Below are 72089 nucleotides of genomic sequence, written 5' to 3'. Positions count from 1 at the left end.
AAAAATATATTTTATGATCTCAACTGATCTCCCACTTCTTGCACGCAAACACCATATGGTGACATTCGAGTCACGGACAGCGAGAGCACTTGCACCTTTATGTTCTTACTTTGCTAATTTCAATACTAGATATAGGCTCTTGCTTGTTATTATCTTGACTTGTATTGCATATCTTACTTGCTTTACTTTGAAGTTCTTATATGTGTGTCAGCATGTCACCACAGAAATTATTGTGTTCTCATTTATCTACTCGAAGACGAGCAGAAAGTAAGCTTGGGGGTGTTGGTATGTCCCAAATGTATCTATTATTTCTGCTTGTTCCATGATCTTTTGGGTGGCATTGTTATATGTTTTGCTACACTTTATATCATTTTAAACATATCTGGACTAACCTATTAACTCAGTGCATGCAGTGCTCGTTTCTGTCTGCTGATGTCTATTTTACATGGGATTTTACTCAATATTTAGAAACCCAAAAAATTCCAGGAAAATTATATAAAAAATCAGTGAAACAAAAGCTTCTGGATCAGTGAAGATGGGCCAAAGGGGGCCAGGGGCTGTCTAGGTGACCTGCTGGCGTGACAAGGCCCTAGGCCGCGCCAGGAGGCCGCCTGGGTGGGCCCCACCTCCTCTGGTGCCCTCCTTTATCCAACATTTAGAGTCCCGAGAGGAAACCCTTACACAACTTTCAAAATCGTGAATTTCTCCATCATTCCGCCGCCGCAGTGCTTCCGAGATCGGGAGCATCAAGGGACCTCTTCCCGGCACCCTGCCAGAGGGGGGATTGACCTCCGGGAGATTCTCCACCGCCATGGACGCTTCCGGGACGTGCCGTGAGTAGTCCTCCTTGGACCATGAGTCCATGACATGTAGCTATGTGATGTCTTCTCTCCAATCTTGTGCTTCAATGGTTAGTCCTTGTGAGCTGCCCTACATGATCAAGGCGTCTATGTAATTCTCTTGCTATTGCTATGCTCGGTTTGTTGGGATCCGATCAATTATGAGATTATGTTCAGATTGTTATGAGTTATATATTTGATTATCCTTTTATACTATGTTCCTTAGTGATTGATGCATGTTCTCCGTTGCTATTTATTGCTTTGGCCGAGTAGTAGATTGTAACTCCAAGAGGAAGTGTTATGCATGATTGTGGGTTCATGCCCCTCGATGTGTAGCTTGAGTGACAGAAACATGAGACTACGGGATGTGTTGTTGCCACCAGGAAGAAAACAATGTTGCTTGTCACCACGGTTGCAAGGATTGTTTACCTTACGCATAGTTCGTTAATGTAGTTGTCCGTTGCTTTGAGTTTACACTTTGGGTGGGGTCGCAACTTAATACCCGTGAGATGTTATGGATAGATATCTCAAGGTGGATGATTAGTGAGTAGAGGCTGATGAATAAACGGTCTAATTGTCTTGGCTTACTGCCCATTACTATTGAACCTCTAACTATCAAGTAGCATAATTAGCATTGCAGTGCGTTCATAATTCTGTCATTGCCCAACTGTGATTTGTTTACCCAAGCATAGTTGTTTATTGTCTTTTGGGAGAGAGACATCACAAGTGAACATCCTGTGACTCTGGTCCATACCACCATCTGTCACATCTCTGGATCCATAACTAGGTTTTAGCACTATGCTCATGTTTACTTTAATTACATTCAAGAACTTGAAACAAATTCAAAGCAAGTGGTGAAACAAAACCCAAAAAACCCTAGCCACTTCTCAAAATTCAAGGAAATTGAAAACTTGTTAAAATCAATGAACCCAAAATGGCCTAAAAAAAGTCCAACTTTTCTGATAATTCATGAAAAAAAATTATCAGGGAAGAAAACTATTTTCAAAACACATTTGGCATTTTATTTAAATTCAAAAAAGCCACTGAATTCAAGTTTAAATTGAATTCAAAAACTTTCAAGTTTTCAAAAATGTTGAAAACTTCAGTAATGGTTGGAAATATTCCAACTAATATTTCAGTGTGTTCAAAATAATTTTTTAACTAAGTTTGGAGCCGAAATAAATAACAGTACAATTCAGATTCAAAACAGAATACAAAATAGAAAAAAAATAGGAAAACCTTACCTGTCGCTCACCTGGCCCAGCCCAACTCTCTCTCTGTCATCTTCCTCCTTGCCAGTGGGCAGCAGGAGGTGGCCGCCGCATACTCCGGCGCGGCCACACACCTGTGCACCTGCCTGGCTCCTGCTTCACGCTGGCACGCGAGGTGATAACCTCCCCGCAGCCTCTCCATGCTCGCCCCTCTCCTCATTCGCCCCCTCTGCCTCATCCGTCTCTGCCGCCATTAGAGCCGAGCCCGATCTCGAGCTCGCCGTCGTTCTAGCCCAACTCTCCTCCTTCTGAGTCGTGCAACAGATCCGCCGCAGCTCCCTGAAGCTCCCAAGCTACGAGCCTGATGCCAGGATGCAGTGAATCGACGAGACGCGGTCGTCTTCTTCCTCGGGTCACCAAAGCTCGCCGCCGGCGTTCTCTCTCTACAGGCCGTCCCCGAGGAAGCTAGCGCTACCAGTGCACTCCCCGTGAACCTAGCAAGATTTCCCCCAAGTTTCCCCCTTCGATCTATTCCTCTAGCCCTGTTTTCACCGGAGCCCGACGAGATCCGCCGTGGGAGCTCGTCTCCGATAGCCCTCCGGTGAACGACTCGTCCATCTGAGGCCACCAGTGGCTTCAGGGCGTCTTCTAGATGTCGTAGGAGCCTAGCCCCGCGCGTGAAGCCCCCTGTTTCGATGACCCCGATGACGCCCGAGCTTCGGCCGCGGCCAAGCTCGTCGTTGGCGTCATCTCCGGCCAGATCAGCCCCGGTTCTGTGTAGAAATGGAACAGCAGGTGAACGCTAGTCAGTCTGGTGCCCTGTGCCGTGCAAATGGTCGTCAGAATGAGATTTTCAAGCGCCTCCACCATTCTGGTGGTCGCCGGAGGCTCACCGCTGGCGAGGACTACCTCGCCATCGGTGGATCTGACCCCCCTGAGTCTATTACCTCGCCAGCCTCGGGTTATTTAAGATTAAGATTAGGAAAAATAATTAATTAAATTAAAACATAAACAGTCACTGACATGTGGGTCCAGCCCTGATAATTAATCTATTAAGAGAAATTTAAACTAAAAACTAGTATGAGTGACTGACCAGTGGGTCCCACTGGTCAGGTTTGACTTTCAACGACCAGTTGGACCTGTTGATGTCATGCTGATGCAATAAAGAGTTTTCTGATTTAAAAGAATTCCAGAAAATGCTCAAAACTTCTAAAAATCATAGAAAATAATCTGTAACTCCAATGAAAATAAATTATATATGAAAAAGTATAAGAAAAATCCAGGGAATCTGATTTTGATATTTTCAAACATGTTTGAAAATGTTAACATCACCAAACATGCAAAATGGTGAATAGGTTAAATTTGACAAATGCTTTGGAGTTGGAATTTGAAATTCATTTGAGTTCCACTTCAAATGCCATGACCAAACAATGCTCAGTCACAACCAACAACTCAACATATCATTCCCATGCATGTTAAAACAAGATGACCTGAGCATCAGGTCGAATCAATTAAAAGGGTATTCGAAAATACCTGGTTTGAAGTGATATTTGAATCTTGATTCAAATCAACTTCAACTTAAGATATGGTAGTCACATTAGCCTACCACCTTTCATTTTCATGCCATTTCTCATGCATCATCTTGTTGCATATGATTGTTATTGATTGTTATTGTTCTTACCGGTAGGCCCCGCTCCTCCGGATTCCACCGAATGTCCGACTGACGGATATTGTCCCTCTGCTGAGCAACAAGGCAAGCAACCATTTTGATCATCCCGATAAATCCCATGTTCTCGCTCCTGCTCTTATTTCTTGCATTAGGGAAAATGATTTTACTGCTTTTACTACGTTAGTTGAACCCACTTCCTTTGCATGACCTGTCTTTGTCACAGTAAATAGCTGAACCTTGCAACCTAGCATACCTGGTAGATGCTTGAGCCATGATGTGCCTTATCCTGCTACGCATGCTATGCTTAGAGTTGTGTATGTACTATCATCTGGGTGATGAACAGAATTGTGAGAATGTGTTCAGTAAGTAAAGGTTGTGTGTTGAACCTGATTTGGTAAAGGTACCGGCGAAAGGATATGTAGGAGTACATGGCGGGTTGTTTCATTGGAACCGTCCTTAGGAACTGAGTTCCGTGTATGTAATCCAAGACTAGATACTACCACACGTTGGGATACTTAATTGACCCTCTCGACTTATTAATCGCTTAGTACTCGGTCAAGGAGTTGCAAGTAGTTTCTGGTGTTTATAGTCATGTTGGAGGCAGTGCGTAGCGCTGACCTTAGAGGTGGGCTATGATGCGGTAGGCGGTGGCACGGTGTACCAAGTGGCACCCGGATGGTGGGCTTGGGAACCCTGCGCACATCATTTGGGGCCATGGCAGAAACCTCGGCCGGACTTCCGTGTGGGTTACCCTCAGATAGGCGATAGACCTTGACTAAGTATTAGCATGGTTAACGGTCGTGGCCGACTCCCTCGTTGGGTTTCCACTTGAAGGTTGCCGAGGTGCATGACATGCACATGGCGATAAGTGGCAAGAGCGTGTGTGAAGAAGTACACCCCTGCAGAGTTATGATCTATTTGAATAGCCGTGTCCGCGGATATGGACTACTTGGAAGCATATGTTGTTTTCATAGATAACTTTAATGAATACTCATAAAATTGTCAAGATAAGCGTGAGTGTCGTTGACGGAATTTCCGTATGGAGACGGAATGATTCCACGATGGAGTATTGTTGTGGTGTTAGTGGACTCGTATGCGAGAAATCAAGTTGTCAAAATTATTTAAAAATGCAAGTTGTCTAGCCACGAGTCAAATGTTGGCTTTCCGCATGAAACCCCACAATTCCTTATTGATACATTGCAGGAGTAGATAGCTTATCCTAAAGTCTTGCTGAGTACTTTTGTACTCATCATTGCTTAATAATTGTTGCAGAGGTTGTTAATGACACTAATGGAGGGTTCTATCTAGACATCAATGACGACGATCAGTAGCTGGTATCCCAGCTACGATCTGGCCCTAGTATGGGTCTGTAGATAGTCAAGCCATGTGTACTCGGACAGCTTTACTCTTCCGCTGGTTTGTAAGAATTTTGTGTATGACTTGTGATGATGGGTCGTGAGACCCCTACCTTGTAATATTGCGTGTGTGGCTCTTCCGAGCCTTCTAAATAAAGTTTGTATGTTTATGGTTATGTTGTGATGACATCAATGTATCTATACATATCGGTATGCCATGCGTACGTGTGTTGTACTTGATATGTATGGGGTTCGATTACCTAGCCCTAGGCTTTTGTAGCATTCCTTACAGGGAAATTCCCCTTTGTGATCCAACGAGCCATGGTAGTTCGCTACTGCTCCGGACACATTGGTTGACCGGCATGTGTCCTTCTTAGCTGCTGTGTCTGTCCCCGTTGGGGAAATGTCATGCAATGTAATGGAGTCCTTGTAGCTTGCTACGACTAACATTCGCTGGTGACTAACACCTGCTTTGCTGGGTCATGTATGCATGTCCCTGTGTGAAACTGCCGCTTTGGTTTATGACTAGACATGTCGATCCGGGTTCTTTGTCATTGGATTGCTAGCGACACAATTGCATACGCGAGTCAAAAGGCGCAAATTGTCCCGGCTAAGGTAAGGCTGCAGCCGTGGAGATAACCGTGTGTGAGACCGCAAAGAGATGCGATGTGTTACAGGCTGGATTCCTATGGCTTAGGATCGGGGTCCCGACAGCGTTGGTATCAGACCCTGACTGACTGTAGGATTACTAAGCCAAACTGGTCGAAGTTGAGTCTAGAATTGCTTTAGTTATATATAGGGGAATTGTTTGTGGAAGGGAACGTAAGACTCTTGTTCTCTTCTCAAGTTATTCTATTCTGGTCATCCTCGTCTTTTCTAAGGGGATTAAGGACTAGGTTACTCATGTTCTCTTAGGCTCGTGTTTCTGATTGGTAGATTATAGGACAATGGGTCGAGATTTATTTCCGGTTTCTTTTATCCCTAGGGAAAGGAAGTAAGTTTTGATGATCAATGAATTGAACTTGATAGTTGAGTGGTTACGCTATCCTATTTTTATGGGTTGTCTCAAAATTGTTTTAAGCATTTACAGTCGTTATGCTGCCCAATTTTATATTCAGAGCTCTAATGCTTCTGCATTACTCTCTATTTTCAGATGCCTGGCCGTCCTTCTCGTCAGGTGGTTCGTCTCACTAGGTACATTGATGTGCCGGGTCATACGGCCATTCTAGTCAGGATGCTGAAAGTGTCCGGTTACCGCTGGTACCCAGAGTACACAGTGGAGGAGTAGTACCGGAATTTTAATCAGAGCCAGTACCTCTGCACTGTTTGGGTATTCCCAGATTACCTTGGAGCTGAGGAGCCAATCCATTGGTCTTATGGATTGGGAGTCACTGTTGACATGGTAGTACAAGATGTTGCCTATTCAATGCTGACCATCATGAGGGCTAGACATGCACTGCTGCAGAATTCAGAGTTCTATTATGTTCCTGCCTCTCAGGCACGTGAAGAAGGATACCTCAGTGGGGTCTACTTTGATTCCTCTATGGAGGATCCGCTGTTGCAGTCCACTGCTGAGATGCTAGAGAATAGAGACAAGGATGCTCATGCCCTTCGTATGGAGCTTTATGCTACCCGTGCCCGTCTGTGGACGGCTTTGACGCAGCTGGCACCGGTAGTCCAGACATGGTATGAAGATATGGAGATGCTGAACCCTGTTAGAACCCATCTTCCGGCTCATGTTGACTGGCCTTCTATAGGAGGAGTCACCCCTCTTCGGGGACCTCTACTACCACCAGTCAGGGGACTAAGGCCACACCCGTGTCCTTATGGATCCCAAAGGTCTCAGGCTGGAGTATTTCCTGATCCGCAGGTTGAGCTTCCAGGCCATGGAGGCAATCTTTATGAGATGTTCTATGCGGATGCCTGAACCGTGAGTGGAAGGATAGTATGGTAGTAGCTGTACTTTCACAGTCCTGTGTGACTTGTGAAGTATGCTTGTGTCGTGAAATGAATTCCGGAGGCATAGATAAATAATGTATAAGAAGCTTGGAAGCCTCTGATGAGTAGTTTCATATTTTCAGTAGTTTGTTCTTCGGTTAAGGTTGTACTGAACTATGTAATGGTGTGTATGAACCATGGTGTATATATAGCAGTTGCTTGTTACCATGCTGTTCGGATATTCATTTCCGCATTCCATGTGTTCAATGCATTTTTAATCCATAGCTAGTATTGATGATGATATTGGTCTAAGCTGTGAGTTTGTTTGTCAGGATGGTGTTCACCAGGTTGAACCGTGCCCCTGCTCATGAGCAAGGCGAGGGTAGTCAAGCGTCGCAAGAAGAACTGCCTCACCCACCCTCTCTGGCGGAAGTTATGCTTGAGGCAGAGAGAAACAAAAGGGAGACCAACTGACTGTTAGAGCGTATTGAGCAAAATACGACTCGTCAGCCTAGGAATGTTGCAGTGTCCCTCAATGACGTTGTGAAGCTGAATCCTCCAAAGTTCCATCACTCCGTCAATCCCCTCGACGCTTATGATTGGCTGTGCAGTATCTCACGTAAGATTCGCTCTACAAATGTTTCTTAGGCCGACAAGGTGACCTTTGCAGCGTACTTTCTGGAAGGACCCGCCAATCTGTGGTGGGAGAACTTTGAAGCTATGCGTCCTGCTGAACCAGCAACCACATGTGCAGACTTTAGTGCAGCCTTCCGTCTGCACCATATTGCAGAGGGCCTGATGGACAGAAAGAGAGAGGAGTTTTGTGTATTCACCCAGGGAAAGTTGACCATGGATGCCAATAGCTGCGAGTTCAGTAACCTCGCCCGCTATGCAACAGAGGAGGTGTCTACTGATGCCAAGAAGCAAGCAAGATTTTGTAAGGGTCTGAGCCCTGAGCTTCGTCGTGATTTGCGCCTCCACGAATGTACAAGCTTCCAAGCCGTGGTCAACAAGGCGATCAATGCCGAGACTGGTCATACCGACTATGAAGCCACGAAGAAGCACTCCCGTGACTTTGGCTCGTCATTTGGTTCCACATTTCCAAAACGTAGGTTGTGGGTTCCAAATAGTTCTCTACCGCCAAGATACACTCCGAGGCCATCCTATGTGGCACCTCAGACGAATCAGACCAACCCTCCAGCAAAAACCTATGGTGGTCCAGCTAGCAATGCAGCACCACGTGCCAATCAGGTGATCTGTTACAAGTGTGGACAACCAGGGCACTATTCTCGTGAGTGTCCTCAGAATGTGGGTGCCAAGCAACCCGGAAAGTCCGTTGGGCAAGGCAAGTCGGGCAAATCTTACTATGTGAGGCCAACTCCTGCACGTGGCCGTGTGAACTATGTTTTAGCAGAAGAAGCTGTAGAGGATCCCGACGTCATACTGGGTATGCTCCTTGTTAATCATCACCCAACGTCTGTTCTTTTTGACACTGGGTCTTCTCATTCTTTCATTTTAGAAAGATATGCACAGTTGCATAACATGTCTTTCCGTGATATGCCAATTCCATTGGTTGTCCAAACTCCTGGTAGTAAGTGGCGAACCTCCAGGATAACCTATGACAATGAAATTCTAGTAGACATGCTAGTTTTTCTAGCATCATTGATAGCCTTGAAATCTTCAGATATTAATATCATCTTGGGTATGGACTCGATGTCAGCTCATTATGCCAAGATTGATACTCATTCTAGAAATGTTCAGCTTACCGATCCCTCGGGTGAGATAGTCAATGTCTCTACTCGAGTTACCAAATGCCAACTCTATTCCCTCAATGCCAACCCTCTTCCGGAACTTGAAGACATTCCGGTAGTCCGTGACTTCCTGGATGTTTTTCCAGAGGAACTGCCAGGAATTCCACCTGACAGAGATGTAGAGTTTGTGATAGATCTTGTTCCGGGAACTGTTCCAATAGCCAGAAGACCATATAAGATGGCACCCCTGGAGCTAGCCGAACTTAAGAAGCAACTAGATGAGGCCTTGAATAAAGGTTTCATTCGTCCTAGCTCTTCTCCTTGGGCTTGTCCCGTCCTTTTCGTCAAGAAGAAAGACGGAACGGATCGGATGGTTGTAGATTACCGACCAGCTAATCTGGTCACCATAAAGAACAAGTATCCGCTCCCCAGGATCAACGACCTGTATGATCAGCTTGCTGGATCCTCCATCTTCTCAAAAATGGAATTGCGGTTGGGATACTATCAAATCAAGATCAAGAACGGGGACATTCCAAAAACGGCTTTTGTCACTCCTTATGGCCAATACGAGTACACCGTCATGTCCTTCAGTTTAACCAATGCCCCAACCACCTTATCTCGCTTGATGAATTCAATCTTCATGTAGTATTTGGATAAATTCGTCGTAGTATACCTCGATGATATTCTCATCTACTCGAAGAACGAACAAGAACATGCCGAGCATCTAAGGCTGGTATTGACGAAACTTCGAGAGCATCACCTTTATGCCAAGTTTCCAAAATGTGAATTTTGGTTACCAGAAGTGACCTATCTAGGTCACGTAATCTCTCGTAAGGGTATTGATCTCAATCTCGAGAGAGTTCAAGCTGTCCTTGATTGGACTCAACCTGAATCAGTTAAGCAAGTTAGGAGTTTTCTTGGTCTAGCGAGCTATTGTCGCCGCTTTGTCGAGAATTTCTCCAAGGTTGCAAAGCCTCTAACTGAACTCCTCAAGAAAGATAAAAAGTTCGAGTGGACACCACAGTGTGAGCATAGTTTTCAGGAACTGAAAACACGCCTGACTTCCGCACCTGTGTTATTACCACAAGATTTTTCGAAGGACTTTGTTATCTATTGCGACGCCTCGCGACAAGGATTAGGTTGCATTCTCATGCAAGATCGTCATGTGATCACATACGCATCTCGACAGTAGCGTCCACATGAGGATAATTATCCCACACATGATCTTGAGCTTGCAGCTGTAGTCCATGCACTTAAAACCTGGCGACATTACCTTCTTGGTAATCGTTGCGAAATATTCACTTATCACCAAAGTGTGAAGTATATCTTCACCCAGCCGGATTTGAATCTCAGGCAAAGACGATGGGTTGAGTTGATCACGGATTACGACTTAGGGATAACTTACACCCTAGGGAAGGCCAATGTTATGGTTGATGCACTAAGTCGTAAGTCTTATTGTAACAATTTGATGCTACAACGAGGTCAACCACATCTCTATGAGGAATTTGGGAAGTTAAATCTTCATATTCTTCCTCAAGGATTCCTTTCTACCCTGGTGGCGAAGCCTACTCTGAGGGATCAAATCATAGCCGTGCAGGCTTATGATAAGGGTATATCCCAGATCAAGGAGAATATTGCTAGCGGAAACGCTAGGGATTTCTCCATCAATGAGAAAGGTGTTGTGTTCTTTCAGAACCGTTTAGTGGTTCCTAAGAGCAAACGTCTGCGGCAATTGATCCTTATGGAGGCTCATGATTCTCCTCTCACCATTCATCCTGGTAGTACTAAGATGTATCAGGACCTACGCCAGAGGTTTTGGTGGACTAGGATGAAGAGAGAAATTGTTGAGTTCGTTGCTAACTGCGATGTTTGTTGTCGAGTTAAGGCAGAACATCAAAGGCCTGTTGGCACCCTCCAACCTTTAGCTATTCCTGAATGGAAATGGGATAAAGTTAGTATGGATTTCATTACCGGATTTCCCAAGACCAAGGAAGTAAATAATGCTATCTTTGTGGTCATTGACCGTCTCTCCAAAGTAGCTCATTTTCTTCTAGTTCGTGAGAGTATAACAGCTAGCCAGCTAGCAGAGTTATATATCTCTCGAATAGTGTCTCTTCATGGTGTTCCCCTGGAGATTAACTCGGACCGTGGGAGTATCTTTACTTCTCGCTTCTGGGAAAGTTTTCAGAATGCTATGGGGACTCACTTATCTTTTAGCACTCCTTTCCATCCTCAATCAAGTGGTCAAGTAGAAAGAGTGAATCAAGTCCTAGAAGATACGCTCCGAGCTTGTGTTACATCGTTCGATATGAATTCGGAGAAGTGCCTTCCATTCGCCGAATTTGCTTATAACAATAGTTATCAATCAAGTTTGGGCAAAGCCCCTTTTGAACTTCTCTGTGGACGAAGATGTCGAACACCTCTTAATTGGTCAGAAACCAGAGAGAGGCAACTCTTTGGCCCGGATATGATCCAGGATGCAGAAGAGCAGGTTCGCATTATTCTTGAAAAGTTGAAAACAACCTAGTCTCGTCAAAAGAGCCAATATGATCATCATCATAAGGCTGTGACCTTTGAAGTTGACGAGAAGGCTTACCTCCGGGTTACACCTTTGAAGGGTACCCATCGATTCGGTATCAAGGGCAAGTTGGCTCCTCGTTACATTGGTCCTTTTCGCATTCTTGCCAAACGAGGAGAAGTTGCCTACCAGATGGAACTTCCTCCGCATCTTTCCAAGGTTCATGATGTCTTCCACGTCTCGCAACTCAGGCGTTGCTTTTCGGATCCTATCCGTGAAGTGGACCACGAAACGCTTGATCTCCAAGATAACCTTTCATACCGAGAATACCCTGTGCGTATTCTTGATCAAGCTAAGCGTACCACTCGACGTCGAAACCTCAAGTTTCTTAAAGTTCAATGGTCAAATCACTCTGAAAAGGAGGCAACATGCGAAAGAGAGGATCGTCTCCGACTTGAGTATCCCGTGTTATTCCCGACGACTTCTAAATCTCGGGACGAGATTCTTTTGAGTGGGGGTGAGTTGTCACATCCCTGGATCCCTAACTAGGTTTTAGCATTGTGCTCATGTTTACTTTCATTGCGTTCAATAACTTGAAACAAATTCAAAGCATGTGGTGAAACAAAACCCCAAAAACCCTAGCCACTTCTCAAAATTCAAGGAAATTCAAAACTTGTTAAAATCAATGAACCCAAAATGGCCTCAAGAAAAGTTCAACTTTTCTGATAATTCTTTAAAACAAATTATCACGGAAGAAAACTATTTTCAAAACACATTTGGCATTTTATTTAAATTCAAAAAAGCCACTGAATTCAAGTTTAAATTGAATTAAAAAACTTTCAAGTTTTCAAAAATGTTGAAAACTTTAGTAATGGTTGGAAATATTCCATCTAATATTTCAGTGTGTTCAAAATAATTTTTGAACTAAGTTTGGAACCAAAATAAATAACAGAACAATTCAGCTTCAAAACAGAAAAAAAAATAGAAAAAGCTTACCTATCGCTCACCTAGCCCCGCCCAGCTCTCTCTATGTCGTCTTCCTCCTCGCAAGTGGGCAGCAGGAGGTGGCCGCCGCGTACTCTGGCGCGGCCACGCACGTGTGCGCCTGCCTGGCCGCCGCTTCGCGCTCGCACGCGAGGGGATAACCTCCACGCAGCCTCTCCATACTCGCCCCTCTCCTCATTCACCCCCTCTGCCTCGTCCTTCTCTGCCGCCATTAGAGCCGAGCCCGAGCTCGAGCTCGCCGTCGTTCTAGCCCACCTCTCCTCCTTCTGAGCCGTGCAACAGATCCGTCGCAGCTCCCTGAAGCTCCCAAGCTACGAGCCCGACACCAGGATGCAGTGAATCGACGAGACGCGGTCGTCTTCTTCCTCAGGGCACCGAAGCTCGCCGTCGGCATTCTCTCTCTACAGGTCGTCCCCGAGCAAGCTAGCGCTACCAATGCACTCCCCATGAGGCTAGCAAGATTTCCCCCAAGTTTCCCCCTTCGATCTCTTCCTCTAGCCCTGTTTTCACCGGAGGCCAACGAGATCCACCGCAGGAGCTCGTCGCCGGTAGCCCTCCGGTGAACGGCTCGTCCATCTGAGGCCACCACTGGCTTTAGGGCGCCGTGTAGATGCCGTAAGAGCCTAGCCCCGCGCGTGAAGCCCCCTGTTTCGATGACCCCGATGACGCTCGAGCATCGGCCGCTGCCAAGATCATCTCCGGCCAGATCAGCCCTGGTTCTGTGCATAAATGGAACAGCGGGTGAACGCTGGTCAGTCTGGTGCCCTCTGCCGTGCAAATGGTCGTCGGAATGAGATTTCCGAGCCCCTCCGCCGTTCTGGTGGTCGCCGGAGGCTCACCGCCGGTGAGGACGACCTTGCCGCCGGTGGATCTGACCCCCATAGTCTATGACAGGTGGGGCCAGCCTCTGATTATTTAAGATTAAGATTAGTAAAAATAATTAATTAAATGAAAACATAAACAGTCACTCACATGTGGGTCCAGCCCTGATAATTAATCTATTAAGAGAAATTTAAACTAAAAACTCGCCACAGTCACTGACGAGTGGGTCCCACTGGTCAGGTTTGACTTTCAACGGCCAGTTGGACCTACTGTTGTCATGTTGACGCAATAAAGAGTTTTTTGATTTAATAGAATTCCAGAAAATAATTTGTAACTCCAATGAAAATAATTTATATATGAAAAAGTATCATAAAAATCCAAGGAATCTAATTTTGATATTTTCAAACATGTTTGAAAATGTTAACTTCACCAAACATGCAAAATGGTGAATAGGTTAAATTTGATAAATACTTTGGAGTTGGAATTTGAAATTCATTTGAATTCCACTTCAAATGCTATGACCAAACAATGCTCAGACACAACCAGCAACTCAACATATCATTCCCATGCATGTTAAAACAAGATGACCTGAGCATCTGGTCGAATCAATTAAAAGGGTATTCGAAAATACCTGGTTTGAAGTGATATTTGAATCTTGATTCAAATCAACTTCAACTTAAGATATGGTAGTCACATTAGCCTACCACCTTTCATTTTCATGCCATGCTCATGCATCATCTTGTTGCATATGATTGTTATTGATTGTTATTGTTCTTACTGGTAGGCCCCGCTCCTCCGGATTCCATCGAATATCCGACTGACGGATATTGTCCCTCTGCTGAGCAACAAGGCAAGCAACCATTTTGATCATCCCGATAAATCCCATGTTCTCGCTCCTGCTCTTATTTCTTGCATTAGGGCAAATGCTTTCACTGCTTTTACTACGTTAGTTGAACCCACTTCCTTTGCATGACCTGTCTTTGTAATAGTAAATAGCTGAACCTTGCAACCTAGCATACCTGGTAGATGCTTGAGCCATGATGTGACTTATCGTGCTATGCATGTTATGCTTAGAGTTGTGTATGGTCTGTCATCTGGGTGATGAAAAGAATTGTGAGAATGTGTTCAGTAAGTAAAGGTTGTGTGTTGAACCTGATTTGGTAAAGGTACCGGTGAAAGCTATGTAGGAGTACATGGCGGGTTGTTTCATTGGAACCGTCCTTAGGAACTGAGTTCCGTGTATGTAATCCAAGACTAGATACTACCACACGTTGGGATACTTAATTGACCCTCTCGACTTATTAATCGCTTAGTACTCGGTCAAGGAGTTGCAAGTAGTTTCTGGTGTTTATAGTCATGCTGGAGGCCGTGCGTAGCGCTCACCTTAGAGGTGGGCTATGATGCGGTAGGCAGTGGCACGGTGTACCAGGTGGAACCCTGCGCACATTGTTTGGGGCCGTGGCGGAAACCTCAGCCGAACTTTCGTGCGGGTTACCCTCAGATAGGCGATAGACCTGGACTAAGTATTAGCGTGGTTAACGGTCGTGGGCGACTCCCTCGCTGGGCTTCCGCTTGTAGGTTGCCGAGGTGCATGACGTGCACATGGCGATAAGTGGCGAGAGCGTGTGTGAAGAAGTACACCCCTACAGGGTTATGATCTATTCGAATAGCCGCGTCCGCAGATATGGACTACTTGGAAGCATATGTTGTTCATAGAGAACTTTAATGGCTACTCATAAAATTGTCAAGATAAGCGTGAGTGTCGTGGACAGCATTTCTGTATGGAGACAGAATGATTCCACGATGGAGTATTGTTGTGGTGTTAGTGGACTCATGTGCGAGAAATCAAGTTGTCAAAATAATTTAAAAATGCAACTTGTCTAGCCACGAGTCAAATGCTGGCTTTCCGCATGAAACCCCACAATTCCTTATTGATACATTGCATGAGTAGATAGCTTATCCTAAAGTCTTGCTGAGTACTTTTGTACTCATGTTTGCTTAATAGTTGTTGCAGAGGTTGTTAATGACCTTAATGGAGGGTTCTATCTAGACATCGACGACGACGAGTAGCTGGTATCTCAACTACGATATGGCCCTAGTATGGGTCTGTAGATAGTCAGGCCATGTGCCTTTGTCTTTCCTTCTGTCTGTACTCAGACAACTTTACTCTTCCGCTGGTTTGTAAGAATTGTGTGTATGACTTGTGATGATGGGTCATGAGACCCCTACCTTGTAATATTGCGTGTGTGGCTCTTCCGAGCCTTCTAAATAAAGTTTGTATGTTTATGGTTATGTTGTGATGCCATCGATGTATCTATACATATCGATATGCCATGCGTACGTGTGTTGTACTTGATATGTATGGGGTTCGATTACCTAGTCGTAGGCTTTAGTAGCATTCCTTACAGGGAAATGCCCCTTTGTGATCCAACAAGCCATGGTAGTTCGCTACTGCTCCGGACACATTGGTTGACCGGCATGTGTCCTTCTTAGCTACTGTGTTTGTCCCCGTTGGGGAAATTTCATGCGATGTAATGGAATCCTTGTATCTTGCTATGACTCGTCTACATTCGCTGGTGACCGACACCTGCTTTGCTGGGTCATGTATGCCTGTCCCTGTGCGGAACTGTCGCTTTGGTTTATGACTAGACATGTCGATCCGGGTTCTTTGTCATTGGCTTGCTAGCGACACAATTGCATACGCGAGTCAAAAGGCGCAAACGGTCCCGGCTAAGGTAAGGCTGCAACCGTGGAGATAACCGTGCGTGAGACCGCAAAGAGATGCGATGTCTTAGAGGCTGGATTCCTATGGCTTAGGATCGGGGTCCCGACACCATCATTGTTTACACCTCCATCATTTACTGTTTTCATTTACTTTTCCGTTAGAATCACTATTACTTTCCCGCTTGTGTTTTGATCCTTTGCAAACTACAAGGCCAGAGAGATTGACAACCTCTCTGTACTCGTTGGGAGCAAAGTTATTTGTGTGTGTGCAGGTCCACGTCTTCTTCTGTCACACCCTGTTTTTCACCACAAGTATTTTTATGTTGCAAAAATTAGAGCTTGTTAAAACTTTTTCAAATAATGTTGTGAGTGCAATGTCAGCCCTTGTATGAGTGAATGCTTGCTTGCTTGATGACTCAAACCCATGAAAAACTTATTATTTTGCTCTCTTCAAAAACCCTTTTTCCTTTATATCAAGATCACCTTCATCATGTTGGGATACACTACTAGCTCATGAAGCCAAGTGGCACTTCCAACCAAAGTTGGTAATCTGATCCAAATATTATTTTCATTCATTAAAAACATTAATTGGAGATTTAAAGTATTATTTTCCTATTCTGTAATTATGTCTGTTTCTAAGGCCAGGAATGATATTCCCACAAGGAAAATTGCTTTGCTGCCTTAGAAAATTCTGAGTAAATTGATGGAAGCTCAGAAGGACTTATATTTTCCATATATAATATTTTCAACCCTATTTTATATTAATATTATTTGAGTAAAACCCCGAAAACCATTTCTGTCTGTTTTAGCTTTTTGAGATGTTTCCAAAGGAAATGATCTCAATAAATTCCCATAAAATTACAGGAGCCCTCCCAAGCCATATTAGGTGCTGACATAAAATCTCACCCTGATCCAAGGTGGGGAAGTGCACCTAATGAGGCCAAAACCCTCTCTGTCCAGAGAAGAGTTGGAACAACTCTACATTGCAAAGTTTCTCCAATGGAGCTGAAACTTTGCAGAAGTGTTAGACACCCCAAATGAGGACTCCACACCAAAGATGGGATTTGTGAGACTCTGTTTGGCCACACTTCCTTTGTAAAGGACAGTACTGGTCATTTTGAGGCATTTTCAAGTTTACAAAGCTAAACTTGTTCAATGGAGCTCAAATTTGGTGAAACCCCATGTTTTTACCCAAAGACCAAACCTGTTAAGTTTCAGTTCCAGTGGTGGAGTGGAAGCACCCCAAATCACTATCGAAGACCTACTGACAGGAATTAAAAACCCTCCTAGCCACTGTTTTACCCAATGACAAAGCCCCAAACTTGGTGAGTTAGAGCCCCAGAACACCCTGAGCACCCAGTCAACCAGCCCCTCCCCAACTCCAAGCACAAGTGACAAGATCTTCAATTTGAGCCGCAGGCCAGTACTGGCAACACTAGTGTTCCTTGCCTCCTTTGACCAGCTCGTGCTACCACTAACAACAACGGCTAGGCACACTCCCAGCAACACTCAGGACATGGAGGACACGTCCCAAGTGCCCCAGAGCACGCCAGCATGCCGTGGCATGCCAAAACTGCGCTCTGGCGCGCTGCAGAGAGCCTCCAGCAAGAGGACGTCGCCCCGACCAGTCCCAACCTCCCCAGTAATGTCCAAACGCTCCCCCGACAGCCATTCAATGCAAAGCTACCACTAGGGAACCCCCTCCCCTCGCGCAAGGGCTCAGGCGACGCGTACCCGCGCGCGCCCGACGTGGCTGAGCATGCACGATCGCTGCGGCTCGACCCCACTCGCTTTCCCTCTAGGCCGATGCACCAGGAGGTCCTAAACCATGTCCCGAACCCGTGGTTTCGCGGCCAGCACCTCACTGTGCACGCACGCGCGCCACGGTGAGTCACCGGCGCGCCCGAGTCGGCTCACCATCGCTGGCCTATAAATAGGTCCCCCGGCACCCCATCACCCCCAGGCAGCTTCAGCACAACCACTAGACTCCCCCTAGCCGCCCAATCGAGCTCGCAGAGCCCCGGTGCTCGAGATCGACCGAGGCCCCTCCGCCTCGGAGCTCTGGTCGATCTCCGGCTACACGCCAGCTCTTGCGCTGCCCGACCTCCCATTGCACACCCCTTGACGCCAGGATCATTTCCCCCAACTTCCCCTAGCGAATCCGTGCCCCTAGCCACTAACTCGACGCCAACCTGAAACCCTTCCGCCACGGTCACCTCGTCGCCGGCGACCCAGACCACCTCCGGTGACGTCCCGACCACGAGCAGGTAGGCGGAGGAACGAGGGACCCATTCCCGCTCCTAGATTGGCCTGAGGACAACGGTAGCCTCGCCGGCGTCCGTCTCCACCTCTCTGGCTGGAGGTAGGTGAAGGACCCGACAGGTGGAGCCCACCTGTCGGTGTCCTGGGGCAGCCAGCGCGCGCAGCCGCTGACACTGACCCCACGGACCCGCAGGTCAGGTTTGAACCTGGCCCGCGCGTGCCTGGTGGCCGGTCTGCTGGCTGGGCCGGCTTGGTCTTCCCACCTGGCCTTTTTCTATTATTTTTAACCTGCAGCTTAAATGTTTTTTACAAAAATATTTAGCCAGTAGAAAAATATGATTCTTCCACCAGCAATTTTCTAAAAATGTGTAGTAATTGATTCTGTAGAGTTTGACATTTATCAAAAACAGAAACTATTTTGGTATAATAAAATGATATTAAAAGCATTTGTTTGCTTGTGTTTGCTTTTAAATGAATATGCTTAGCTAATAAAAACCATAGGAAACATTTTCCAATATAATAAACTGAATTTATTCAAACCTTGCAACATATTTAAAAGCACCTTGTGATCTATTTTGGTGTGAGCTATTATTTATTTATTCCTTTCTCGACGGTAGAGTTACCGAGTGACGGAGGATCCGGAGCGGAAGACCTCGAAGACCCCGGATACCTAGCTGACCAAGGAAAGTAGCCCTTTGACCATGACTTGAGCACAAACATTGTTGCATGCGAGTATAGTTGGTATTTTCCCGTTGCATGTGATCACGATGCCGGTTCATCGTTGGTGTGATGGTACCGAAGGCTTCATCGAAGCACTTGCATGATAGTGATGTTATTCATATGGCTCCTCGGAGCACAAGCATGATGAGCTGATCTTACCATCTATGAGGGTCATGCTACTGTCATGTTCACTAGTAGAGTAACATCATTGCATTGAGCTTGACCCTACCCCTTGAGGGTCACGCTAATACCATGTTGACAAGTAAACATAGAGCATATTATCATGAGCATGATGATGAGTTAAATCAAAGAATTTATGAAACCCCGTCGGGTGCCACTAATGCCCGAGGGTGATGATTAGTTGGTGATCACTTTTGGTGAAGTGATGCACCGGGTATTTTGTGTGTGTGGTTTCGGAAACGGGATTAGATTTAGGATGTGTCGACCGTCCCAACCTTACCAGTACGACCACGATACCCCTTTATGGGACGGGCCTTTCTTGATTACTCTGGTTGGTACTAGCAAAGAGCCACATTACTAGTGGCGGGAGTGATCGGTGTCACTCTCGTGCTGGGATCGTGCCAGCTAGGACGACTATGCCATTATTACGAGTTCCAGGCACACCATTGGTCCCTGCATGGTTGATACAGTCCAGAGTCGATGCTCGTAAGACGTACAACATGTGGGCTGGGTACCAATCGAGTGAACCTCTTTGTCTAGTATCGTCAGGGGAAAGATGATGATCGGGTACTTACCTCGGGTACACGTGATATACCGCGAGTCATGGATGACACGGAAGTTTCCCGTTTCTCGTGGGTCCAACGTACTACCTCTGCAGAGTGTACACTATTCGAATAGTCGTGTCCATGGTCAAGGACAGTTGGGTGGTGCTGCTTAAACTACGTCCAGCGTTTCCGCATAAACCAAGTGTGTGTGTGTGTGTGGTGTTTAAAAAGGTGTTGTTATGATAATCACAATAATATGACCAAGTTCGATGACTTGGCATATGGGGTAAACCCGGATGGTTTAGCCCTCATTAATACATTGAAATTATGACAAGTCCGATGACTTGGCATATAGGGTGAACCCGGTGTGTTCAACCCTTGTCAGATATGTCGATATTTGTAACCTGTTCTTCAAGAGTAGTTCTTTAACTTCTTGCATATACCTGATCATTCCACGAAATTGCATTCCACCTAAGATACATGTTACATGTTATTCTTCACTATAAATGTTCCTACCATGGGCTGTTTGCGAGTACATTCAAAGTACTCATTGGCTTGCCACTGGTTATATTATTGACCAGACATGGAAGGACCGGAGTTTGGCGACGAGTACGTCGTCGGAGACGAACCTGCGATCTAGGACGCTTCCAAGTCAGAGTGCCTGTCGGTGTAGGCTTGATGGCATGGGCACCGCTGAGCCCTTACGAGTTTCCGCTACTTGATGTATCTGTTTAATTGGCTTTAGGCCTCGCTCTTGAACCCGACCTTCTGGTCGTTTGATGTAATAATTTCGGTACTTGGATGCAAGACTCTATTATTCAGTATCTGTGTTCAGTGAACATTGATCCTTGGGGTCACTGGGCACGACGAACTCGACTTGATAGTCGGGGTCCCCACAGAACTGGTATCAGAGCCATCCTGACTATAGGAAGCCTTAGGTAGCATGGACGTTAGCCGAGAACGTTAGAACGCCAGCCTTGCACAAAACTTTTGCACATACAACCTTCTGACTTCTCTCCTATGCCTTGTAGATGGCTGTTGTACCTGAGACGCTTCTAGAGACCGGCTTTCCACTACTCCTGGTGGATTGTCTCGAGAAGTTCCACGTACGTCGCACGCCCATCTTCCTCTACCACGAGCACTGGGTCAACGCCGACACTAGGAAAATCACGTGCATGTGATAGTGAAGGCTAATGACTCCCCGTCTAGTTGGTTCTTCGAAGGACCACAGATGGGCGAGCTGATGTTGGCAGTGGAGACGGCCGCACGAGAGGCGCTCGTGCGTCTCCACAGCATCCTCCCTGAGCTGGCTAATGAGCCTGTCACTCGTCACCTACCGTTCATTAAGGAAGGAGTGGATGCGAGTTGGACACTCACCCCAGCCATGGAGGATGGGATGCCATTAAGGTTTCAGACCTACTTCAGCCTCTCGTCGGACACCCTGACGCACTTCCTGATTAAGGAATCAGCCAAGCCTCGCCAAGATCTGCACCTAGTCAAGGGCCTGCTCCACACTGAGAAGATGCAGAACCGCAAAGTAAAGAAGGCAGGCGCACCTGAAGGGAGGACAACTGTTTCTACTAGGGGTGGTGTGTTACCCATCCAGGCAGTCCCTCTTCGGAGTCGCCGCCTGACAGCGGAAGAGTACACTGAGATCTTCGCCGCCTCGCCTAAGAGACGTCGTGATGTGCGGATTCTTTCTTCCACTCCTATAAAGGAAGAAGATGTTGAGGAAGATGAGCATCCTGTTGAATCCGCCTTTGAGACCGAGCAGTTCGCCGCGTAGGAATTAGCGTAGGCAATTAGGAGTACCCCGAGCATAGGGTATCCATGTATCCTTTTCTAATTTACGTATGTGTGCATGATGTAAGTCACCTATTGCCTTAGGCAGCCTGTAAGTGACTACATCACCTAGTTTTTATGAATGCAATTCCGTTTGTCAAAAACTTTAGTTTTGAAAACTTGGCACATGCACGCATTGGACCCCCTCTTACTAGGAGCGAATCCTTGTATTCCCGAGCAAGGTGGCATTTTGACCTGTCTGTTTCTATGACAGGATGGTGAACGCAACCCGCAACAGCACCTTCGGCAACCCCGGCGCCGGCTCCTCAGGGACGCCGCAGGGAACCGAAGGAGAAGCTCACGTTGGAGGTCACCACGAGCAGCCTAGAGACCTTCCGCCACCACCTCCTCCTGAGAACTTGACGATGGCTCAGTTCCTTCAAGCTCTTCGGGAGGAGCATCAAGCCAGCAATGCCGCTATTCAGCAGCTGACTCAAGTCCTGGTGGACAACCCGCCATGGAATAGGAATGGCGGTGGCCGCTCTACTCTTTCTGAGTTCATGCGTACTACGCCCCCCATATTCATGGAGACGACTGAACCACTTGACGCTGATGACTGGATCCGCACCATTGAAGACCTCCTTGCGCTGGTCAAGTACACCGACGATCATGAGAAGGTCCTTTATGCTTCTCACTATCTCGGAGGCACCGCCAGGGCATGGTGGGATGGATTCCAGATCATGTGAATAGAGCAAGTCATCACTTGGGTGATGTTCAAGGAAGGATTTCGCACGGCTCACATTCCACCTGGACTGATGAACATTAAGAAGCGGGAATGCCGAGCCTTGAGGCAGTGCAGTTGAGCTGTTAAGGAGTACCTGCAGAAGTTTAACCTCTTGTCGAGGTACTCGCCCGAAGATGTTAACACTGAGGCCGCTAAGGTGGAACGCTTCATGGAAGGGTTACAGCATTCCCTGCAATACCAGCTTGTGATTTGCGGCTGCCAGACTTTCAGCGAGTTGGTTAACAAGGCGCTTATGCTCAAAGACAAGCGTCGTGTGATGGAAGACACCTGCAAGCGCAAACTGATAGGCAGTGGAGGACCCAGTAGCGCAAGACCAAGACCATGGCAGTCAGCACCTGCAAGACCCAACATTCGGCAGCAGCAGTACAAGCACCCAGCGTTCCGCCAGAACTATCAGCCTCAGCAGCAAGCCAAGCCAGTAGTCAACCCGACGAATAACGGTGGAGTCAAGACCAACCCTCCGGGGCAGGTCACCTGCTTTGGGTGTGGTCAGACCGGGCACTATTCCAGGCAGTGCCCCAACAAGAAGCCCGACGCACCACGTCCCAATGCACCCAACCCTGGTCAAGGTGCACCAGGAAGGAACCAGCCCCCCTGCAACCAGCAGTTCAATGGCACGGGCCGGATAAATCACATCACTGTAGAAGAGGCGCAGGAAGACCCGGACTGCATTCTGGGTACGTTCCTCGTCAACTCAACTCCAGCAATAGTGTTGTTTGATTGTGGTGCCTCGCATTCTTTTGTTACTCAAAGGTTTGCGGAGAAGTGTGGTTTAAAACCCGCTCTACTCCATGGGCAGATGGCAATTCAAACCCTGGGAGCAGTATTGAGGACCAACCTAGGGTGTAGAAGGGTCGAGATAGTTATCAATGGAACGAGTTTCTTGGCAGACCTCATTGTGCTTAAATCGCAAGGTGTAGAAGTAATCCTCGGCATGGATTGGTTGGCCAAGCACCAGAGTCTTTTGGACTGTGCCAACAGGGCCATTACCATGACAAGCAACCAAGGAGTCAAGGTCAAGTTTGTCTCCGAGCCAGTATCGGCTCAAGTGCCTCGAGTCAACAGTCTATCCGAGGTAGAGCTTAATCAAGTGCCTTTAGTCTGTGAATACCTGGACTTCTTTCCTGACGAGCTACCCGGAATGCCTCCTGACCGAGACATCGTGTTCATCATCGAGCTCATGCCCGGATCAAGGCCTATATACAAAAATCCTTACAGGATGGGTTCCGAAGAGCTGGCAGAGATGAAGAAGCAGCTGGATGAGCAACTCAGGAAAGGGTTCATCCGTCCGAGTGCATCACCTTGGGGATCACATGTTCTATTTGTTTCAAAGAAGGATGGTACCATTCGACTCTGCGTCGATTACCGTTCTCTTAATGAAGTCACAATTAAGAACAAGTACCCGCTCCCCAAGATCGAAGACCTGTTTGACCAGTTAAACGGGGCCAGGGTATTTTCCAAGATCGATCTTCGATCGGGATATTAGCAGTTGAAGATTCGACCCGAAGATATACCCAAGACTGCATTCGTGACCCGATACGGTCTATATGAATGCACTGTCATGCCCTTCGGTTTGACAAATGCCCCAGCCTACTTCATGTACCTCATGAACAAGGTCTTCATGGAATATTTGGACAAGTTTGTCATCGTGTTCATCGATGACATATTAATCTTCGCCAAGTCCAAAGAGGAGCATGAGCAACACCTGAGGTTAGTTCTGGGAAAGCTTCGAGAGCACCAACTTTATGCCAAATTCAGCAAGTGTCAGTTCTGGCTGAACGAAGTTGGATTTCTGGGTCATACTCTGACAGCACGCGGTTTGGCCGTAGATTAGTCCAAGAATACTACAGTGACCAACTGGGAATCACCAAAGGACGTGAAGGATGTCAGGAGTTTCCTCGGGCTCGCGGGATACTACCGCAAGTTCGTAGAAGGATTCTCCAGCATCGCTCGACCTATGACTCAGCTCTTGAAGAAAGGCCGAAAGTTCGAGTGGACACCGGCGTGTGAAGCAAGTTTCCAGGAGTTGAAGAGGAGGCTAACTACTGCCCCGGTATTGGCTACCCCAGACATCAACAAGGAATTCGTAATATATTGTGATGCCTCTGGAACCGGGCTCGGTGGAGTCCTGATGCAAGATGGCAGGGTCGTGGCGTACTTGTCACGGCAACTGCGACCGCATGAGGAGAACTACGCCACCCATGATCTCGAGCTAGCAGCTGTAGTGCATGCTCTGAAGACGTGGCGACATTACCTTCTGGGGAAGCGATGTGAGATATATACAAACCACAAAAGTCTGAAATATATCTTCACCCAAAGAGAGCTGAATATGAGGCAGCGGAGATGGCTTGAGTTAATCAAGGATTACGACCTCAGCATTCAGTATCATCCCAGCAAGGTGAACATGGTAGCCGATGCCTTAAGTCGGAAGGCAGGCTCCTTGAACGTCACGCTCAAGGAAAGGTTACATGTCTTGTATGAAGAGATGGAGGACTTCAGGCTTGAGATGATCGAACCAGGATACCTGGCCAACCTCGAAGTCAAGCCTACTCTGGCAGACGACATCAAGGAAGCCCAGAAGGGGCACAAGAGTATCGAAGGCCTCAAGAGGAAGGTGCGAGAAGGCAAAGCCCCAGGATTGTCGATTGATGAGCAAGGAGTAATGTGGTACGGGAAGCGCTTATGCGTACCTAACAAGGCCGAACTTAAGGACTTGATCATGCAAGAGGCTCATGACACACTGTACTCTATCCACCCAGGTGGTACCAAGATGTACCAAGACCTCCGAGAACGATTCTGGTGGCATGGCATGAAGAGAGAAATTGGCTCCTATGTCGCTAAATGCGATGTATGCCAGCGAGTCAAGGCTGAACACCAGCGACCTGCTGGATTGTTGCAACCTCTTCAAGTGCCGGAATGGAAGTGGGACAAAGTCGGCATGGACTTCATCACCGGGTTGCCCCGGTCGAATAAGGGTCATAACTCCATTTGGGTCATAGTCGATCATTTGACCAAGGTGGCCCATTTCATCCCCGTTAACACCACCTACGATGGCAGCCAGCTGGCCAGTCTATACATTCATCGAGTGGTGAGTCTCCATGGAGTTCCCAAGGAGACCGTGTCCGACCGTGGAATGCAATCCACCTCAAGATTCTGGAAGAAGTTTCAAGAAGCTCTCGGAACCAAACTCTCCTTCAGTACGGCTTTCCACCCGCAAACGGGATGACAGACCGAGAGGGTAAACCAGATACTTGAGGACATGCTCCGCGCCTGTGTTTTGGCTCATGGTGCCAAGTGGGAAGATTGCCTGCCATTTGCTGAGTTTTCTTACAACAACAGCTACCAGTCCAGTCTTCAGATGGCCCCATTCGAAGCGTTATATGGGCAGAAGTGCCGCACCCCGCTCAATTGGTCCGAAACCGGTGAAGGACTAGTTTTCGGACCAGAAGCACTGTAGGAAGCAGGGGACAAGGTTCAGCTTGTCCGAGAGAACTTGGAGGCAGCTAAGTCAAGGCACAAGAGCTATGCGGACCCTCGCCGCAGAGATGTGGAGTTTGTTCCCGGAGACCAGGTGTACCTGCGAGTCACGCCTCTCAAGGGGACCAAGCGTTTCCACGTCAAGGGGAAGCTAGCTCCCAGGTTCATTGGACCCTTCAAGATCATGACAAGGCGCAGGTAAGTAGCTTACCAATTGGAGCTACCTCCTGAGCTTTCGGGTGTGCACAACGTGTTTCACGTGTCACAGCTCCGGAAGTGTTCACAAGTGCCGAACCGCCCCGATCTTTACAAGGACATTGATCATCAAGCTATTGACCTTCAACCGGACCATACCTACCGCGAGAAACCGATCCGCATTTTGGATGAAGTCGAGCGTTGCACCAGAAGACGCACCATCAAGTTTTTCAAAGTTCAGTGGAGCAACCATACCGAAGCATAAGCCACGTGGGAACGTGAAGACTATCTCCGATCAGAATTTCCTGAGCTATTTAACGCTTAGCTTAGGAATCTCGGGGATAGGTCTGTCACACCCTGTTTTTCACCACAAGTATTTTTATGTTGCAAAAATCAGAGCTTGTTAAAACTTTTTCAAATAATGTTGTGAGTGCAATGTCAGCCCTTGTATGAGTGAATGCTTTCTTGCTTGATGACTCAAACCCATGAAAAACTTATTATTTTGCTCTCTTCAAAAACCCTTTTTCCTTTATATCAAGATCACCTTCATCATGTTGGGATACACTACTAGCACATGAAGCCAAGTGGCACTTCCAACCAAAGTTGGTGATCTGATCCAAATATTATTTTCATTCATTAAAAACATTAATTGGTGATTTAAAGTATTATTTTCCTATTCTATAATTATGTCTATTTCTAAGGCCAGGAATGATATTCCCACAAGGAAAATTGCTTTCCTCCCTTAGAAAATTCTGAGTAAATTGATGGAAGCTCAGAAGGACATATATTTTCCATATATAAGATTTTCAACCCTATTTTATATTAATATTATTTGAGTAAAACCCTGAAAACCATTTCTGTCTGTTTTAGCTTTTTGAGATGTTTCCAAAGGAAATGATCTCAATAAATTCCCATAAAATTACAGGAGCCCTCCCAAGCCATATTAGGTGCTGACATAAAATCTCACCCTGATCCAAGGTGGGGAAGTGCACCTAATGAGGCCAAAACCCTATCTGTCCAGAGAAGAGTTGGAACAGCTCTACATTGCAAAGTTTCTCCAATGGAGCTGAAACTTTGCAGAAGTGTTAGACACCCCAAATGAGGACTCCACTCCAAAGATGGGATTTGTGAGACTGTGTTTGGCCACACTTCCTTTGTAAAGGACAGTACTGGTCATTTTGAGGCATTTTCAAGTTTACAAAGCTAAACTTGTTCAATGGAGCTCAAATTTGGTGAAACCCCATGTTTTTACCCCAAGACCAAACCTGTTAAGTTTCAGTTCCAGTGGTGGAGTGGAAGCACCCCAAATCACTTTCGAACACCTACTGTCAGGAAGGTAAAAACCCTCCTAGCCACTATTTTACCAATGGAAAAGCCCCAAACTTGGTGAGTTAGAGCCCCAGAACACCCTGAGCACCCAGTCAACCAGCCCCTCCCCAACTCCAAGCACAAGTGACAGGATCTTCAATTTGAGCCGTAGGCCAGTACTGGCAACACTAGTGTTCCTTGCCTCCTTTGACCAGCTCGTGCTCCCACTAACACACAACGGCTAGGCACACTCCCAGCAACACTCAGGACATGGAGGACACGTCCCAAGTGCCCCAGAGCGCACCAGCATGTTCGTGGCATGCCAAAACTGCGCTCTGGGCGCGCTGCAGAGAGCCTCCAGCAAGGGGACGTCACCCCGGCCAGTCCCAACCTCCCCAGTAACGTCCAAACGCTCCCCCGCCAGCCATTCACTGCAAAGCTACCACCAGGGACCCCCTCCCCTCGCGCAAGAGCTAGGGCGACGCGTGCCCGCACGCGCCCGTCGCGGCCGAGCATGCACGGTCGTTGCGGCTCGACCCCACTCGCTTTCCCTCTGCGGCCGATGCACCAGGAGGTCCTAAACCACGTCCCGAACCCGTGGTTTCGCGGCCAGCACCTCACTGTGCCCGCACGCCCGCCACGGTGAGTCACCGGCGCGCCCGAGTCGGCTCACCGTCGCTGGCCTATAAATAGGTCCCCCCAGCACCCCAGCACCCCCAGGCAGCTTCAGCACAACCACTAGACTCCCCCTAGCCGCCCAATCAAGCTCCAAGAGCCCCGGTGCACGAGATCGACCGAGGCCCCTCCGCCTCGGAGCTCCGGTCGATCTCCGGCTACACGCCGGCTCCTGCGCTGCCCGACCTCCATTGCACTCCTCTTGACGCCAGGATCATTTCCCCCAACTTCCCCTAGCGAATCCGTGCCCCTAGACACTAGCTCGACGCCAACCCAAAACCCTTCCGCCACGGTCACCTCGTCGCCGGCGACCCAGACCACCTCCGATGATGTCCCGACCACGTGCAGGTAGGCGTAGGAACGAGGGACCCATTCCCGCTGCTAGATTGGCCTGAGGACAACGGTAGCCTCGCCGGCGTCCGTCTCCACCTCTCTGGCTGGAGGTAGGAGAAGGACCCGACAGGTGGAGCCCACCTGTCGGTGCCCTGGGGTAGCCAGCGCGCGCAGCCGCTGACACTGACCCCACGGGCCCGCAGGTCAGGTTTGAACCTATCCCGCGCACGCCTGGTGGTCGGTGTGCTGGCTGGGTCTTCCCCCCTGGCCTTTTTCTTTTATTTTTAACCTGCAGCTTAAATGTTTTATATAAAAATATTTAGCCAGTAGAAAAATATGATTCTTCCACCAGCAATTTTCTAAAAATGTGTAGTAATTGATCGTGTAGAATTTGACATTTATCAAAAATAGAAACTATTTTGGTATAATAAAATGATATTAAAAGCATTTGTTTGCTTCTGTTGGCTTTTAAATAAATATGCTTAGCTAATAAAAACCATCGGAAACATTTTCCAATATAATAAACTGAATTTATTCAAACCTTGCAACATTTTTAAAAGCACCTTGTGATCTGTTTTATTATTCCTTTCTCGACGGTAGAGTTACCGAGTGACGGAGGATCCGGAGCGGAAGACCTCGAAGACCCCAGATACCTAGCTGACCAAGGCAAGCAACCCTTTGACCATGACTTGAGCACAAACATTGTTGCATGCTAGTATAGTTGGTATTTTCCCGTTGCATGTGATCACGATGCTGGTTCATCATTGGTGTGATGGTACCGAAGGCTTCATCGAAGCACTTGCATGATAGTGATGTTATTCATATGGCTCCTCGGAGCACAAGCATGATGAGCTGATCTTACCATCTATGAGGGTCATGCTACTGTCATGTTCACTAGTAGAGTAACATCATTGCATTGAGCTTGACCCTACCCCTTGAGGGTCACGCTAATACCATGTTGACAAGTAAACATAGAGCATATTATCATGAGCATGATGATGAGTTAAATCAAAGAGTTTATGAAAACCCCGTCGGGTGCCACTAATGCCCGAGGGTGATGATGAGTTGGTGATCACTTTTGGTGAAGCGATGCACCGGGTATTTTGCGTGTGTGGTTTCGGAAATGGGATTAGATTTAGGATGTGTCGACCATCACAACCTTACCAGTACGACCACGATACCCCTTTATGGGACGGGCCTTTGTTGATTACTCTGGTCGGTACTAGCAAAGAGCCACATTACTAGTGGCGGGAGTGATCGGTGTCACTCTCGTGATAGGGTCGTGCCAGGTAGGATGACAATGCCATTATTATGAGTTCCAGGCACACCATTGGTCCCTGCATGGTTGATACAGTCCAGAGTTGGTGCTCGTAAGACGTACAACATGTGGGTTGGTATCAATCGAGTGGACCTCTTTGTCTAGTATCGTCAGGGGAAAGATGATGATCGGGTACTTACCTCGGGTATACGTGATATACCGCGAGTCGTGGATGACATGGAAGTTTCCCGTTTCTCGTGGGTCCAGCGTACTACCTCTGCAGAGTGTAAACTATTCGAATAGCCATGTCCACGGTGAAGGACAGTTGGGTGGTGCTGCTTAAACTACGTCCAGCGTTTCCGCATAAACCAAGTGTGTGTGTGTGTGGTGTTTAAAAAGGTGTTGTTATGATAATCACAATAATATGACCAAGTTCGTTGACTAGGCATATGGGGTAAACCCAGATGGTTTAGCCCCCATTAATACATTGAGATTATGACAAGTCCAGTGACTTGGCATATAGGGTGAACCCGGTGTGTTCAACCCTTGTCAGATATGTCGATATCTGTAACCTATTCTTCAAGAGTAGTTCTTTAACTTGTTGCATATACCTGATCATTCCACCAAATTGCATTCCACCTAAGATACATGTTACATGTTATTCTTCACTATAAATGTTCATATCATGGGCTGTTTGCGAGTACATTCAAAGTACTCATTGGCTTGCCACTGGTTATATTATTGACCAAACATGGAAGGACCGGAGTTTGGCGACGAGTACGCCGTCGGAGACGAACCTGCGATCTAGTACGCTTCCAAGTTAGAATGCCTGTCGGTGTAGGCTTGATGGCATGGGCACCGCTTAGCCCTTACGAGTTTCCGCTACTCGATGTATCTGTTTAATTGGCTTTAGGCCTCGCTCTTGAACCCGACCTTCTGGTCGTTTGATGTAATAATTTTGGTACTTGGATGTAAGACTCTATTATTCAGTATCTGTGTTCAGTGAACATTGATCCTTGGGGTCACTCGGCACGGCGAACTCGACTTGCTAGTCGGGGTCCCCACATCTTCTAGCACCAGGGTGGAAGACACCTACTTGTTGATCCTAGGAGTTCTCCTGGTTCGATAAACCTTACATTTCCCGTGTGAGCGAAAACTTGCTGCTGACTACATCTCAACCTTCCACTTGGGGTAACCAACGGGGTGCAAGAAGTATATACATCATCTCGTCATCACCCACCCAGTAGCTTCTATTCCTATTGTAAGCCATGGGGTTGGCCTATGAAACCCCCTGGCACCCCCCATGCATGGTCGGCCGATCACACACTAACACACACATATTAGGGAAAAAGAGAGCTCCCAGCTCCATCTTATTCTTCGACCATACATCTCTACGAGCATATGGTGTCTCCAGTCGGATCATCAACCAACTCAAGCAGGACTAGGGGTGTTACCTCCCATGGAGGGCCCCGGACCTGGGTACTTCGTGTGTCTCGCACCGCTTGTTCCCAATCCCATTTATGGAGCCCGACGGCGTCCTTTTGGTCCCAACCACGTACAATTAGACACCCCATGGCATCTGTCATGAGAAAACGACGACACATGTCGCATAATTTACCCACAGATACTTCAGGTGACACTAGAGTATCTAGGTGACATAAGGGTTGATTGTTATGTATCATGGGTGTTATTCTAGTATGAACTCTAAGGCTTTTTGTAACACTTATAGGCATAGCTCAAAAGATAGATCAAAAGGAATAACTTTGAGGTGGTTCTACTACCTACACCAATTTCATCTTATTGTTCTTCGCTAGGTAGGAACTTTGGAGTGATTCTTTGTTGCATATTGAGGGATGATCATATGATTCTAGTATGTTAGCATTGCTGAGAGATTGCACTAGGTAAAGTATGAACCCTAGGCCTTATTACCAAGAATTTAAACAACGTTTTTCTCGTTGCTTTACACTTGCCACCTTGCGGGTTTTATATTTTCTTAGTACAAAAATCTATATCTACTATCCATACTGCCATTGTATCACCATATCTTCGTCGAACTAGTGCACCTATACAATTTTACATTGTATTGGGTGTGTTGGGGACACAATTGTTTTTTTTGTATTTTGATTGCAGGGTTGCTTGAGAGAGACCATCTTCATCCTACACCTCCCATGGATTGATAAACCTTAGGTCATCCACTTGAGGAAAAATTGCTACTGTCCTACAAACTTCTACGCTTGGAGGCCCAACATAGTCTACAAGAATAAAGTTGTATAGTAGACATCATGCTGCAATAACCCATTCCTCTTCATGGAAAACCCAATGCAGATCACAAGCATCAGTCAGCAATATAGCAACAAGACCTACGTCGCTATCATATCCATAGGGTGCAAAGTCATATTCAGGAAGGTGACTTAGTTCTTCGTGTGATACAAGAACAAATAGGTATGCATAAGCTCTCACCTCCTTGGGAAGGACCCTTCGTCATCCGTAAGAATCTCAACAACGGATCATGTTATCTTGTTAGCCTATGTGAGCTAGATAAATCATGTACCTCTGGCGAAGAGAGCGTTATGTGATGGAATATCACACATCTTTGACCCTACTACACCTAAAGCCATTAGATTCCATAATGTGTAAATATCATCATCAATGTATATACACATTTAGTGATCAGTGAAATAATGCTGGGAGCTCTAGATTCTGGAGTTTGTCATTTCATCTCAAACATTGTGTATTGAACCTTTGCTTCTTAACCGTTGGTCACTTGGGGGCTCCCAACTCATCGAGTTTAGCCTTTAGTACCCCTCTTGACCCGACATTGCCACAATCAAACTTGCTTAAACCTGTATGTGAGATTGATGCTACTTTGATAAGATGACATGACTGTACTCTTGACAAGTCAATCGTGCTCATGCCTATCATGGACTGTGTCAACCCTATCCTTTCAAAGTTGAAACAGTGGTTTAAGTTATCTGGGAGCCGGCTTTTAGAGCGCTAGGTTAAACCAAAAGAGGCTACAAGGCCTACTTCCACTGGAATTAAATCCTAGACTCGAGCCTCGAAAGCCGGTCTTATGTCGTCCCTCAGAAGTTGGCTTATTCTTGTTGGATTGCATATTTATTTTTAAAAGTACATCATATATCTATGATTGGATATTTTTGTTGGAAATATGCCCTAGAGGAAATAATAAATTGGTTCTTATTATGTTTCCTTGTTCATGATAATCATTTATTATCCATGCTAGAATTGTATTGAGTGGAAACTCAAATACATGTGTGGATACATAGACAACTCACAGTCCCTATTGAGACTCTAGTTGACTAGCTCGCTGATCAAAGATGGTCCACGTTTCCTGGCCATAGACAAGTGTTGTCAGTTGATAAACGGGATCACATCATTTGGATAATCATGTGATGGGCAAGACCCAAAATGAACGTAGCATATGATCATGTCAGTTTATTGCTACTGCTTTCTTCATGTCAATGTATCTGTTCCTATGACCATGAGATCATGCAAATCCCAAACACCGGAGGAATACCTTGTGTGTATCAAACGTCGCATCATAACTAGGTGACTATAAAGGTGCTCTACAGGTATCTCCGAAGGTGTCTGTTGGGTTGGCGTGGATCAAGACTGGGATTTGTCACTCCGTGTGACGGGGAGGTATCTCAGGGCCCACTCGGTAATACAACATCACAATAAGAATTGCAAGCAATGTGACTAACGAGTTAGTTCCGGGATCGTGTATTGAGGAAAGAGTAAAGAGACTTGCCAGTAGGGAGATTGAACTAGGTATACAGATACCAACGATCGAATATCGGGCAAGTAATATACCGATGGACAAAGGGAACAACATAAGGGATTAACTGAATCCTTGACATAGAGGTCCAACCGATAAAAATATTCGTAGAATATGTAGGAGCCAATATGTGCATCCACGCGCTGTCGGTTATTGAGCGGAGAGTGTCTCAGGTCATGTCTACATAGTTCTCGAACCCACAAGGTATGCACACTAAAGGTTCGGTGACATTTCAGTATTACTGAGTTATGTATGTTTGGTAACCTAAAGTTGTCGGAAGTCCCGGATGAGATATCGGACGTCAAGAGGAGCACAAGAATGGTTCGGAGGTAAAGTTTGATATATAGGAAAGTTGCATTTGGCTTCCGGAAAGTTTTCGGGCATTACCGGTAAAATACCGGGAGTGACGAATGGGTTCTGGGGTTTTACCGGGAGGGGCCACCACCCGGGAGAGAACCTAATAGGCCTAAAGGTGGTGCACCAGCCCTTAGTTGGCTGGTGCGGCCAGTCCAAGATGGCTTATTTCGGCCAAGGAGCAGAGAGGGAAAAATCCCAAAGGGAGAGGAGGAATATTCCAAGTGGGAGGAGTCCTACTTGGAGAAGGATTGGAGGTGGACTCCTTCACCTCCTATTCGGTCGAACCAAAGGAGGAGCCTTTAGCTGCCTCCTCCCCTCCCTCCCTCCTATATATACTAGAGGAATTAGAGGCAGCCCTAACCCTAATAAGCCATGGCTGCCTTGTCTCTCTCTAGATCGTTTTCTCCTCTAGATTAGTTCCGCAGAGCTTGGTGAAGCCCTGTTGGATTAGTTCACCACCACCACTACCACGTCGTCGTGCTGGAGAACTCATCTAACTCTCCTCCCCTCTTGCTGGATCAAGAAGGCGGTGATCGTCATCGAGCTGTACGTGTGCTGAACGCGGATGTGTGGTCTGTTCGATACTAGATCCGGATGGATCGTGATGGGATGGCGGTATGTATCGTGATGAGATCGCGGGACGGGATGCAATTTGGATCGCGAAGTTGTTCCACTACATCAATCGTGTTATATACGCTTCCGCTTAGCGGTCTACAAGGGTATGTAGATACACTCTTGATGACCTACAAGTGTAGGGGATCTATCGTAGTCCTTTCGATAAGTAAGAGTGTCGAACCCAATGAGAAGCAGAAGGAACTGCCAAGTGGTTTTCAGCAAGGTATTCTCTGCATGCACATAAATTATCCGTAACAGATAGTTGTGTGATAAGATAATTCGTAGCGAGTAGCAAGTAAAAATAGTAACAAGGGTAAAGCAAGATGGCCCAATCCCTTTTGTAGCAAGGGACAAGCCTGGACAAACTCCTATATGAGGTGAAGCGCTCCCGAGGACACATGGGAATTCTGTCAAGCTAGTTTTCAACATGTTCATATGATTCGCGTTCGCTACTTTGATAGTTTGATATGTGGGTGGACCGGTGCTTGGGTGATGTCCTTACTTGGACAAACATTCCACTTATGATTAACCCCTCTTGCAAGCATCCGCAAGTACGAAACAAGAATTAAGACAAAGTCTAACCATAGCATTAAACTAGTGGATCCAAATCAGCCCCTTACGAAGCAACGCATAAACTAGGGTTTAAGCTTCTGTCACTCTAGCAACCCATCATCTACTTATTACTTCCCAATGCCTTCCTCTAGGCCCAAATAATGGTGAAGTTTCATGTAGTCGACATTCACATAACACCACTAGAGGAAAGACAACATACATCGCATCAAAATATCAAAGGAATACCAAATTCACATGACTACTTATAGCAAGACTTATCCCATGTCCTCAGGGACAAAAGTGACAACTCAGAAAGCATAATTATGTTCATGACCAGAGAGGTATTGAATAGCATTAAGGATCTGAACATATGATCTTCCACCAAGTAATCCAACTAGCATCAACTACAAAGAGTAATTAACACTACTAGAAACCTTACAAGTACCAATCGGAGTCGCGAGATGGAGATTGGTTACAAGAGATGAACTAGGGTTTGGAGATGAGACGGTGCTGATGAAGATGTTGATGGAGATGAGTCCGCTCTGATGAGAGGAGTGTTGGTGATGATGATGGCGACGATTTCCCCCTCCGGGAGGGAAGTTTCCCCCGCAGGACGGCCCTGCTGGAGCTCTAGATTGGTTCTGCTCAAGTTCTGCCTCGTGGCGGTGACATCTCTTCCCGAAAGCCTCCCCTTGATTTTTCTGGGACGAAACCCTCCTTATAGCAGAAGATGGGATCCGTAGGGGCAGAAGGGGGCCGACAAGCCACCCAGGCGCGGCCAGGGGGATAGGTCGCGCGTGGCAGGCTTGTGGCCTCCTGGTGGCTCCCCTCCGATACTTCTTCCGCCCAGTAATTTTTATAAAATCCAAAACAATTCCTCGTTGATCTTGACGGCTTTTGGAGTTGCGCAGAATAGGTATCTCAAATTTGCTCCTTTTCAGACCAGAATTCCAGCTGCCGGCATTCTCCCTCTTCATGTAAACCTTATAAAATAAGAGAGAAAAGGCATAAGTATTGTACCATAAAGTGTAATAACAGCCCATAAAGCGATAAATATCAACATAAAAGCATGATGCAAAATGGACGTATCAACTCCCCCAAGCTTAGACCTCGCTTGTCCTCAAGCGGAAGCCTAGATCAATAAATATGCCCACATGTTTAGAGACAGAGGTGTCGATAAAACAAAATACGGACATGCAGGCATGATGATCATAATTACAACAGCAATATCGTGATATAATCTCTTATGCTAAAGTGACTATTCCTTCACAAAATAAAGTATGGATCAAGAACCTTATTGAGAATTAACAACCAATAGCCTTTACTCATTGAAGCAATTGCAATTTATCATAACATCGGAAAGAGTCAAATAAGAGCTTGTAAAGCAAATCCACATACTCAATCATCCTTTCGTCTTCTACAATTGCTAAAACTCACGTGGTACTCATGAGATCAAAGTTTCAGTTGGACACAGAGAAAGATAGGGGCTTATAGTTTCGCCTCCCAACTACTTACCTCAAGGGTAATGTCAACAATAATAATTCATGAATACTTACTTCCAAGTTGACATATGAATATAGATCTTTCCCTAGCACATGACGCTTGCCAAGATAATGGCGCAATAAGGAATTGGTGTCGATCACGATGACTCTTTTAAGGATAAAAAGTAAATGTGCAAGATACGCCCTTCACAGAGGGAAGCAGAGGTTTCCATGCGCTTGTGAGGTTTGGATGTGTGACCTCTTAGTGTGGAGGCACGTCACTTTATATTGCCTCCTGTGATAAAGAACTTTATATGCAGTCTGTCGCTTTTCTGTCTTCCTCATCATAGGTTCGTACAAAGCTTATTTTCCACACACTAATAGATCATACATATTTTGGGAGCAATTTTTATTGCTTGCACCGATGACAACTTACTTGAGGGATCTTATTCAATCCATAGGTAGGTATGGTGGACTCTCACGTCGAAACTGGGATGAAGGTTTATGGATGCACAAGTAGTATCTCTACCTAGTGCGGAAGTTTTGGCTGATATGAGGTGGAAGCAAGCGTCATATTCTAAGGGATCTCTAGTCATATAACATTGTTCGGAACCAAGCAAACATAATTCATTATGTTGTCTTCCTTGTCAAACATCTACTCCCAAGCATGTAATAGTTTACTGGCTGTTCACAATCATAGATGGTACCCAAAATGATATATTTATATGTGAACCTCTCTTTCTTTATTACTTTCTATTAATTGCAACAATGACCAAGGTTTACCTTTGTCTACCCACAAAAAGTTTCAATCAACATTATTTTTATATGTGAAGCCATCGCTTCCCATAAGATCATTACATGATCTTTCATGCTTTTGTTCTTTTCTTATTCTTTTCTTTAGATCATTGCATGTAGCAAGGCCCTTAACTAAAACACTCTTTATTATATGACTCACGAACTCGAATACATTGGGGGTGACACAGAGCAAAACTCAAGCCTAGAACATACTAAGAACTTTATTCTACTAAAGAAAGATAAAACCAAAAAGGATCAACTAAGAAAACGGTAAAGGCAAAAGATGTGATGGTGATACGATACCGGGGCAACTCCCCCAAGCTTGGCACAAACCAAGAGGAGTGCCCATACCCATGTTTAATTGTCTTCCTTTAAAGGTGATGGTGGTGGAGTTGTCCTGTCTTTTGATTCCAAGAGGTCCATGAATCTTCGATTTATACTTTGGAGCTCTGTGATATGTTTCTCCAGCAAAACAACTTCACGGGTGAGATAAAAGTATTACGAACACGAGTTATTTCACATAACCTCAAGATTTCTATCAAGGATGGAGGTAAAAGGTGGATGTAGGGTTGAAGAAAATCCTCTTCCTCAGCTTCTTCCTTGTTGGGCATAGATTGCCCTTCGTCCGACGCCGAATTCTCCTCCTTAGTTTTGCCCTTAGTTTCTCCCAGTAGCCCTTCCTTGGCCTCCATGACCTCCATTCTTTTCAGATCAGCATTTACTTCTTCATAGACTTGAGGGAAATCGTTATGCCCGACAGATTTCTGAGACGACATCCTTGCCCTAAATCTGCGGCAGAAACAGGCTCTAAACGAAAACAGAGGATATTTGCGCGATACGAGGGTTAGACCTTTTGGGAGAATATATAATGAATTTTCCCCGACCAAAAGGAGTATTCCACAAGAAAACGGAGTCCGGGAGGCACACGAGGTGCTCACAAGCCACCCAGGCGCGGCCACGGGGGTAGGCCGCGCCTGGCAGGCTTGTTGCCTCCTCGTGCGCTTTCCGGACTACTTTAAATTTTTTCTATTTTTCTAAAAATTCCAAAACGGAGAAAAATTTCTACTAGAAAAGTTTTGGAGTCGGTTTACTTACCGAATCACATACCTCTTTGTTTTTGGAGTCTGAAATAGGCTGATAAATATCTGTTTTGTACTCCTCCGGAGTTATGGTATTAATAATATTGCTTTCAACATTTATGGGAGTACCTGAGATATAATGGTTGATTCTTAGCCCATTTACAACTCTCGGAAAATTCCCTTCCATGTTGTTGATCTTGATGGCACCGGAACGATACACTTCTTCGACAATGTAAGGATCCTCCCATTTAGAGAGAAGCTTGCCTGCAAAAAATCTTAAACGAGAATTGTATAGCAAGACATAATCACCTACATTGAACTCATGTTTTTGTATCCTTTTATCATGCCACCTCTTAACTTTTTCTTTAAACAACTTGGCATTTTCATATGCCTGAGTTCTCCATTCATCAAGTGAGCTAATATCAAATAACCTCTTCTCACCAGCAAGTTTGAAATCAAAGTTGAGCTCTTTGATTGCCCAATAAGCCTTATGCTCTAGCTCAAGAGGTAAATGACATGCTTTACCGTAAACCATTTTGTACGGAGACATGCCCATGGGATTCTTATAAGCAGTTCTATAAGGCCACAATGCATCATCAAGCTTCTTAGACCAATTCTTTCTAGACCTATTAACAGTCTTTTGTAGAATTAGTTTAATTTCTCTATTACTTAGCTCTACTTGACCACTGGACTGAGGATGATTGGAAGATTCAATTCTATGGTTGACATTATACTTAGCAAGCATTTTACGGAAAGCACCATGAATAAAATGTGAACCACCATCAGTCATTAGATATCTAGGGACTCCAAATCTAGGGAAAATAACTTCTTTAAGCATCCTAATAGAGGTCTTATGATCAACACTACTAGTTGGGATAGCTTCTACCCACTTAGTAACGTAAGCAACAACAACTAGGATATGAGTATACCCGTTGGACTTCGGAAAAGGTCCCATATAATCAAAACTCCAAACATCAAATGGTTCAATAACAAGTGAATAATTCATAGGCATTTCCTGACGTTTATTGATATTACCTATTCTTTGACATTCATCACAAGACAAGACAAACTTACGAGCATCCTTGAAGAGAGTAGGCCAATAAAAACCGGATTGCAATACCTTGTGTGCAGTTCTATCTCCCGCATGGTGTCGTCCGTAAGCCTCAGAGTGACACTTCTGTAGGATCTGTCCCTGTTCATGCTCAGGTACACAACGTCTAATAACACCATCTACTCCTTCTTTATAAAGGTGAGGATCATCCCAAAACTAATGTCTCAAATCAAAGAAGAATTTCTTCTTTTGCTGGTATGTGAAACTAGGTGGTATATATTTAGCAACAATATAGTTTGCATAATCAGCATATCCATGGTGTACTACGTGAAGCATTGATGACATTCAATTGTTCATCAGGAAAGCTATCATCAATAGGTTGTGGGTCATCAAGAACATTCTCCAACCTAGACAAGTTATCTGCTACGGGGTCCTCAGCACCCTTCCTATCAACAACATGCAAATCAAATTCTTGTAGCAAGAGAACCCATATGATAAGTCTAGGTTTGGCATCTTTATTTTCCATGATATACTTAATAGCAGCATGATCAGTGTGAATAGTAACTTTGGAATCAACAATATAAGATCTGAACTTTTCACATGCAAACACGACTGCTAAAAATTCCTTTTCAGTAGTAGCATAGTTTCTTTGAGCACTGTCTAGAGTTTTACTAGCGTAATGAATAACATTCAATTTCTTATCAACTCTTTGTCCTAGAACAACACCAACAGCATAATCACTAGCATCACACATAATTTCAAAAGGTAGGTTCCAATCAGGTGGTTGAACAATAGGTGCAGTTATCAAGGCCTTCTTAAGTATTTCAAATGCTTCTTCACAATCATCATAAAAAACAAATGGAATATCCTTCATTAACCATAAAGTGACACTTCTCCCAATTCAAGACAAGGTTGGTATCTTTACATCTCTGCAAAACTCGATCAAGGTTGTTGAGGCAATCAAAAGAAGACCCGTAAACAGAGAAGTCATCCATGAAAACCTCAACAAAATTTTCACAAAAGTCCGAGAATATAGCCATCAGACATCTTTGAAAGGTAGCAGGTGCATTACATAAGACAAAAGGCATACGTCTGTAAGCAAAGGTACCGAAAGGGCAGGTAAAAGTGGTTTTCTCCTGATCAGATTGTGCGACAGGTATTTGGGAGAAACCAAAATAACCATCTAGAAAGCAGAAGTGTGTGTGTTTAGACAATCTTTCTAGCATTTGGTCAATAAACGGCAAAGGGTAATGATCTTTCCTGGTGGCTTTATTCAATTTCCTCAAATCAATTACCATCCTATAGCCAGTAACAATCCTCTGTGGGATCAATTCATCTTTATCATTAGGGACAACGATAATACCTCCCTTCTTAGGGACACAATGCACCGGACTTACCCAATCACTATGAGCAACAAGATAGATAATACCTGCTTCCAGGGGCTTTAGTATTTCTTTTCTTACTACATCTTTCATCTTAGGATTTAATCTTCGTTGATGATCGACAACTGGTTTGGAATCATGATCGGTTTTAATTTTATGCTAGCATAGAGTGGGACTAATGCCCTTAAGATCATCAAGAGTATATCCAATAGCAACACGGTGGTTCCTCAGAGTTTTCAATAATTTCTTCGCTTCATGCTCTAAAAGGCTAGCACTAATAATAACAGGATATATCTCTTTTTCATCAAGATAAGCATACTTGAGAGTATCAGGTAACTATTTAAGCTCAAACACAGGATCACCCTTTGGTGGGGGTGGATCTCCAAGCAGTTCAACACGCAAATTATTCTTATGGATAGGATGTTGTTCAACGATAACTCTATCTATCTCATTCCTTTCATCCATATGCATATCATTTTCCTTCTCAAGCAAGTATTGCTCTAAAGGATCAGTAGGAGGCACAACAATAGAAGCTAGGGAAATAATTTCATCCTTACTAGACAATTCTTTTTCATGAGGTTGTCAAAAAATCAGCAGGATACTTAGTTTTACCACACAAGACTTCAACATCTCTAACAATTCCCTAAGGGCAGAGAGTATCTCTATTGGCAAGCTGAATAATAACATCAATAGGTTCCATCTCGACAGGTGCAATCTCATCTTTAATTTAATCATATAAATATCAAGGTATTGCACTAACACTAGCACCCACGTCACATAAACCATGATAACAATGATCTCCTATCTTAACAGAAACAATAGGCATGCCGACAACATGCCTATGTTTGTCTCTAGCATAAGGTTTAGCAATTCTAGCACCATCTTCACAGAAGTGAATAACATGCCCATCAACATTGTCGGACAGGAGATCTTTGATAATAGCAATGCTAGGTTCAACTTTAATTTCCTCAGGGGGGTGTAGGTGTTCTAATGTAGCCCATTATTCTAACAGGGAAAGGTGGTTTCTCAATGTAAGCACTAGGAACAATAGGATCATTATAAGCAATGACTTTATCTTCAACTGGATTGAGTTTAACTACAATGACTTCTATGGGAGGATGATATTTAAACCACTTCTCTTTAGGGATATTAATATGAGCAGCAAATGATTCACATAACGAAGCTACTATCTCAGAGTCAAGTCCATGTTTAGCGCTAAAATCACAAAAAGTATTTGTTTCAACAAAGGATTTAACGCAATCAAACTTAAGATTCAAACCTGACTCCTTACCTTCATCAAACTCCCAATCTTTAGAGTTGCGTTTAATTCTTTCTAATAAATTCCATTTGAAGTCAATATCTCTCTTCATAAAAGAACCGGTACAAGAAGTGTCAAGCATTGTGCGATTATCATGAGAAAGCCGAGCATAAAAGTTCTGAATAATTATTTCTCTCGAGAGCTTATGGTTGGGGCATGAATATAACATTGACTTAAGCCTCCCCCAAGCTTGAGCGATACTTTCTCTATCACGAGGCCAAAAATTATAGATATAATTTCGATCATGATGTACCAAATGCATAGGATAAAACTTTTGATGAAATTCCAATTTCAATCGGTTCTAGTTCCATGATGCAGTATCATCACATAGCCTATACCATGTCAATGATTTATCCCTCAATGATAAGGGAAAGACCTTCTTCTTGACCTCATCCTCGGGAAAAACCTGCAAGCTAAAATAAACCACAAACTTCATCTACATAGGTTAGATGCAAGTCGGGATGTGATGTTCCATCTCCTCCAGAAGGATTAGCCAACCGTTTCTCTAGCATAACTGAAGGAATTTCATAAAAAATATTTTCAGTAGGTGCAGTAGGTCGAGGAGCAACTCCTTGTGCTTCCGTTCGAAGTGAACATACCCCAAACAAGCTCCTCAAAAGGTTAGTTTCCATAGTGACAAGTGACAATAAATTTCAGCACACTATATAAATGTTTCCTTACCGAATTCTACTTACCAAAGGCGCTTCACTCCCTGGCAACAGCGCCAGAAAAGAGTCTTGATGACCCACAAGTGTAGGGGATCTATCGTAGTCCTTTTGATAAGTAAGAGTGTCGAACCCAACGAGGAGCAGAAGGCACTGACAAGTGGTTTTCAGCAAGGTATTCTCTGCAAGCACTGAAATTACCGGTAACACATACTTGTGTGATAAGATAATTCGTAGCGAGTAGCAAGTAACAATAGTAACAAGGGTACAACAAGATGGCCCAATCCCTTTTGTAGCAAGGTACAAGCCTGGACAAACTCCTATATGAGGTGAAGCGCTCCCGAGGACACATGGGAATTCTGTCAAGCTAGTTTTCATCATGTTCATATGATTCGCGTTCGCTACTTTGATAGTTTGATATGTGGGTGGACCGGTGCTTGGGTGCTGTCCTTACTTGGAAAAACATCCCACTTATGATTAACCCCTCTCGCAAGCATCCGCACGTACGAAAGAAGAATTAAGACAAAGTCTAACCATAACATTAAACTAGTGGATCCAAATCAGCCCCTTACGAAGCAACACATAAACTAGTGTTTAAGCTTCTGTCACTCTAGCAACCCATCATCTACTTACTACTTCCCACTGCCTTCCTCTAGGCCCAAATAATGGTGAACTGTCATGTAGTCGACGTTCACATAACACCACTAGAGGAAAGACAACATACATCGCATTAAAATATTGAACGAATACCAAATTCACATGACTACTTATAGCAAGATTTATCCCATGTACTCTTGAACAAAAGTGACTACTCACAAAGCATAATTATGTCCATGACCAGAGAGGTATTGAATAGCATTAAGGATCTGAACATATGATCTTCCACCGAGTAATCCAACTAGCATCAACTACAAAGAGTAATTAACACTACTAGCAACCTTACAAGTACCAATCGGAATCGCGAGACGGAGATTGGTTACAAGAGATTAACTAGGGTTTGAAGATGAGATGGTGCTGATGAAGATGTTGATGGAGATGAGTCCCCTCCGATGAGAGGAGTGTTGGTGATGATGATGGCGACGATTTCCCCCTCCGGGAGGGAAGTTTCCCCGGTAGGACGGCCCTGCCGGAGATCTAGATTGGTTCTGCTCAAGTTCCTCCTCGTGGCGGCGGCGTCTCTTCCCGAAAGCCTCCCCTTGATTTTTTCTGGGACGAAACCCTCCTTATAGAAGAAGATGGGAGTCGGAGGGGCAATAGGGGGCCCACAAGCCACCCAGGCGCGGCCAGGGGGGTAGGTCGCGCCTGGCAGGCTTGTGGCCTCCTGGTGGCTCCCCTCCGGTACTTATTCCGCCCAGTAATTTTTATAAAATCCAAAATAGTTCCGCGTTGATTTTCACGGATTTTGGAGTTGCACAGAATAGGTATCTCAAACTTGCTCCTATTTCAGACCAAAATTCCAGCTGCCGGCATTCTCCCTCTTCATGTAAACCTTAAAAAATAAGAAAGAAAAGGCATAAGTATTGTACCGTAAAGTGTAATAACAGCCCATAAAGTGATAAATATCAACCTAAAAGCAGGATGCAAAATGGACGTATCAACTCTCCCCTCTCGTAGATGGTCATCACCATGGATAGATCTTATGTGCGCATAGGAAAAATTTTGTTTGCAATGCGACGTTCCCCAACAATTTTTTTGGCAAGTACCAATTTTTCACAAGTCATATTCAGACCGTGTTGGAAAACACCGGGTTACTATAAAAACCCTGGGTCATGAGTTCACCTAGGGCATGATAAGTTCAGTTGGGCGCTCTGATCTAGACCTCAACACTCCATGGATTTTTGGTAAAAATCTTACCGACTTGCACTACAAACACGACTAACAATTCAATTATAAGGAATACACATAACTAGTTTGAAAAGCATTATACATCATATATGCCACATCAAGAAGACATTACTCAACGCACGATGGCTTTGCGAGAGGATGCAAAGCAAATTTAAACTTCTGCTTGGCTTGACTGGCCCTGTGCATTCTGGTCCTGAGGTGGCTCTTCTGTTACTGTATTATCTTTCAATTGCTCTTCAACGCTTGTTTTCTCCTTCAGCCATCAATGGCGAGGAATATTCTGTCAGCTTGGTGGCTTCTTGTTGTGGCACATCCATCTCAGTATCCTTGCCACCACTGATTCCTATCCTGAAAATCTGATAGAGGGCTTCAAGAGGCTCGTCTTGATCCTTAGTGCTTCACGATCGAGGGGGAGCTGGCATGGCAGGAATACCTGAGCCGCCTGGAGCCGTGGGAGATGATGGTGCAGTCAGGTTAGCATTCCTGCTTTTAAGTTCGAAGGGCTTATGCAACCTCAGAGTGATGTTTTTCTTATGCTCATCATAATCAGCCTGGTATGTGGTCGAGTCAATGGCCCGAGCGATTACACAAGCATGATGTCGAGTCTCCTTCAGAACGTCTTGGTAATTTTCCTTCATGAATTATGAGCCGTCCACCTTGAACAGAGGATACCCGACGACTAATCATTCTGGTTTTAACTCTGCATGATAAGCTTTGGCAAGTGTGAGCCCATAGAGAACACCTTTGGGACAAGTCGATTCAATTTGGATATTAATCCAAGCCGACACGACTGACAGTTCCCTTAGCCCATGTGCAAGCTGGTCTGGTGGCTGAGTCCACCCCCTTGCTTTGTTGATGGCTTTACAAATCCGAATGAAGAGTTGTTTGATCAAGTTATACAAGCTCTAGCTTCTCACGGGGTCCTTTGATTTTCACCTTGATGTTTCTCTACACAAAGAACTCAATTGGTTAGAAACAACTACTAAGCAGGTATTAGTTAACAGTACAACTAGAGTCGGGTTACAAGACACTTACTGAAGATTTTGACGCAGATCTCCTTTGTTGGTTGGTTAATATGGCCTAAGCCGGTCTCTTCCTCCTTCAGTTTGTCGTCGGTAGTTTAGCCTGCTACGTGGAAATTTCTTCCATCCACATGGCTTCTGTCTTGAGGGTTTCAAGATCTTCCATGGCTTGCTTGGCATCAGTATTGGTCCACCAGCTTAGCTTTGTAGCTTCCTCACGTACGGTTTTTTCTACTGATAGCTCTTCCGAAGCCGAGTGGTTTCAATTTGAGCTTTAACAATAGATTTCTTCACTGATACATACAAATTATTACACATTGTAAAAGTCATGGGTTGTTGTGGACAACTAACGTGTCAGTTGGGGGCTATGATACATCTCCAATGTATCTATAATTTTTTATTGTTTCATGGCTATTATATTACCAATCTTGGATGCTTTATATGCTATTTTATATCATTTTTGGGAACTAACCTATTAACCTAGTGCCAAGTGTCACTTGTTGTTTTCCGCATGTTTTCGCTTTTCAAAAAACCAGTACCAAACGGAGTCCAAATGCTACGAAACTTTTTGAAGTTTTTTCTGGACCAAAAGAGGACCTGGAAGCTTCGAAGGGAGATGAGATTACACACGAGGAGACGACAAGGTAACATGGCGTGCCCAAGTGGGGTAAACACGCCCTAATGGTATGTGGTCCGCACATGGCTCCACCTCACTTATGTCCGCCTCCATAAATTCTCAAAAATCGTGAAACCAAGAAAGAGACACTTGAAACAGTTTTTCCGCTGCTGCAAGTCTCTGTTCCAGTGGGAGGCCATGTGGAGACCTTTTACTATGCCCTGCTGGAGGGGGAATCGATCATGGAGGCCATCTACATTAACCTTGATGCCTCCATGATGATGTGTGAGTAGTCCATCACAAGCCTACTGGTCCATAGCTAGTACTTAGATGGCTTGTTCTCTGTATTTGATCTTCAATACAAAGTTCACCGTGATTCATGTGGTGATCTACCTGATATAATATTCTTTTGCGGTGCGTTTGTTGGGATCTGATGAATTGTGGGTTTATAATCAGATTATTCATGAATATATATTGGGTCTTCTCTAAATTCATTTATGCATTCTTGGTATAGCTTTGTATTTCTCTCTAATCTATCGGTTTCGTTTGGCCAACTAGATTTATTTATCTTCAGTGGGATTGGTGTACTACGATGGGTTCAATCTTGCGGCGCTCAATCCTAGAAACAGATAGGGACATGACACATATTGTATTTTTTTGCGCTGAATGATACATATTGTATTGCTGCCATTACGGATAAAACGACACGGGTTATTCACATTGCTTGATTTTACTTTGTCTACATCATGTCATCTCATTCCAAGAATTACTCTATTTCATACTTAATACTCTAGATGCATGCTGGATAGCACTCAATGAGTGGAGTAATAGTAGTAGATGCTCGCAGGATTCGTACTACTTGTTTAATGATGTGATGCCTATACACATAATCATGGTCATGAATAACATGTCATAATCATGTGATATTGTGTCAATTGCCCAATAGTAATTTGTTTACCCACCGTATGCTATGTTTAAGAGAGAAGCCTCTAAAACAAAATTATGGCCCTGGATCTACTTAAACATAATAAGAAATACATCAAAAACACCTTGCTGCAATTTATATATTGTAATTTACTTTTAGTTATTTCTATTACCTGTCTATCAGTATTTCATCCTTGCAAGTAAGGAGTTCAAGGGGTTTGGCAACCCTCTTGCCTACATTGGGTGCAAGTGTTTGGTTTTGTGTGTGTAGGTGATGTTTAAGAAGGTTTACGTGATTCTCCTATTGGTTCGATAACCTTGGATCTCATTAAGGGTAATACTTATATCTACCACTCTCCATCACCCCTCCTCTGCGGGGAAAATCCCAATGTAGTTTACAAGTAGCAGGACGAACTTTTGGCACCGTTGTTGAGGAGATACCATCAAATCAAGTTCAGTTCCCTTCACACATATCATTATTCAATTATTCTACTTTTTATTTGCCTTTATATTTGCTTGATCAAAATTTATCAAAAACACAAAATATTTACCTTTGCTAGTTTCCTTCTTTGCATGCTTCGCTTGTTAGTTTGATTGTTTTGCCACCATGTCTCAAGAAAATATCAAACTACCTGATTTCTCAAATAATAATATTAATGATTTTATTAGTACTCCATACCACCCACCACTAGTGCGGATTTTATGATATTAATGTTGCATTGCTAAATCTTGTTATGAAAGAATCATTTGTTGGAATTACTAATGAGGATCATGCTTCCCATCTTAATACCTTTGTTGAATTATGTAATACGCAAAATAAAAGGGATACGGATAATGAGGTGGTTAAATTGAAATTATTTCTCTTCTCACTAAGAGATAAAACTAAAGAATGGTTTTCATCCTTACCTCGTAATAGCATTACATCATGGGATAATTGTAAGGATGCTTTTATTGCTAAGTATTTTCCTCGTGCTAAGATTATTTCTCTTAGAAATCAAATTACGAATTTTAAACCATGCAAAAAATATGTTTCACAAGCATGGGAGAGAACAAAGTTGATGATTAGAAATTTTCCCGCTCATGGCTTAAGTGTATGGATGATACTATAAAATTTCTATGTGGGCCTAAACTTTGTGTTTAGAAATATTTTAGGTTCTTTTGCATGTGGTGCATTAATGGAATTTACATTCGGAGAAGCTACAAAACTTCTGGACAATATCATGACAAATTATTCTCAATGGCACACCAAGCAAGCTCCAACTGGTAAGAAGGTAAATTATGTCGAAGAAATAGCTACTTAGAGTGATAAGATGGATGCTCTTATGAATATGGTTGCTAAAAAATACTCATGTTCACGTGATTCCAATGACGCGCCACTATCTACTTTGCTTGAACAGAATAATGATGCTATTGATACTTATCCAACGTATCTATAATTTGTAAATTAGTATTTCCATATTTACCTATGTTTGCAATACTTTTATATGGTTTGAAGCACTTTATATGATTTAATTAGAACTAACCCAGACTAAACTCATTTCAACAGAATTAGAGTGGTGTTGTTTTTTGTGCAAAAAATAAAAGTTCTCAGAATTGCCCAAAACTTTTTGATAATTTTTTATGGGGCAAATAGGAAATACCGGAGTGAATAACCACCGAAGGGGGCCACATAATGGTGCCAAGCCAACAGGATGCACCCACCCCCTAGGGAACACCCTGATGGCTTGGGACCACCTCGTGGCTCCTATTGACGTGATTCCAATGCTAAAAAATCGTATATATACACAAACCCTAAAAAATAACCTAGAACTTCCATTCCAGAACCACAAGCCTCTGTATCAAATAAAACTTATCCGGAGCCCTGTTCCAGCACCTTTTCGGAGGGGGCAATCGTAATTGGAGGCCAGCTTCATCATCGTCATGGTGTCCATGACAAGAGGGGCTTTGTTAATATAGTCAAATCATATGATGTTCGTCCCTTGATATTTTGTTGTGATGAATTGAATCTTTCCCTTTGAGGATTTTTTATGTCACACTAAATATTGGACTTGAGATCACTTGATGTGTGTGTTACATCTGGATACTCATGGTGATAATGGGGTTTATTATTCATTCACTTGATATTTGTTTCGGTACTCAGCTTGCACATTCCCGAGGAGAGAATGGCGTAATTTATGCATATGGCTTGATACAAGTTCTTGTTCTACTTCATTTTATAGAAATCTTGGGGTACTCTTTGAAGTCCTTTGTGTATCTTTGCATCTTGCAATTAAATGTTCTAGTTTGTTGTTTTTAACTAGTTTGGTTTTATAAAAGAAAAATATATGATGGAATTTAGGTTGCATCGATTGCTTCGCCTTTATAATGTCTTTCATGAAATTCATGGTTTGGAAAATTGTGCTCAACTGTTAGAGGAAGAATTTATAAACATGCTTAATGTGAAATCCTTGAATGATGATCATGATAGAAATATTGTTATTATGAATTCTTTGAATATTCATGATGATAATGATGATTGTGTTAGTCATGATAGAAAGGTTTCCTATAAGCATGCCAATTTTTGTGGAGTTAATAAAATTTGGGAAGATATGCCATATATGGATGATAGATTTTGTAAGAAGCATAAACATGATAAAAACCAATTGGTGGCTTAAAGTTCTAGATGAAACTGCCACAAGATTGTGCTCTTTTCATCCCATAACTTCTGATTTTCCAATAGTGGTGGTCTTCTTAATTTCCAGTACATGTATTTTCATGATCAAACCTTTTCTTAATATTGTGATAATTTGGTCTCCCGTGAACTCTATAATGAACTTTTTTTATCTTTGGAGTGTGAAGAATTGTGAAAAAAAATTATTGGTTTGATATATTCCTTATTACTAATGATAATGAAACTACTCTACAAGAAATATGTATGTTTTACGTAGTATGAGTCTTCAAAAGATCGGCCAATTTATCGATTTATCGGTCGATTAATCACTACTCAGGGTGTGACCGATAAGAAAAGGCCTTATCTTCACCTTTAATATTTTGGGCCGGTTCATCATTTGACACGCTATTTATCGCGAATATTCTAATTAATCGGGTTGGGCCCCTGTGTATAGAAACCTGAAATTGGGCCTCCCCTTTTCCCGCACAACACATAATTTGCCGCTCGATAGGGATTGGGGTCTAGTCCATTGAGTCCACACCGCTGCCTCCACCATGTTCCTCATCCACTCTAGCATCATCGTGTTATTTGCCTCCGATGGCTGGAGCTAGCAACACTAGAGCTGCAGCCCTAGGGATCTGCTCCTCCTCTTCCCCATTAGCTAACCCACATGTGTGGGTGCGCACTCTCCATCTCTCCATCTCCTGCAGGAGGCAGCCGCATGGCAGCTTCTGGTGGAGCAAGACGATTGACACCCAACGACTCGAGCTCATCGCTACTGCAACTTCAACACTTCCTCCACCAATAGCACAACATCGGGACCCCTTCCTCCACTACTAGATTGCAACCATCGTTCTTCCAGGGGCACTAGGTCCACTAGAGCAGTTCGCTAGTGCCACCGCTTCCTCCACCCGCGCGACATCCCTGCCACTCATTCCGCCAGGAGCAAGGAAAAAAAAGATCAAACTTGCTGGTGCTGCCATCCCCATTGCTTCGAGTTACAAGAAATGTAATATTTCTCAAGCTACACACACATGAGTGATTCATCTGCAGAGCCATCTTTAGATACCGGTTTGGATCATCTTGAAAGGTTAGACCAGCCAAAAGTACCATTCAGTTGCGCACACACTAGAGATTCAATTCAAGGCATGTATGCTTCTTCTGTTATTATCATCTTAGTACATGCTTTGGTTAGTAGATGCCTAGATGCTACAATTGTTATAGGATAATATAAGATGCTGACCTTGTTTAAATGTCTAATACATACTTCTTCCCATGTGTAAATGTCTAATACATGTTACTGCCCTTGTAGTTTTGCAGATGTATGCTTCTCGTACTTTAGAGGTTGGAAATTCTAGACTCAAGAGAAACTCAGATGACATGGCCTCCGAAATTTGGTATGATAATTGACCCAGACTAATATGCATTATTTAGTATGAAACTATGAGTGTATCATATGCACTATTGTATTGTACTACTCTCTGGTTTCTATTATTAAGTGTTATCTGTTATGTAATATGTATTATATATGCACTATTTGAGACATGCAGAAATAGTACAAGTGTTTTTTTATGTAAATTGTAGGGGACTCCGCCCACAGCAATTCCACTTTATTATGAAAAAAAAACAGTACATGTGTTGATGTAGTGTTGTCCTGTTATATATTGATGTAGTGTTCTATAATATTGTCATGTTATATATTGCTTCCTATTTGTCACATCCCTGGATTCCCTCTTAGGGTTTAGCAACTTGTGCTCATGTCTTATTCCATTGCATTCAAGAAATGGTAATGAACACAAAGGAACAAGTGAAATCCAAAGCAAAACCCTAGCCACTTCTTATTCTAAAGAAATCCAACCATTGCAAAATCAATAAATCCAAAATGGTCTTCATAAAAGTCCATTATTTCTGACAAATGTTGAAAACAAAATATCAGAGATGAAACTTATTTTCAAACTATCTTTGGCATTTTAAATTTAAATTAAAAGCTATTGAAATCAATTATAAATTTGATTTCAAATAAATTAAAGTTTCCAAAAATGTTGAAACTTTTTGAGTGGTTGGAAATATTCCAACTAACACTCTAGTATTTTTCAAACTATTTTAGGAATAGTTTGGAGCCCAAAAATAATTGAAACAATATCAGAAGGAATAAAACAAAAACAAAAAAGAAAAGAAATACAAAAAACTTACCTGACGCTCACCTGAAGCCCAGCCCACCTAGCGCGTGTCGTCTTCCTCCTTGCCAGCGAGCAGCAGGAGGTGGCCGTCGCTCGATCCGGCGCGGCCACGCACCTGTGCGTCTGCCTGGCCGCCGCGTCGCGCTTGCGCGAATGGGCATAAGCTCCCCGAGGCCTCCCCGAGCTCATCCCCTCCCCATTCGCCCTACTCTCTTCTCTCTCTCTCGGTCGCCATGACCGAAGCTTGAGCTCGAGCTCGCCATCACTCTAGCCCCTCTCCCTCTCTCCTGAGCCGCTCAACAGTTTCGCCATGATCCCCTGAAGTTCTCCAGCTAGTCGCTCGACGCCGAGGAGCTCTGAAACGCCTTGACGCCATCGTCTTCCTCCTCGGGTCACCGGAGCTTCACCGCCGTCGTTCTCCCTCCTCAGGCCATCCCCGCACCCACTCTCGACGACTATGCACTCCCCATGAGCTCAGGGTTCTTTCCCCTAAGTTTTCCCCCTCAATCCCTTCCTCTAGACCCCGATTCCACCGGAGCCCGACTAGATCCACCGCGGGACCTCGTCGCCGGTAGCTCTCCGGTGAACGGCCGGTCCATCTAAGGCCACCAATGGCTTCAGTGCGACGCGTAGGTGCTCTAGGAGCTAAGCCCCGCTCGTTTTACCTTCGGTTTCGTCGATCCCGACATAGCCCAAACTTCGGCCGCCGCCAAGCTCGTCGCCGGCGTCATCTCCGCGTGTGTTTGCAGAAATGGAACTCCGGGTGTGCGCTGGTTCGTTTGGTGCCCTCTGTCGTGTATTTGGTCATCGGAGATGCATTTACGAGCCCCTCCGCCGTTCTGGTGGTTGCCGGAGGCTCACCGCCGGCGAGATCGACCCCGCCGCCGGTGGAACTGACCTCCTTGATCCTATGACAGGTGGGGCCAGCCCCCTGGCAAAGTAAGTTTAGTAAAAATAAAAATAACTTATTTAATTAACTTAATCAGACACTGACAGGTGGGTCCTACTCTGTTAATTAACTAATTAAGTTAAATCTGAATTAAAACTGGCCAGAGACACTGACCAGTGGGTCCCACTGTTCAGATTTGACTTTCAACGGCTAGTTGGACCTGCTGATGTTATGCCCATGCAATAAAAGATTTTGTGTTTAAAAATAATTCTAGAATAAGTTCAAAACTTTGGAAATTCATAGAAATTTGAATATAACTCCAAATTTGACAAATAATATATGTAAATGGATCAGAAAAATCCAAGGAACCCAATGGTGCTATTTTCATGCATGAAAAACAAATTTATGAAACAGCATGAGGTCAAATCAATTAAAATAATTTGATAAATTATAATTCAAATGATATTTGAATTATGATTTCAAATCAAGACCACCCCAAAGGGTTCTGCTAGTCTTTTCAAACCATGATAAATTGCATTTCATGCATCATTTTGTTGCATATGTTTGATATTGATTTATTGTTGTTATTCCGGTAGGCTCCGCCCCTCCGCATACGTCTGATTATCCGACTGACGGATATCACCCCTCTACAGAGAAACAAGGCAAGCAACCATTTTGATCATCCCGATAAATCCCATGTTCTCTCTCCTGCTCTTACTTATTGCATTAGGTCAAATGCTTTCAATGCTTTTACCACGTTAGTTGAACCCACTTCCTTTGCATGACCTGTCCTTGTCACAGTAAATAGCTGAACCTTGCAACCTAGCATACCTGGTAGATGTTTGAGCCATGATGTGCCTTATCCTGCTATGCATGCTATACTTAGAGTTGTGTATGGTCTGTCATCTGGGTGATGAACAGGATCGTGAGAATGTGTTCAGTTGGTAAAGGTCGTGTGTTGAACCTGATTTGGTAAAGGTACCGGTGAAAGGCTATGTAGGAGTACATGGCGGGTTGTTTCATTAGAACCGTCCTTAGGAACTGAGTTCCGTGTATGTAATCCAAGACTAGATACTACCACACATTGGGATACTTAATTGACCCTCTCGACTTATTAATCACTTAGTACTCGGTCGAGAAGTTGCAAGTAGTTTCTGGTGTTTATAGTCATGCTGGAGGCCGTGCGTAGCGCTGACCTTAGAGGTGGGCTATGATGCGGTAGGCAGTGGCACGGTGTACCAAGTGGCACCCAGATGGCGGGCTTGGGAACCCTGCACACATCATTTGGGGCCGTGGCTGAAGCCTCGGCCGGACTTTCGTGCGGGTTACCCTCAGATAGGCGATAGACCTGGACTAAGTATTACGTGGTTAACGGTCGTGCCCGACTCCCTCGTTGGGCTTCCGCTTGAAGGTTCCCGAGGTGCATGACGTGCACATGGCGATAAGTGGCGAGAGCGTGTGTGAAGAAGTACACCCCTGCAAGGTTATGATCTATTCGAATAGCCGCGTCCGCGGATATGGACTACTTGGAAACATATGTTGTTCATAGACAACTATAATGGCTATTCATAAAATTGTCAAGATAAGTGTGAGTGTCGGGGATGGCATTTCCGTAGGGTGACGGAATGAGTCCTCGATGGAGTATTGTTGTGTTGTTAGTGGACTCGTGTGCGAGAAATCAAAGTTGTCAAAACTATTTAAAAATGCAAGTTGTCTAGTCAAGAGTCAAATGCTGGCTTTCTGCATGAAACCCCACAACTTCTTGTTGATACATTGCATGAGTAGATAGATTTCCTAAAGTCTTGCTGAGTACTTTTGTACTCACGTTTGCTTAATAAATTGTTGTATAGGTTGTTAATGACCCTAATGGAGGGTTCTACCTAGACATCAACGACGACGAGTAGCTGGTATCCCAACTATGATCTGGCCCTAGGATGGGTCTATAGATAGTCAGGCCATGTGCCTTTATATTTCCATCTTTCTGTACTCAGACAATTTTACTCTTCCGCTGGCTTGTAAGACTTGTGTGTATGAATTATGATGTTGGGTCGTGAGACCCCTATCTGTGTAATATTATGTGTGAGGCTCTTCCGACCCTTCTAAGTAAAGTTTGTATGTTTATGGTTATGTTGTGATGCCATCGATGTATCTATACATATCGGTATGCCATGCGTACGTGTGTTGTACTTGATATGTATGGGGTTTGAATACCTAGTCGTATGCCTTAGTAGCACTCCTTACCGGGAAATGCCCCTTTGTGATTCCATCGAGCCATGGTAGTTCGCTACTGCTCCGGACACATTGGCTAACTGGCATGTGTCCTTCTTAGCTGTTGTGTCTGTCCCTTTGGGAAATGTTACGCATTGTAATGGAGTCCTTGTAGCTTGCTACGACTCATCTACATTCGCTGATGACCGACACCTGCTTTGCTGGGTCATGTATGACTGTCCCTGTACGGAACTACCACTTTAGTTTATGACTACACATGTCGATCCGGGTCCTTTGACATTGGATTGCTAGCGACACAATTGCATACGCGAGTCAAATCCGCAAACGGTCCCGGCTAAGGTAAGGCTGCAGCCGTGGGGGATAACCGTGCGTGAGAACGCAAAGAGATGTGATGTGTTATAGGCCGAATTCCTATGGCTTAGGATCGGGGTCCCGACATTATTCTACAATACCGTTACCTGCCGTAGTACTGTTTAAGTTAACATTGTTTGCATTTCTATCTTATGAGTTCATGAAACCTATGATTTATTAAAAAAACTGACCAATGAATAGTGTATTGATAAAATCGTTTAATTATCTAATTTCCAATTAATCTCTAATCTCTAGACGGCCGAGACGATAACGATAAGTGATATCCCAAACAGTGCATAGTATACTCACCGAAAATGCTTATTTTGCCAACTATAGAAAGACGAGAAAACCAATAGAATATAAAAAGGAGTACTAATGAAAGGGTAAAGGTCTCTCAATACCCTCCTACTGTTTCTCGTAATTAATCAGGTTGCAAGGAGGAGCTTCCCATCTAACCAATCTCTTCAATAAGAAGCTTGACAAAATTACTTAAACCCACGAAAAATGTGGTAAAGAATAAGAAGATAAGAAAAGATAAAGGTAAAAAAGTATGTCTTTCAAATCATGTTTCTCCTACCATTGTTGAGAATGAATCCAAAAGTAGTGTGGACGATGATACACTTGATGATTATTTTGTTATGCCTACTAGTTGTTGTGATGATTATGATGGAGAAGATAATGACATTCCTTAATATTGAAAATATTTTTGGCACTAACCTGGATTTTTTTTATGATAATCATTGTTATACTATTTGTGCCATTGATGCTATTGATGATTATACTAATGATATGCAAAAGCACAAGCTTGGGGATGCAATGTTTGATGAGAATGACATGTTTGAGAATCCATTCACTGCACTTAATATTTGTCCCAAACTTGGGGATGCTATGATTGATGAGGATGACCTATTTGAGAATATATTTTATGCAAGTAATGTTTATCCCAAGATTGGGGATGCTTTGCTTAATGAATATTATCTTTTTAGCCCCCCTACTCCAAATGATGAAATTTCTTATGATGATTGCATGCCCCCTACTTATGATGATTATTGTGATGATACTTATGTTACAAAAAGTAGTGATGATTATTATTATAAAACTTGGCAAGATTATGAATAACCTTTTTTGAACATTACTCTTTTAATGTGGAAACAATTTATAGTATTCGAGCCTCCTATGATACTCCCACTCTTATGAATGAGAAGAAATTTGCTTATGAGAAGAAATTCTTTATGAGATAGTTATATTGTTGAATTTCTTCATGATGCAACTAAAAATTATTATGAGAGGGTAATATATGCTTATGTATATTTCAATAATAATAAGTTCCCTCCCTTTGTGTTCAAAGTTTTGAAGTCATGCTTGTTTGGCTTTCTTATGCTAGTTGATTCCTGCTTGCATAAATTCCATGTTTACGAAATCCCTATGAATAGGAAGTGGTTTAGACTTAAATGTGCTTGCCTTCTGATCCATGTTGCTCTCTTGCATATTTTAATTACTACTTTTTATGTGAGCATCATTGAAATCATCATGCTTATCTAAAAGGCATTAAAGAAGAGTGCTTGTTGGGAGATAACCCAACACTTTTACTTTCTATTCTTTTTGTTCACATGATTAATATATTGTAGTAATAATGTTTTGTGTATTTTACTTTAATAATGTGCCAAGTAAAATCTTTGGGACAGTGTGGATAGTTATTGATTTGATTATGTGCAAAAACAAAAACTTTTGCTTCTAGTATATGAATTATGTGCTTTTAATGGCGAGTCAAAAATTCTACAATTTTTACACAGTTTTTTATGCACAATATTTGTGGTTTCCTAATTTTTAAGAATTTTCAAAGATAGGTAAGTATGGTTTAAGTTCGGATCTTTATAGATTGTTCTTTTTTTGACAGATTGTGTTTTGCATGCATAGTTTTCTTATTTTGATGTTAACATAGCTTATATTTAGTGATATAAATTATGGGAATGATAGAATACAATAGCTATTCTGTTAGAACAATTATAACTCTTGTCTTGGGAGTAGCTAAGTGAATGATATATCTTTATTACACTAACCCATCTCATGAAGTTCCGTTAAATTTTGTGTGATTTAAGTTTTGAAGTTTTGGGTGAGATACCGATATGAGGAGAATAAGGAGAAGAAAGAGTGTAATCTTAGGGATTCAAAAGTCACGCCAAGTTAATATCCAAGGAATATTCAAGTGTATAAGCTTGGGGATGCGCAGGAAGGCATCCCCTCTTTCGTCTTCAATATTATTGGTATATCTTCCTTGGAGCTATAATTTTATTAATCACATGATATGTGTTTTGCTTCGAATGCAATTTTATTTTGTTACTATTTTCTTTCTGTTATTTATAATCATGTTTTTCAATAAAAAGTTCCAATAATTTCCTTTAGAATGATTGAATTGCATGTGTGATGTGTGCTTTACAAAAATAGAAACTTCTATTGTAGTATTTGAATTATCATATTTTACTGGAACGTGGAAAGTTCATGAAATTTTTTCACAATGTTTTCCTACAAGTTATTTATAATTTTATAAATTTTTATAATTTTTTGAGATACATAAGCACACTTTTAAAGGGATTGCTACATACTATTATCTTTGGACAGATTGTTGTCATAGTTTTGGTATATACTTATCCTAGAGTTTTCATGGCTTATATTGGTAGATTTAAATTGTGGAAATGATATTATATAGTACATAATGTATGAAAATTATTATGCAACTTGTCTTCGCAGTGCACAAAGTGTTGATTTATTCTTATGTGTCCTAACCTATCTCACGAGTTCTTTTCGAGTTTTGTGTGGATGAAGTTTTGAGACTTAAGTGAAACCAGGATATAAAAGGATTAAATGAGATACAAAATATCAAGATTGGGGATTCCCAAGTCACCCCATGTAAATATAACAAGAGGTCTCAAGAATCTAAGCTTGGGGATGCTACACATCCCACCTCTCTTTGCCAACAAGTATCGGTTAGCCTATGATGATCCTAAGTTTTTATTCATTCACATGACATGTGCTATTATTGGGATGTATTCTTGTTTTACTTGTCGTTTGATGTAAATCTCAGATATGGCAATATTTATTGTGAGATAGAGCGAGAGTCCTCACATAGCTACTTAATTGTTTGACTACTCATTGATCTTCACTTATATCTTTTAAGAGTACTTTGATGTTTACTATTGTGCTTCACGTATATCCTAAGAGTAATTTGTGAATGAACCAAATATTATAAATATGAAATTATAAATGTTTTATGTTCTTAGTAGTAGTTTCACATTTGGTTTAGAAAATAAAATCTATTGAAGTTTGACAATCACAATTGTGACGCCCTCGATTTATTCGTACGCTAATCATACACGCAAATGCGTACGATCAAAATCAAGGACTCACGGGAAGATATCACAACACAACTCTAGACACAAATAAAACAATACAAGCTTCATATTACAAGCTAGGGGCCTCGAGGGCTAGAATACGGAAGCTCGATAAACACACGAGTCAGCGGAAGCAACAATATCTGAGTATAGACATAAAACATGGGGTGCCTTAGAGTAGGCTAGCACAAAAGATACAACGATCGAACGAGGCGAGTCCTCCTGCCTGGGAACCTCCTAACTACTCGTGGTCTTCAGCGGCCTCCACGTAGTAGTACACACCGTCGGGGTAGCAGTCGTCGTCGGCAGGATACTCCATCTCCTGGGCTCCATCATCTGGTCGCAGCAACGGATCAAGGGGGCAAAGGGGGAGCAAAGCAACGGTGAGTACTCATCCAAAGTACTCGCAAGACTTATATCAGAACTATTCTAAGTATGCATCAGTATCAAATAAGGGGTTTATATGTGGACTGACTGCAGCAATGCGAGAAATAGAGGAGAAGGCATAGTCCTATCGAAGACTAGCATCTTCACGGTCTTGGAGCAATAGACGAGAGTAGAATAGGTAACACAATTAATAGTCATATTGTTGCAGCAAATATTAAAATGAGGTCACGCCTAGAGATCGTTCCTCAACTCCTTGTGAGGAAGCAATCCCGGGGCAACAAATCCAGTTAAGTAACAGTTGTAGTTGTATAAGATCAGGGCACAACTCCAAGTCGTATTGTAACCGTGGACACGGCTATCCGAATAGTTAATTTTCATCCCTGCAGGGGTGCACCAAGTTTCCCGTCATGCTCGATAACAGTCTGGTCGGACACACTTTTCTCGGTCATGCCCGACCTCAGAATATCGACACGTCGCATTCCCACCTAAGCTCAGGAGAGAGTCCAGCCTACCGGTCTAACCCCTAAGCACAAAGGGTTCATGGGCCCACTTGCTCTCTGCGCTCCTGCATGATTCGTGGGCGGCCGATGTCAGTCCTAGCACCCCTTAATAGAAGAGCGATACATATCACTGACGTTTGAAGAGCTTCGGCTGATACCGCGACGCCGAGTACCCATAATTCTGCCCGCGTAGCCGGTTAGTGCGAAAAGGTCTCCGACCAACCCAGATCAAATACCCAAATACATTATCATTTTAATTATGCCATCAACACAAACACGCGGGAATCCACCCGCCTAACATCTATCCATCAAAGATCCCAGTAACATGGTCGAGTAACTGTGTGGTAGAAACATCAGGGGAAATTTGAGGTATCACCCTTGTTGGATTGCGAAGGATGTGTCCGTCAAGGTGGAACTAGAGGAATCACCCTCGAGGGTCCCACACTTGAGGGGTTGCACGACCGAGGCATCGTCAGGAATGGTGAAAGAGGAATCAACCTCGATAACCACGACCGACTAGCTGTACTACAGAGATATCATCAGGAGTAATTCGCGAGGTGTCATCCTCGGTACCAGATAGTATCTTTGTAGCGTCGCATAACTGTGGGGGAGTGTAAGTGTTGTGCGGGTCTGGCTCGTCGATCAGGGATCGAGACTTGAAAACAAAGCGGGGCAACTGGACTACGGGGTCAGAGGGGATGACTGCTCCACCTATACTAAACAGTATAAAGTGCGGTACTGAAAGTAGTAGTTCATCAGAATTAGGCTATCATCACATATAGGAGCTAACTACAACAGTAGCAAAATTCTAAAGCAAGTAGGAGGAAGAAAGACATAGGCGATATAGGAATGATCAAGGGGGTTTGCTTGCCTTGTTTCTCTGCGGCAAAGGGCTGGTTGGCCGGGTCGTAGATGTACCCGTTAACAGCGTCAGTCTCGGTGTCTACGGGTAAGAAGAGGGGGAACAAAAAAATAAATAATAGCAATGGTGCAACTCTAAGCATGACATGGCAATATGCATGCTAAGCATGAGCTAATGCAGTAACATCCTTCATGGACGGATCGCTAAAATATCAGATGATATTTCGAGGGTCTTTGGCTACTACCGGTCACACTGAAAACGATGGAAAAGTTCCACGTTTGCTATGCTAGGGAAACATGACACACAAATGGACAACGTATCCAGGTTCATCTCGTTCTGCTGATCAACTTTCATGTTGAAAATATTTTGATCTGACTTATGGTTATTTCATATTAATTTTTAAAGTTTAATTAATATTTAGGAATTAAAAACAGATTTAATTATTATTAAATAATATTATGGAATCAGCATGATGTCATGCTGGTCAACTGACTAGTGGGTCCTACGTGTCATTGACACAGTTTATTAATTAGGGTTAATTATTAGCTAATCAGATTAATTTAGTGAGGTGGACCCACGTGTCATATACTTTCTAGTACATTTTATTTAACTTAATGAATAAATTCAGCTAACAGCTTATTTAACTAGCTTACCTAATCTTTAAATAGTGCAACTAACTAAATACTTAATTATCTATTATTATTATATTAAGTCCTAATTATTCCAAAATACTATTTACTATTTAAATAAATGATTAGTCTAATTAGTTAAATTATTAATATTAATAAATTATAAAACTATTTCTATTTATTTTAATTCTTGTCTTTAGGGCGTGGACCCCGCATGTCATTAGGACAATGAGTACACAAAAACTACACGCACACACACTCGGTGCACACATATACATACTTACATACATACATCCATTTTAACATACATACATCCATTTTAACATACATACACACATATTTAAGTTCGTACATACATATCCTCGCACATACATACAACTTCACATATACGTACACACATATATATCCACGTATACATACATACAATTATACATAGATTTCTTTTTCTTCTTTTTTTGTTCTTTACATTCATCATGCACAAATCACAGGGGGGCGCCGGATAAATGGAGAAAGAGGAGAGGGGCTCACAGCACATGTAGGGAGGAGGCAATGTGCGTGGGGAGGGGCAACGGCCAGCGACGACCGGTGGAGGGGCGGAACAACACAGAGGGGCCCGACGAGTGGTGGCCGAGGTGGTGGCCGGCCGGGGTGACGCGAGGAAGATCCGGTAGAGCGGGGGATGGCAGCGGTGGCCCGGGCCGGCCGAGGAGGGGCCGGCATCAAGGCGGCGGAGGAGGCGCCGGTGAGGTGCGGAGGCTGAGGGCCCACGTGGCGGCGGGGCAACGGCAGCCGGTGTGGTGGTGTAGGAGCCCGGGGCGGGGCGAGGCCAGCATCAGGGCGACGGGAGGGAGCCGGAGCGGGGGCGCCGCAGGGCGCGGGTGCCGGCGGCTGGGGGAGGGGCCGCGGCAGCGCGAGGGAATGGGGAGGGGAGGAGGCGATGAGGGGAAGCGAGGGAGGGAACCAGGGGGTTGCGACGGGATTTGGGGGATGGGGAGCGGTGACGGGAGGCGCCATGGGGTTGGTGCTGGGGTGGGGCGACGTGGGGTAAGGGTGGCACGAGCGAGACCTGGAGAGGGGGGTAGGTGGCGAGGGCGAGGGAACCGTGCTGGTTCCCTAGTTGCCTTTGGTGGCTTGGCAGATGGAATGGGGGCGCGAGGGTTTCCCCGTGGGGGTCTTATACCCCACGTGGGTTGGTGGGCTGATTCGGCCGGCTGGGCCACTTTGGCCCAGTTGGACCAGGGGGTTTTGTTTTTTTTTCTAAATTACTTTATTTTATTTACCTTTTTCTATATAGCTTCTGTTTTAAATATACAGGGATTATAAATAATTTCAAAAATGCTCGATTCACTTTTAAAACTTAATAGGGATTTTTTATAATTCATCCAACCATATTATTTTTGCATTCGAAACTTTTATCTGTTGACTTTAATTTTAAATTTTGAATTTTGACTCGGTTCCAACTAACACGAGATCAACGATAGAAATCACAGTGACGTGGCATCATTAGCATGGGATCACTGTAGCTTAATTTACCAGGGCGTCATAACTCTCCCCTACTAACAAGAATTCTCGTCCCGAGAATTAAGAGGTAGAAGGAAAGAGCTCGGGGTATTCATCACGAAGATGATCCTCGCCTTCCCAAGTGGCTTCATCTTCAGAATGATTTGACCATTGTACCTTAAGGAACTGGGTGACTTTGCGACGAGTCTGACGTTCAGCCTGGTCGAGAATGCGAACCGGATGCTCTTTATAAGAGAGGTCTTGTAGCAGCTCAAGCATATCATGATCCACTGCTCAAATAGGATCCTTGAAGCAGCGGCGAAGCTAAGACACATGGAAGATATCATGAACCTGAGAAAGGTTCGCCGGCAGTTCCAATTGATAAGCCACTTTTCCACGCCTTTCGAGAATAGTGAAGGACCAATATAGCGAGGAGCTACTTACTCTTGATTCCAAAACGGTGTGCACCTCTCATTGGTATGACATGAAGATAAGCCTTTTCGCTTGGTTGATAGACCATATCTTGATAATGACGGTCATACTGACTCTTCTGACGAGACTGAGAAGCCTTCAGATTCTCATGAATAATGCGGACTTGACCTTCAACATGTTGGAAATCATACGGGCCGAAGTGTGATCGGTCCATTGAACGGTCGCTCAAGAATTTCATACGAAACCAGGTGTAAAGGATACCTAGAAGTCAAGGGTGTACAGGAGAGTCAGGTTTCAATCCTGTTGAACTTTGGGTTATGGGTCCACCATGTGGACCGAGGGTAGGCAGAGGGGTGACATACTATACGGTATTGGTAGAAAGACATGCTAGAGGATGCCATGTAAGTTATGTTGGCAACAACATCGGTACCAAGGGCGAGGAACGAATATAACCATAATCCTGCTCGTTACAATGAGGCGGAACAATAGGCAAGGCACTCGCCCACCGGCGGCTATCTGAATGTTATCCACAATACTAACAGGGTTTTATTGACAGAGTTGTATACCGAGATTTCTACCTAAGCAGGGAATTAACACTACTTAGATAAGTTATGCCACAAGAAAGGTCAAACATACCAATGGGAATGAGAATGTGTTCACACACACAAGAATATAAAGTATACCATTCTCGAGGAAAAATAGGGTATGGTATACGTGATAGCTCATGAGGTACATAACCATTTAGATAAAGAGGAAGAAGAATCATGATGTTTTCCCATACCATACAGTTTGGATAATTGATCAGGAACAATTTAGCATTGCGCTTCCAATGTTCCTGTTGATGTTAGAAGTACCACATATGTGTTCGAGGTAGCATCGACATGGTTATTAGGTAAAGGTCAAACTTAGGGTATACAAAAGGATCCATGAGGGACAACTTATGAAATAAGTCATATAGTTTCCGCATGGAAGAATGGTGAATCTTGCATATGGAAAAGTTTGTAACAATAGGTCCTTCGGCCGGTGTGCTAGAAAATACATCACCGTACCGGGTTACATAAGACCAACGTTACAATTAATGGAAAATGTTCCAACTAGCATATCTGCTCCAGATTCAGGCTTGATTGGTGTCAGGACACCCCAGGCTCAAGATACATGAGAAGAAAAGATGATGATGCAGGATTCTCAGGATATGAACTATACAAGCAATCCTTGGATCACTAGTTGGATTGTAAGACACATGAGCACCATGTCGAGACATTCATGGCCACGTAGAATTCTTACAACACAATGCAACCGAGTTCTGTTTTGAGAACCACCATCGAGGATATCAAGGCCCTTGTGCAAGCCTCGATTAGCTCTTATGACGGAACTTAATTTCCTTGAGAAAATCATTCAGTGGCTTGGGGTGCTCAAAAAATTATATGGAGTGAAGATAGCAAATCTTCAAAACATATAACACTTCGCACATGCGTGAATGATTTGGGATAACCTGAGAGAAAGCGAAACAAAAGCTTTCTCATATTCATGACACCAAGAATGCATGTGAACCTTGGGAAAAACATTTCATCTACCAAACATATTCTTGATGAGCTAGGCACAAGGATAATGCTTTCAAGAGCTTCACCGTGGAACATGGAGAAGTTGAGGGTTTGGCTGATGGGCTCAACAACAATCCCTCAAGATTTTGACAGGGATGAATTCACAAAATTAAAATATCAAGGAGATAGCATTTGACAAATCAAATCGTATAATGTCATATGCTCGAGGGAACAACAACAATTAAACATTGTTAAAAGGGTGCACTCGAAAATACTGAATGAGTAACACGACCAATGCTAGAATGGTGATTCAACAACCAACACACGAAGAATGAAAATCTCAATCATTAATCTCAAGGCAATAGGGTTGCCAGAAGTATTGGAATCACACATCAGAGTTCACTTGTTGGCATTCCGGTTTGGACAACACGGAACAAAGAAATGAATGGTGATGGCGAGAAGTATTACTATATCAAGAATTCTTAAGAGGTGCAATGATGCTCACAACATTCTTGACATAAAAGTTGGTAATACCCCAAGGTAGAAGATAACATAAGCTAAATTAGCAAGGAACTCAAAGGGACAACACAAACATGGACGAATCTGTGTTGGAGGGAAGGCAAGAAGGTTGCCGATGATAACACAGATCATCGAGGGGCAAGGATGGTATTTCTCAACATGCATTCGATTGGTACCCTAGAAGAGCTCGGAGTGCTGATGATGATCACGACACATTTGTCGAGAAGCATCACGAAAACGTAATCATTCAGCGACGACATCAAGAAAGTTAATGATGAAGCAAGAGGTTGTCGGAATCACAGATAAGACTGCTATCTCATAATCGAAATTTCCTTTTAAGACAACCAACATGATGTTCAAAGATCAATGTAAGCTTATCGCACTGTTGAAAATGTGTTCCGGGGATGAAGGACAGAGTTAGCATGGTCAAGCTTTCGCATGACGATGATGATGTAGCTTAACAGCTTGGAAAGACATGATCGAGTCCAAACTTATAAGCAAGGAATGTTAGTAAGAGTTGTTGAATCATAGTGCATCCCCGATTCAGTTATCGGTATCGTCGAGTGTCGAGTAACTCAAAACACGAGGAAAACTAGAATTTATGAAAATATCATAGTTCATGAGGAGCGCATAATAAGTTATACAGCTCTGTGATATTTTCGGGATAACAAGGATAATACTCAGAGGTAGATCAGTATTAAGGCTTGGACGGATGTATTGATTTGAAGAAGAGCAGTACTTTGACTCGTCTGAGAATGAAATCAAGGTAGGACAACGTGGTCGGAACCATGATTGCAAAGGATAAGATCACAGATACCAGATTAAATCACCCAATGAATGATTATTGATATGAGAAGTTACTATGATAGGATCAACGTCATCTCCGTGGGCATGAACACAAGTTCAAGGTTGACTCCCACTTCATCAATGCATCACCTTCAATTTACTCCTCGCCTTTGATGAGGTTGTAGCTTGGGAAGATTATCTGACAAAACACCAGAAGTGCAAGACCCGTGAAAACTTGTCGGATCATACTATTTTATGAAGGCATAGGTTCAACCCATCGGGGCATCTTAGGAACATACACCGCATACTTCAAGAGTAATCAACACATGCTTGAAGGGCATGGGTGAAAAAAGCATAGGATACATCTTATCAGAGGGAGAAGACACAATTTACCAAGGGCATCATGCATCAATGGAGGAATATCACAAGAATTTTTGAATGTGAGGGGTGTCGTCGAATAATAACCCAGCAATGAGTCTGGCAGTCCACAAGGGACCTGATATGAGTATTGGTACTCAATCAGAGGGAGATAGGATGCAATGCATCGGGTTATAGAACATCTGAAAAATATTGATACTTAATTACCAAATGAATTAAGATTTCCAGGTTAGTGTATCATAAACAGATGCTCTGGTCAAATACCAATAAGTTGAATGGGATTAGATGGACAACCAACCAAAGTTGATTTGTCGAAAACCAACTCTGTTTGAAAGGACGTCTGAGCCGGAAAGATAATTTATAAGTATCAACAGATGATTGTGTGCATTAACACAAAGGTAGAATCAATAAGATTACAGGAAAATCACAAAGGATTTTAATGAATGCAACTAGACATATGGATTTTACCATAATGTATGTAGGTGAGAAGGTCAAGAGCAATAGGCTATTGGGGATTCCAAAGATCGAATAGAAATTCGAAGAACTTTTGCAACCAATGACAACTGATGATGGACGAATTCCCGATAAGATAATTCATTGCATCTCGTAAAACAAGAGCAATTGAAAAGGAAAGTATGAAGGACATTTGTATGTTAAATACATAGGGGTTGACAGAGGAAGGGAAATCGCAGAAGCGATGAGCACAAGTTCTCGAGAGAACATTGGAGAATATCTTCGGAGTCTTCTAAGGAATCAAGCCATCGTCATGATTTGTGGGGTTTTCCAGGAGGAATTAGTTACGAGAACCTAGAGTTAGAGTTAGTAAAATATTTAACCCGAAAGAGAAGAGAGAATAGAGCCCAGAGTATAGAAAAAGAGTAAAAGATCCTAGTACCGCCCAATTGAGATCTGGGCCCGTAAGCCACAACATCAGTGTTAGTAAAGTTTTTTTAAAACACAGACTCAACTTCGGCCAAGGAGTTTGAAAGGGGGCTACCTACAAGCAGTCGGCTTTGATACCAACTTGTGACGCCCTCGATTTAATCGTTCGCTAATCATACACGCAAATGCGTACGATCAAACTCAAGGACTCACGGGAAGATATCACAACACAACTCTAGACACAAATAAAACAATACAAGCTTAATATTACAAGCCAAGGGCCTCGAGAGCTAGAATACGGAAGCTCGATAAACACACGAGTCAGCGGAAGCAACAATATATGAGTACAGACAGAAAACATGAGGTGCCTTAGAGAAGGCTAGCACAAAAGATACAATGATCGAACGAGGCGAGGCCTCCTGCGTGGGAACCTCCTAACTACTCCTGGTCTTCAGCGGCCTCACGGTAGTAGTAGGCACCGTCGGGGTAGCAGTCGTCGTCGGTGGGATACTCCATCTCCTGGGCTCCATCATCTGGTCGCAGCAACGGATCAAGGGGGCAAAGGGGGAGCAAAGAAACGGTGAGCACTCATCCAAAGTACTCGCAAGACTTATATTAGAACTATGCTAAGTATGCATTAGTATCAAAGAAGGGTTTTATATGTGGAATGATTGCAGCAATACGAGAAATAGAGAGAGAAGGCCTAGTCCTATCGAAGACTAGCATCTTCAGGGTCTTGCAGCAATAGACGAGAGTAGAATAGATAACACAATTAATAGTCATATTGTTGCAGCAAAAATTAAAATGAGGTCACGCCCAGAGATCCTTCCTCCACTCCCTGCAAGGAAGCAATCTCGGGGAAACAAATCCAGTTAAGTAACAGTTGTAGTTGTATAAGATCAGGGCACAACTCCAAGTCGTCCTGTAACCGTGGACACGGCTATCCGAATAGTTAATTTTCATCCCTGCATGGGTGCACCAAGTTTCCCGTTACAATCGATAACACTCTGGCCGGACACACTTTTTTGGGTCATGCCCGGCCTCGGAATATCGGCACATCGTAGCCCCACCTAAGCTCAGCAGAGAGGCCAGCCCGCCGGTCTAACTCCTAAGCACAAAGGGTTCATGGGCCCACTTGCCCTCAGCGCTCCTGCATGATGTGTGGGTGGCCGATGTCAGTCCTAGCACCCCTTAATACAAGAGTGATGTATCTCTGGACCACTCAGGCGCGCGTCACTCCATCCCTGACCTCTGAAGAGCTTCGGCTGATACCGCGATGTCGAGTACCCATAATTCTTCCTGCGTAGCCGATTAGTTTGAAAAGGTCTCCGACCAACCCAAATCAAATACCCAAATCCATTATCATTTTAATTATGCCATCGACACAAACACACGAGAATCCACCCACCTAACATCTATCCATCAAAGATTCGAGTAACATGGTCGAGTAACTGTGTGGTAGAAACATCAGGGGGAATCTGAGGTATCACCATCATTGGATTCCGAACGATGTGTCCGTCAAGGTGGAACTAGAGGATCACCCTCGAGGGTCCCACACTTGAGGGGTTGCACGACAGAGGCATCGCCGGGAATGGTGAAAGAGGAATCACCCTCGATAACCACGACCGACTAGCTGTACTACAGAGATATCATCAGGAGTACTTCGAGAGGTGTCATCCTTGGTACCCGATAGTATCTCTGTAGCATCGCACAACTGAGCGGGAGTGTAAGTGTTGTGCCGGGTCTAGCTCGTCGATCAGGGATCGAGACTTGAAAACTAAGCGGGGCAACTGGACTACGGGGTTAGAGGGGATGACTGATCCACCTATACTAAATAGTTTAAAGTGCGGTACTGAAAGTAGCAGTTCATCAGAATTAGGCTATGCATCACATATAGGAGCTAACTACAACAGTAGCAAAATTCTAATGCAAGCAGTAGGAAGAAAGACATAGGCGATATAGGAATGATCAAGGTGGTTTGCTTGCCTTGTTTCTCTGCGGCAAAGGGCTGGTCGGCAGGGTCATAGATGTACCCGACATCAGCGTTAGTCTCGGGTCTACCGGTAAGAAGAGGGGGAAGAAACAATAAATAATAGCAATGGTGCAACACTAAGCATGACATGGAACTATGCATGCTAGGCATGAGCTAACGCAGTAACATCCGTCATAGACGGGTCGGGAAAATATCAGATGATATTTCCTGGGTCTTTGGCTACTACCGGTCAGACTGAAAACGATGGAAAAGTTCCATGTTTGCTATGCTAGGGAAACGTGACAGATGAATGGACCGCGAATCCGGGTTCGACTCATTCTCCTGGTCAACTTTCATGTTGAAAATATTTTGATTTGACTTACGGTTATTCATTATTAATTTTTAAAGTTTTATTAATATTAAGGAATTAAAAACAGATTTAATTAATTATTAAATACTATTTTGACATCAGCATGATGTTATGCTAACATGAGGAGTTGATTGGTCAACTCACCAGTGGGTCCTACGTGTCATTGACATAGTTTATTAATTAGGGTTGATTATTAGCTAATCAGATTAATTTAGAGAGGGGGACCCACATGTCATATACTGCCTACTATATTTTATTTAACTTAATTAATAGATTCAGCTAACAGCTTATTTCACTAGCTTACCTAATATTTAAATAGTGCAACTAACTAAATACTTAGTTATCTATTATTATTATTATATTAAGTCCTAATTATTCCAAAACAGTATTTACTATTTAAATAACTTATTAGTCCAATTAGTTAAATTATTAATATTAAATAATTATAAAACTATTTCTATTTATTTTAATTCTTGTCTTTAGGGCGTGGACCCCGCATGTCATTGGGACAGCGAGTACACAAAAACTACACGCACACACACTCGGTGCACACATATATATACTTACATACATACATCCATTTTCACATACATACACACATATTTAAGTTCGTACATACATATCCTCGCACATACATACACCTTCACATATACCTACACACATATATATCCATGTATACATACATATGGTTATGCATAGATTTATTTTTCTTCTTCTTTTTTATTCTTTACATTCATCATGCACAGATCACACGGGGGCACCGGATCAATGGAGAAAGAGGAGGGGGCTTATAGCTCCTGTAGGGAGGAGGCAATGGGCATGGGGAGGGCGACGGCCGGCGACTGCCGATGCAGGGGCGGATCCAGCACACAACAACGCGGAGGGGCCCGGCCAGTGGTGGACGAGGTGGTGGTCGGCCGAGCTAACGCGGGGCGTATCCGGTAGAGCGGAGGTGGCGGAGGAGGCGCCGGTGAGGCGCGGCAGCTCAGGGCCCGCGCGACGTCGGGGCAACGACAACTGACACGGTGGTGCAGGAGGCCGGGGCGGGGCGAGGCGAGCACCAGGGAGACGGGAGGGAGCTGGAGCGGGGCGCCGTAGGGAGCGAGCGTCGGCGGCTGGGGGATGGGCCGTGGCGACGCGAGGGGATGGGGAGGGGAGGAGGCGACGAGGGGAAGCGAGGGAGGGAACCAGGGGGTTGCGACGGGATCTGGGGGATGGGGCGCGGTGACGGGAGGCGTCATGGGGTTGGTGCTGGGGTGGGGCGACGTGGGGTAAGCGGGCACGAGTGAGACCTGGCGAGGGTGGGTAGGTGGCGAGGGCGAGGGAACCGTGTTGGTTCCCTCTTTGCCTCTGGCGGCGGGGCAGATGGAATGGGGGCGCTAGGGTTTTCCCCGTGGGGGTCTTATACCCCCAGGTGGGTTGGTGGGCTCATTCGGTCGGCTGGGCCACTTTGGCCCAGTTGGGCTAGGGGCTTTTGGGTTTTTTCTTTTTCCTTTTTTTAAAATTACTTTGTTTTATTTACCTTTTTATATACATCTTCTCTTTTAAATATATAGGGATTATAAATAATTTCCAAAATACCCGATTCACTTTTATAACTTAATAGGGAATTTTTAGAATTCATCCAACCATATTATTTTTGCATTCGAAACTTTTATCCTTGACTTTAATTTTAAATTTTGAATTTTGACTTGGTTTTGACTAACACGAGATCAACGATAGAAATCACTGTGACGTGGCATCATTAGCGTGGGATCACTGTAGCTTAATTTATCGGGGCGTCACAACAATATTGGTCATACAGGGATTTCATGAATGATTAGTATAAGAAAGAGAACTTTCACATACAAATATATTATTGTTGATATATTTTATGATTGTGAATACTCATTAATTATTTTCAACCTTGATTAAATAGTTGAACTTTTACAAGGAAGACAACATAATTGTTATGTTTGGGTATATTTGCATAGAAGTTATATTGTTATGGATCCTCCAACGTGTGGTGCTTGTTTAGAACCTTTTGCCAGCCAAAAAATCGTACTAAGTAGAGATACTACTTGTGCATCCAAATACTTGATCCAAGTTTATTCCATGAGATTCCACCATACCTACCTATATATGGTATTTCACTTCCATTCCAAGTAAATTTGCATGTGCCACCTATAAAACCTTCAAATAAACTTCTGTTTTGGGTGCTCATGGAGTGATCGGGGTGGTCAATATCTTCCATGCTAAGCGGGTTATTCTCATTATGAGTTTTGATTCAGTTGTGTTTGCCCTATTGGGGAACCACCAGTAATGTGATTAGCATGGAAGATATTGAAATCCCTTGTTGTAACATTGACAGGAAAGACACACCAGCCAAAATGTATTCATCTTTCTTTTCAAGCAATGAGCCGTGACACCTCTACAAATCCCTACTTCCCGCTATGAAGGGACAATCTATTTACTTTTATGTTATTTACTTTTCATGTTGAGTCCTCTTATAATTCCAATCTCAATCTATTAGTTGGCAAGCATCTTGTGGTGGAGAAAGATCCAAGCACATATATCTAGTTAAATACATTTAATCATGATTCATTATTGTTGGCAATTATCTTCATGTTAAGTATGTTGGGAGGCGAAACATCAAGACCCTATCTTTCTTTGTGTTTGATAGTTGTTGTTTTTTCTAAAAATATGCTTTGAGTATTAGCATTCATAGAAGACTATATGATAACTGAATATTTGGAGCTCTTATTTAGACTTTGCTGAAAATAAGATGCAT

The sequence above is a fragment of the Hordeum vulgare genome, chromosome 4H (genome assembly GCF_904849725.1).
Source record: "Hordeum vulgare subsp. vulgare chromosome 4H, MorexV3_pseudomolecules_assembly, whole genome shotgun sequence".
NCBI lineage: Eukaryota > Viridiplantae > Streptophyta > Magnoliopsida > Poales > Poaceae > Hordeum > Hordeum vulgare.
Note: the sequence above shows the minus strand (reverse complement) of the source record.